This window comes from Pteropus medius, unplaced genomic scaffold (genome assembly GCF_902729225.1).
Source record: "Pteropus medius unplaced genomic scaffold, Ma_sr-lr_union100, whole genome shotgun sequence".
Classification (NCBI taxonomy): Eukaryota; Metazoa; Chordata; class Mammalia; order Chiroptera; family Pteropodidae; genus Pteropus; species Pteropus medius.
In genome coordinates, this window is record NW_024342257.1 from 3,937,873 (window position 1) to 4,009,961 (window position 72,089).

The following is a 72,089-nucleotide window of genomic DNA, read 5'->3' on the forward strand; positions in this document are numbered from 1 at the left end:
GAATTAGCCGGAATACCCATATAAGTATTTACTCCTAATGGTGATAGCAAGTATCCATATTTTGAACTTTATTTTCATTGCATCATTGTTGGTACTTCTGCATCTTACCTACACTGGAAACCGGCTCTATTGAGGTAATTTGTATGAATTCTCAGATGAAAACCTTGTTTTTTCATTTGTTTTTCATTGAAATTTCTTTTACATAGACCTCATTTCATTAGGTAATTTACTCTGTGGAATGTGGTGAATAAGTGAAAAGAGGTGGACAATACTCTCTATCCCATGTTTTTCATAATTCTCCAGTGTAGCTCATCACTTTATTAAAAGTATTTAAATCAAATCAATAAACGTCATTACATATTTGTAATATGCAAAACTCTGTGCAATGAGCTGAGGATATATACAAATTAAGGCTTGTCTTTAGCTTCAAAATTTTCTTTTTACTAGGGAAGACAGATGTATAAACCAATAAATGCAATACATTATGGTTTATTCAAGGTAGAGTGGAAACTGAAAAGATGGTGTAATCAGTTCTACCTGGGTTAGTGGGAGAGTTTATTTTGAGGACATGGAGGAAATAATACTTAAGATGACTCTTGAAAGTTGTATGAATGTTTGGCAGGCAAGCTAGAGACAAAAGGCCATTGCAGAAAGAAGGAACAGCATGAGCCTATCTGTAGGTGTGAAATGATTTAGTGTATTTGTGGTTTAATTGTAATTCAGTGTTGCTGGCCTTGGTTGTGTAGGCATCAAAGAACCAGAACATTCAAATCAAGATAAAATATTATGTTTGTATTACTTGTCATTTTGATTATTTGTGATTCTCCTCTCCTCCCAGGTTTTAGTGTAGATCATTAAGAATTGACTAAAGTGAGGATAAAGTCAGATAATTGAAAGAGCTCAAAAAAAGTGCTACATAAATGAAAGGAATTATTGATTTACTATTAATTTTCATTTCTCTGACTAGTACAGAGGTGGAGGCTGCTAATTATACCCCAATATTCATTCTCCCTTTCATATATAGAAATAAAAATTATTTTTAACCCATGACTACCGAGTCAAACACTTGTATTTCACAGGCTCTCTTGTAGGTACATAAAGCTGGCCATGTGATGAAGTTTTGGGCAATGGAATGTTAACAGAAGCGATGGACCCAAACTGTAGGCCATTCATTTGAAAGAAAGAGGCATTCCTTCTTTTGTGTCTTTACATATTTCCTCAGGCTGGAAGATAAACGTGATAGGAGGAGATATAAAACTCTCTTAGGCAAGGAGATAGTAGCTATGTATTGCTGACACCAGATTGGTATGTTAGAAAGAACCAGGATTTCTGCTGATTTTAAAGCTACCTACCCAGATTTTGATGTGAACAAAGAGTAAACCTCTCTATGTAGTTTAAGTGACTATTGAGATTTCTGGGTTATAGCAGCAAAATCAGTATTTAACATAACACAGGCACTATTTCCAGAAAAGAATTAGAAAAAATTCTTAGTGATTATGGACTTGCCAGTAAGTTAACCAACAGATCAAAATGAATATTCTGCATTGGTAAACGGCTAATGCTAATGAAACAGCATCCTTCTTCATTTATAATGGAGATAATACTTAAACAATTTTTTTTATTTTCATAATTTAAATATTTCAAATTACACAGGAAATATTTTTCACATATTAACAAAATTAACACTAAAAGAATTGTAATAGTCACAATGAGGATTTTTTCAATATGGCATACGATAATTCATATAATTTAAAATACATACTGATTAAACTGTTTCTGAGCTACTCTTCTTGAGAAAAAGTAAAAAGAAAAATAATCAACTCAACTAATCCAGGAGCTCAGTGTCATTCTAAGACCTCAGAGAGAAGTCTTCTTACCTTCAAGGAGCAGAGTGACTTTGTGCCTGATGATTTTGCTCAGAGTGATCAGTAGCAGAAAATTGAGGTTGTGAGTTTAATAGATGGTTTTAAACTTTTCCTTTGACAAGGAAAGCAAAGCAAGCTGAAAATATACTTAACAGAAATGTTGATATGTAAAAGTAGTACAGCTGGTACACTACCAGATGAAACAATAATTAAAGGACAATCTCTATTTTTCTATGATATACAAAGCAATAAATGGCTGCTTAGATTAATTAATAATTGAATAGAATCTGAGGGCTTTACTCAATCTTAAAAGCTGCTTATTTTAAGCATATCACAGCCACGTACACATATCAAAATAGAGAAAAGTCTTTCTATTCAATTAGCAGGTTTGGGAAACAGTACTTTTGGGGAAGCATCTCGGGAAGATACTGATTAGCCAGAATGAAAGACTGATCAGAGGTTAAAGAGAATGTTTCTTAAGATATCAGTTCAGAAGACTGAAGTGTGTTCGATAAGGGATTTATTTGGAGTGAATATTTTAGAAACAATGTCATTTAGGTCTTTTTGTATAATTGGAGATTTAAGATATCAACTGCAGTCAATCGAATCAAATTAGATTCCTTTGAGACTTTGATGCTGCAAATAAATTATTGGGCATATGGAGATGTTGTGTTAAGCAGTAAAGAAAACACTAAAATCATAAACGAGACCTAGGATTGCATCCTAGCTCTGCCATTAACTATGTATTGCCAAAGGTCCCTTCCACCTCTGAATTCTGTGATCTGCAAAAGAAATTTCAATCTTGCCAATGATAAAATTTTGTTATTTATGTCCCCGAATCTGAAACTTGAATGGAAATGGTTTTACAAATTTTAATTTGCAACATATTATGATTCAGATCTTAAAACTTAGGCCTCAACCTAATGAATGAAAGAAGACTTGATAAAGAGCCATAAGTGTATTTACCTGATTGAGATCATTCATAAGTGCAAACAACTCTATTCTAAGAAGGCAAAGGAAGTTACTATCTGCCTATGTGCACAAATGAATTGTGTTTCATTAAAAATCACAGCTTGCTCATAGGTGTAACGAATAGCATAAATGGATTGGCTTTTCTCAGAGATTTAAGAGAGAAATGGCACTTATAATATTGGAATGATGAGAAAGTGTTTGATTTTGCAGAAAGGAATTTTTATGTTTCGGGTTTTACGGGCTTTTGGTTTTTAGGAGAACTTCATTAAATGTATTATAACCATATATTTTCAACTCGCAGCCCACGTAATAAGCAATTCTATAAAGTCATCTGTCTTTATACAATTGCAAGATATTACACAGAGCGACCTAGTACCATTACTATTATCTATTTGTGATCATTGAGGAATCTTAGACCTCACTTCACTAGTTCACTACAGAATACTGAATGAGAAATATAGGAAGATACAAATAAGTATACTTTTATTTACATAACCTAATGATTTTCTTAAAATAAGAACTGAAAGATATTAACTTAGAACTAGTCCCAATAATAGAGTTACGACTCAGTATATTCTTTCTAGACTCTTTTTTTATAATAATAACTTTATTTCATTAGTAGAGGAGAATACCCTGAAGGTTGCCCCAATACTTGGCAACATTCAAAATGACATCAATCAGTAGCAGGTACTTTTGTCAATCTTTAGAAACAGTAATTTAATTAAAATGAATTCCCCCCTCAAATCTCGTATTCTGTGTCAGTAGTATTCTTTGTTTGCCAAGATTTTTTTTAAACTAAGTTAGACAGATGGTTTTCTCCTTTGAAAGACAAGACAAAAAGCCAAAATTAAAATTGCCAAAATAGCATGCTTCTATTAGAAATAGGAATTCAGGGATTTCCTATGTTTGACATACATTATCTTGAGGTTCAAAATACCTTTTTTAAAGAAAAATAAGATAAAAAGTCCAAACATGTAAAATGAAGGCTTATATCTTGTTAAATTTGGAGCTCAAAGTATCATATGCATAATAACGTGAATTACAAATTACTGTAATCAGAATCAAAATGTTATGGGTTCAATTGCTTCCCCCAGAAGTAAAGGAATATTGAGGTCCTCACCCCCAGTATCTGTAATGTGACCTTATTTGGGAACAGGATCTTTGCAGATGTAATCAAAGTAAGATGAGGTCATACTGGTTTAGAGTGTGACATGAAACCAATGACTGGTATCTTCATAGGAGAGAGAGATTTGAAGAATTACATACAAACAGGGAAGAAAGGCCATGTGAAGACAGAGAAATAAATTAGAGTGATACAACTACAAGTCAAGGTATGCCAGGGATTGACACCAACCTCTAGAAGCTAGGATATATGTGTGAGAAACATTCTCCCTCAGAGCTTCCATAAAGAACCAGTCCTGCCAACAACTTCATCAGACTTCTGAACTCATGAACAGTGAGAGAATAAACTTTTGTTGTTTTAAGCCACCTAGTTTGTGGTACTTAGGTATGGCAATCTTACCAAACTTATACACAAAATAGTTAAAGCATACTAAGGGAGTGAGTGAAAAAAAGGTGGAGGAGAATTTATGTTAAAGGTCATATACCTACAGCATTTGTCCAACTGTGACTGGCTTATTTCACTTAGTATAACATCCTCCAGGTTCATACATGTCACAAATGGCAGGATTTTCCTATTTTTAAAAGCTGAATAATATTATATCTATGCATATACAACACTTTTTAAAATTTTTATATTTTATTTTTTTTCCAATTATAGTTGACATACAATATTATATTAGTTTCAGGTGTACAACACAGTGATTAGACATTTATATAACTTATGAGGTGATCACCTGATAAATCCAGTACCCATCTGACACCATATATAGTTATTATAATACTACTAAGTATATTCTCTATGCTGAAGTCTACATCTCCATGACTATTTTGTAACTACCAATTTGTACCTCTTAATCCCCCCTTCATCTATCCCCCACCTCCCCTAATCTGACAACTATCAAAATGCTCTCTGTATCCCTGAGTTTGTTTCAGTTTGTCTGTTTATTCTGTTCTCTAGGTTCCATATATGACATTGGTCTTCCTCTGTCTGACTTACTCCACTCAGCATAATACCCTCTAGGTCCATCCATGTTGTTACAGGTGGCAAGATTTTATTCTTTTTTTTATAGCTGAGTGATATTCCATTGTGTGTTCGTGTGTGTGTGTGTGTGTGTGTGTGCGCACACGTGTGCATGTATTCACCTCTTCTTTATCCATTCATCATTCATTGATGGACATCCAGGATGCCTCCATATCTTGGCTATTGTAAATAATGCTGCAATGAACATATGGATGCACAGGTACCTTCCAAGTACTGTTTTGGGTTTCTTCAGATAAATACCCAGAAGTAGGATAACTGGGTCCTTTTTTGTCTCTGTTATAGCCTTTGTTTTAAAGTCTATTTTGTCTAGAATAAGTATTGCTACCCCAGCTCTTTTTTGTTTGTTTGTTTGTTTGTTTGTTTTCCATTTACATGAAACATTTTTTTTTTAGCCCTTTACTTTCAGTCTGTGTGTGTCTTTTGATCCCAAGTGAGTCTGTTGTAGGCAGCATGTGTAAGGAAGGGTCTTGTTTTCTTCTCCATTCAATCACCCTATCTTTTGATTGGAACATTTAATATATTGACATTTAAAGTAATTGTTGCTAGATATGTAGTTATTGCTATTTTATTATTCATATTTTCTATCTTTTAAATCTTTTTTTTCTTCTTAAAGAAATCCCTCCAACATTTCCTGTAATACCGGCTTGGTGGTGATGAACTCCTTTAGCTTTTTCTTGTCTGGGAAGCTCTTTATCTATCCTTCGATTCTAAATGATAGCTTTGCTGGTTAAAGGAATCTTGGTTGTAGGTCCTTGCTTTTCCTCACTTTAACTATTTCCTGCCAATCCTTCTGGTCTGCATAGTTTCTGTTGCAGTCTATGGGCACTCCTTTGTAGGTAAGTAGATGCTTTTCTCTTTCTGCTTTTAAGAGTCTTTCTTTATCTTTAACTTTTGGTATTTTGATTATGCTGTGTCTTGAAGTGGGCCTTTTTGGGTCCATCTTGTTTGGGACCTTCTGTTCTTCCTGGGCTTACATATCTATTTCCTTCACCAGGTTAGGGAAGTTTTCAGTCATTATTTCTTGAAATAGACTTTTGATTCCTTGCTCTCTCTCTTCTTCTGGTGTCCCTATGATGCAAATATTGTTGCCCTTGATGGTTTCCCAGAGGCCCCTTAAACTATTCTCCTTTTGATTCTTTTTTTTTTTGCTGTTATGATTGGTGTTTTCTGCTACTTTATCTTCTAAATCACTGATTTGATCCTCTGCTTCATCTAATCTACTATTGATTCCTCTTAAGGTATTCTTCATTTCAGTTATTATATTTTTCATTTCTGGCTGGTTCTTTTTTATGTTTTCTATTTCCATTTCTATGTTTTCTATTTCTTTGTTAAAGTTCTCACTGAGTTCATCTGCCCTTGCCCTAAGTTAATTGAGAACATTATAATCAGTGTTTTGAACTCTGTATCTGGTAGATTGCTTGTGTCCATTTTGTTTAGTTCTTTTTCTGGAGTTTTGTTCTGTTCTTTTATTTGGGACATGTTTCTCCGTCTTTCCATTTTGGCTGCCTCCTTGTGTATTTCTGTGTATTAGGTAGGACTGCTATGTCTATCTGTCTTAGTAGTGGCCTTATGTAGTAGTTGTGCTATGGGTCCCAGTGGCACAGTCTTCCCTGGTCACCTGAGGTGGGTGCTCCAGGTATGTTTCTTGTGTGGATTGTGTTTGCCTTCTTGTTTTAGTTGAGCCTTAGTTTCTGTTTGCTCATCAATGGGAGGGATTGACCCTTGGGCTGATTAGTCACCAGGACTGGCCGTGAGCAGTGGAGGAGCTGTTATGTAAGGGCTAATCCTACAGAGCAGGATTTGCTTTATCAGGGCTCTGGTGCTTGCCCTGTCTGCCTCTTGGGTATGTTGTTCTCAGATGGGACCGAGTGGTACTCCGGCTCGGAACAAAGCCGGCCACCAGATGTGCAGGCCTGGCCTCCTGGGAAGGGTTCTGCTGCAGGCCAAGTTTAGCTGCTGCCTGTGCCTTGCCCAGGGCCACCTGGCATGAACCATCAATCAATCCACAGATGGCTGCCACCCATGCTGGATGTGGAAGTGCCTTGAGAAGCTAAGCTGCAAGCTGCAGCTAGCTGCCACTAGTGCCAGGTTTGGGGCTGATCAGCATGAAGTACGCGGCACAGTGAGGCCAAATGCTCCTTGTTTAGGTTTTTTAAATCTTTGAGACCATTTAGGAAAGTTTACAGCATGAGCCAAGATAGACCATTTGTATGGAAAATCCACTGGAAGCCACTTGGATGGCCCTGCACATTGGGAGGGCAGGGTCTCAAGGACTCACCAGGGCAGGGTGACCAGTGTTACCCAGGTTGATGGAGACTCAGATATGGCAGCCGCCTGCATCTGCATGCTGGGAGGGGGTAGGGCTCAACAAAGGAACAATGCCCTCTACCAACACTTCTGTCTGAAAGAAAGCTGCCCCTCTATCCCTTGTCCTGAAGCCAGACAACTCGGTTTTTCCTTGTATGTTCCTGGTGCCTTTCAAGCTGCAGCCTCAGTGCTGAAGCTCAGAGCAAGTAAGTCTGTCAGTGAGTAAGTCCACACAGGTTCCTTTAAGAGAAAAGCCTTCAGTCTCACTCAGCCATAATCTCTGCTGGTTTTCATAGCCAGAAGGTGTGGAGACATCTCTTCCTAGCACTGGAACTCTGCATTGGTAAGCCTGGTGTGGGGCCAAGACCCCTTGCTCTTCTGGAGTGGGGACCTCTGCAACCAATATATTTCTCTGGATTCTCAACTGCCACAAGTAGGTGTGGTACCAGCCACCATCTTGTCTCTGCCCCTCCTACCAGTCTCATATGGCCTCTAATTGTAGAACTTCTGTTCAGCTAGACTTTAGGTGATTCCCAATGATAGCTGTTCTGTAGTTTAATTTTAATTTTGAAATGGTCATGAGAAGAGGTGAGCACAGCATTTATCTACTCCACCATCTTGAGTAAGACACAACACTTTCTTAATGCATTCATCTGCTGATGAACATAAGGATTGTTTTCATATCTTGCTATTGTGCATAATAATGCAACAAACACAGGAGAGCAGATATTTCTTTAATATGCTGATATCAATTCTTTTGGATATGTACCCAGAATTGCGATTGCTGGATCATATGGTAGTTCTGTTTTGTATTTTTTGAGGAACCTAAATTACTGTTTTCCATAACTTCTGCACCATTTTATATTCCCATCAACAGTATAAGGGTTTCAGTTTCTTCACATCCTTGCCAACACTTATATTTTTGTTTTTTATTTTTTGTTTTTTTTTTTTGTAATAGCCATCGTAAGAGGTATGAAGTGATATCTCATTGTGGTTTTGATTTGCATTTTCCTAATGATTAGTGGTGGTGATCACCTATTTATATACCTGTTGGCTATTTATATGTCTTCTTTGGAGAAATGTCTACTCAAGTCTTTTGCCCATTTTAAAAATAAAATTATTTGGGGTTTTCTTGCTATTGAGTTGTGGTAGTTTATCTTTATTGAATAGTAACCCCTAATAAATTATATAGATTGAAAATATTATCTCCCATTCCATAGATTGCCTTTCATTTTACTGATTGTTTCTTTTGTTGTGTAGAAACTTTTTAGTTTGATATAGCTCCACTTGTCAATTTTTGCTTTTGTTGCTTGGGCTTTAGGTGTCTTATCTAAGAAATTATTGCCAAGACCAATGATTCCACTTATATGAAATTTTGAGATTCCACTTATATGAAGTTTCTAAAATAGTCATTCTCATAGAAGCAGAGAATAAGGATAGTCACTTCCAAGTGCTGGAGGGAATGGGAAATGGAGAGTAGTTATTCAATGGATATAAAGTTTCAGTTATGTAAGATGAATAGGTTCTGGAGATCTGAAGTAAAACATAGTCTCTATAGTTAACGATACCATATTTCTTGAGAGTGTAGGTCTCATGTTAAATGTTCTATAAAAAATAAAAACGAAGAGAAATGAAGAAGCTTTTGGAGGTAATTGATATGTCTGTTACCTTGACTGGTGGTGATGGTCTCAGAGGTGTATACATATGTCCAAACTCATAAAATTGTATACATTAAATATGTGTAGTTTTCGCATATCAGTTATACCTCAACAAGCTGTTTAAAAGAGATCATATGCTGAATAATTTAATTTGCATAGCAATTTTTGTTTTGGCATGTATACAGCCAAATTTATCAGATTGCGGTTGAAAGGGGAGGTGTTCTGTTTTATAATTTATATAGATATCTTTTTATTTTGGGTGGCTCTTTGCTCTATAAACATATACTTTACACTGATTAAGAACTTAGATAAACTTAAATTCATAGTCATCTACCCAGCCTTTCTTACTCCCAAGGATATAAAATCACTTTGAAAGTGGAAAGATTATCAAATTGGCCTGGAAAACTCAAGCCACAAATGATGTGTGTGTGTGTGTGTGTGTGTGTGTGTGTGTGTGTGTGTTGTCTGTCTGTCCACTATCTGTCTATCTATTCATCTACGCAAGGATTTTGACTTTTTGGAATGTAGACTGCTCTGTAATTGGTGTAGGGCCCTTAATGGTTACATGAACTCATGTAACCACTTTCCGTATTGACCATGTTTTTGAATTTTCATCTATAGATGTAAGAGTATCATAGTGAGTCTGTGAACAAGTTTTTATTGAGTGCCTGTTGTGGTACACATGCTTTCTAGGTGCTAAAGAGCCAAGATAGATAGGGTCCCTGTCCTCATGGAACTTACATTCCAATGGAGAAGATAGACAGTAAAATGCAAATAAATTAGAAGATTCCTAGTACTGATAAATAATAAGAACAAGAAGAACTAGCTAACTTTGAGGGAGGGTGACCAGGTCACCAGTTTATCTGGAGTGGTTCAGGAAAGCCTTCCTGAGGTTATAACATTTGACTTTAGACTTCAAACATGAGAAAGAGGCAGCCATTCAAATATTGGGGATAAAAGTTGTCCGATTACAATTTTTAAAATTCTCTCTCTTCTTCACTCCCTCTCATCTATCTATTTCAAAGTCCCTGAAACAGGAGTAAGCTTACCATGTAACAAGATCTAGTCTGACTGGAGCATAATTAATGAGGGAAAGTATAGAAATAGAAACATGCTACATTATATAGGACTTTGTAATCCATGATAAGGGATTTGGATTTTATTTTAGGTTTGATGGAGAGACAGTGGAAGGTTTTAAGCTGTGAAGCATGATTATCAGATTGATATTTTCAAAAGATTACTGTTGGTGCTATAAAGAGAATAAGTTGTAGGGGGAAATGAATAGAAACAGGGAGACAAATTAGGGAAATATTGCAATACTTCAGGTGAAAGATGATAGTGACTTCGACTGGGGTTTTCAAACCCAGTGGAAATGAACTTGAAACATTTTGACAATAGAAATATTTTAAGAAATAGAAATAAGGTAATATTCCAAGGCAAATATCAAAATCCCTGGAGATATGACAGGACTTACTGATAAATGAGACCTGAAATCTGAAGGAAAGAGAAGAATTGAAGATGATACCTACATTTTGTTTTCAGTCTCAACAACTGGGTGTTTACTTAAAAAGAGAAGGCTTGGATGGTAGCAAATTTAAAAGTAAAACTCTGTAGTCCTATTTGGGCTCTAATAATGTTGAGAGGTCTATTAGACTTTCCAATTAGTGTAGGAAGTTGTATACATTATACGATTTCTGAAGTTCGGAAGAGCAGTCCAGGCTGGAGTTACAGATTTGAGAAGTATCAATATATAGATTTGAACTCATGGTGAAAGAGATAGCTCAGGGAGAGACTGCACAAAGAATGGAAAAAGAAAGAGTCCTGGGGCATTCTAATTTCTAAAAGTCTTATTCAGAAGGAATACCCAGCAAAGGAGACTAAGAAAAAGTGTCTAGTGAGTTGGTAAACTTAGATGTTACTTCAAGGAAAGTCTTGTCGTCCTGCCAAGTGCTACTGATGAGTCAATAAAATTAGATAAGAGATTTCACCACTGGCTTGGACAAAGTGTAAGTCATCGATGTCTTTGGTGAGAGCTTTTTCGAGACAAAGAAGTTGAGTTAATGAGTATAGCAGGCCCTCGATCAATGTTGTTTTGTTCTTGTTATATGTTATTTCACTTCAAGTTGCAGAACCTATCGATAATGTTAAGTGACGACTTACTGTATTTTGAAGAGTATATCAATACTGCGGTTTGAAAAATAAATGAAGATCAAGAAGTTGAGTTAGTGAGTAGAGACAAGTATTTGGATAATTGTCATGGAAGGAGAATAGAGAAATGAAGTGTTTTTTGTTTGTTTGTTATATTTTTAAGATAGATGATAATGAGATATATTTAAATGACAGTGGGGTTGGTTCAGCAGAGAGGAATAAACTGATCATCTAGTAGAGAAAGTACATAACTGCAGGAGTAAAGTCTTTGTGAAAGTGGGAAGGGATGGGATTCAAGACCCAAGGGAGCGTACTCCTAGGAGACACTTCTTTTATAACAGCATCAAGGAAGTAGAGTATGGAGCTTAGAGTCAGTCTTTCATGACAGACTTCCTAGGTTCAAATCCTGTGTTCCAGACTTCCTGAGTTCAGATCTTGTGTTTGCCACTTGTTTTTTTGTTTGTTTGTTTGTTTGTGACCTTGGACAAATGCTTTCATTTTCTCTTCTCTAAAATTGGGATGATATGTGGTATCTAAAAGAAAAAGAAACAAACTCATAGAAACAGAAATCAGGAGAGTAGTTGCCAGAGGTAGGGAGTGGGGGTTGGGGGAATTGAGTGAAGGGATAGAAAGTTGCAAGCTGCTAATTTTAAGAAGACTGAGTCCTTGGGATGCAATGTACAGCATAGTGACTATAGTTAACAATACTGTTTTGTATATTTGAAAATCTCTAAGAGAGTAGATCTTAAAAGTTCTCCCATGGAAAAAAGTCTTGGTAACTATCTGAAGTGATGGATGTTTAACTAAACTCATTGTGGTCATCAATTCATGATATATACACATATCAAATTATTATGTTGTATACCCTAAACTTATACAATGTTATATGTCAATTATATCTTGATAAAATAAAATGTAGATGTAAAAATAGCACATAGTTCTTAGGGTTGTCTGGAATATTAAATAGGTTGAAATGGGTGAAGTGTATAAAAGTAATGGTTGGCACATAGTAAGTCCTAAATACATCCCAGCTATTGTTGTTGCTGCTGCCGCTATTGTTATATGGGAGTAGAATGTGATGAGATTATCAGAGATTAGTGAAAAAAGTTGAAAAATTGAGGAGAAAGGAGAAGGTATTAAATGATTATTTTTTGCTTAATTAAACACATTCTGATATCAATGGAAATAATCTTGTGCTGGGAACTTTGTGTCACAGAATTATTACGAGAAGCAAATGAGATAATGTCTAAGAAATACTTAAAATAAAAAGCACTAGATGAATGGGATCATTATTTTGTTGACCCAGTTAGTTGTAAAGTGAAATATTTCCTCAAACAATTTGGAGTAGGAAATAATAAAGGACGTTATGTAATTAATTTGATTTTACTCCCTGAATCATGAACTTATTTTTTGATGTTTCATAGACACTGACTACATTAGAAGATATCTTTTCTTATTCATATGGATTACATTTTTACTAATTTGGGTGCAAAATTAAAGTTTATTAATTTAATATTTACTGAGGTAGTGAAAGATTACAGTCTCAAAATATGGACTTTACCACTTAGCTTTTGCAGTCCTTTTATACTCCAACTGTGATTACTGAATAGGATAACTTTATTTTAAAACAAGACTTGGGTATTCATGTTTGCAGCAAATAAATGGCATGTAAAAATCCTGGCAAAGTTACCATTTTGACAACATGAAACTTTCCCATCCAGCTGGTCATTAGGCTTTCCCAACTGTCAATGTCTTTTGGAATCTGCTTTAATAGTGGCATATAATTAGCTTTATACAGATCAGAGACATTGGGGGGTAATATTCCAAAGCAAATATCAAAATTCCAAGAAAGTTAACTCAAAGAGACATATGTCCCCATCATCCTTCATGACAGTCTTTAGCTCTGAAGACTGTAGCAGTTGATTTGTGTTAGGCACTTTGAATCATAATATGGAAATACTGTAATTAAATATCTGGAAAATATATTGAGAAGAATGATATTAACAGCAATATGTCATTAATGTACATTGTCTTTGCACATATAGTTCAGTAATCACTTCAAAGAAATATGGCAAATAACTAGAAAAAATAATTTCTAATACTAAACTGAATTTTTCAAGATTAAAGTACATGGTACAGTTTAAATCAACATCATATATTTTACAATTTATCTAAAATTAATCTAATTTTAATGTATCACACTGAGTTATATACACATTTCAATACCTATACAAATAGACACATGCAGAGTCTCTAAAACAAAAGTACGTTACATTAAAGGAGACAAGACTGTGATGCTCAAATAGAATTTGAGTCATGTTTTTATCTCTTGAATTAAGGAAATCCATTTTGGAACTTTAAGATTTCAATGCCTAATGTCTTCATCTTTAGGTAGTTCTACACCACAATAGAAAGGTTTCTATCTTCACGAAAGCCTAGTCAGCTGCTCCCCAGAATCTGTTTATGAGGAAATATTTGCAATAGCTCTATGTGAAAGTATTGTCTAAGCAGATGATTAATGACAAAATCGTGAACAAGACAGGCAGAATGTAGGATATGACTTTTCACTAGCAGAGAAAAGAGAGAAAACCCTATTATGGTGCCATTTCTAAGAGTTTCAGTTGCTTTTTAACAAATTAATTTGAGGACTATCAATAATTAAATATTCCTGTTAAGTGAAAAAGTCTATTGGCAGAGCAGGTCCAAGATGCCAACTGTGTGTCTCAGTTTATAATTTGGCTAGGCCCATGATGCCAGCTCACATGAGGGAGTGAATTTACCATCTACTGAAGACTCTAGCATTGGCTTTATTATAGCTGCTAATGATAAATTGGGCAATAACCAGAATCCATTGACAGTAAGAAGAAAACTGCAGTCTGGAATTTACATGTGACTATCCTAAATGAAAAATATTCACTAATAATGTCTGTAACTAAATGTCAGATGGGATTTTTTTTTATTCCTTTTGAGTTTTTCATAAGCCCATTGCCTGTACCCAAGAGAGTTGGCGAGAAATTCCTGACTAGATTTTCTCATTCTCCATCAATTTATTTGTGTCCCTCAATGATTATGTTCTTGTCATAAAATCATATTCATTTTCTGGCTGAGGATCATTAAATATTTGTTGACAAAGTCATTTATGTTTTCATATAAATTAAGTATTCTAGCTCCTGGTAAATACTAGAGTGGACCAAGTGAGAACTTGAAGGATAAGCATTCTCACTCATCTATGATGCCCAACAGCAGCTCCTTAGATATCCCAGTGATTGGGATTGTAGGCAAGTCAGGACAGAGAAGGGCAGAGCAAGCATACTATATCAATGCCCCTATTTGATGGCTAAAAGATTAGAGACTCACAAAAGATAAGTGATTTATACAAAGTATACAACTGGTTACATTCAAATAAGCATTAAGAAAACATAGGTCTTGCTCTTCCCATAAGCTGCCTGAGGTGACTTCTGAAAATGGTTTGCTACTCACTTGACCCAGAAAACCCCACAAAATCATGCACATCAAGAGGTTCAAATCCTCGTGTTCACTTTAAGAACACTCATAAAACTGTCCAGGCCATCAAGAGTATACATATCCGAAAAGCCACCAAGTACTTGAAGGATGTCACTTTACAGAAGCAATGTGTGCCACTCTGTTGTTACAATGGTGGAGTTGGTAGGTGCGCCCAGGCCAAACAGTGAGGCTGGACGCAGGGTCAGTGGCCCAAAAAGAGTTCTGAATTTTTGCTGCACATGCTTACAAATGCATAGAGTAATGCTGAACTTAAGAGTTTAGATGTAGACTCTCTGGTCATTGAGCACATCCAGGTGAATAAAGCTCCCAAGATGCAGCACAGAACTTACAGAGCTCATGGGCAGATTAACCCCCTACATGAGCTCCCCCTGCCACACTGAGACATTGAGATGATCCTTACTGAGGAAGAGCAGATTGTTTCTAAACCAGAAGAGGAACTTGCACAGAAGAAGATATCCTAAACAAACAAACAAACAAACAAACAAAAAAAAAAAACTAAAGAAACAAAAACTTATGGCCTGGGAGTAAATTCAGCATCAAATAATAAAAAGGGGAAAAAAAAGAAAGTGTAGGTCCTATTTTCGAGTGTTTTCCTTAACTTTATTTTGCCTTTTTATATCTGACGGCAATGTAAGTATGGCTTATTTCTACCCCTGATTTCTCAGTCACAGTTCCAAAGTATATTCTATGTAGAAAATACATATTCCTGGTTTTAATGGCTTATAGATTATGAGGATTGCCTTGCAATAAATAAACCCTAATATAAAGTTCACAAATATTGAAACATGCAGATTTATTAATGAATGATTTAAAATCTTCTACTAAAAAGTGATTTTTATAAATATTTCAGTGATCTAACCATGATATACGGCATCTAATTGATGATTCAGCTGGTATGGCTGATAAGCTGGATGTTCCCTTGCTTCTCTAAGGATTCCTACTAAAGCTGTACACACTTCTCAGTGTTGCTTTTGTTGTTGTTATAATTCCAAATATCTTGATTAAGTGATAAGCACATATAAATATTGAGAAGATTACAGATCTTTCAATCACATAGCACCTACAATCTCCCAGAGAGCAAAGTAAACTCACTAATATCACTTCCATGGGATGAACTATATAGTTTTAAAGGGCATAACTTCCAGAATCAGATGGACCTGGGTTTAAATCTAAGAGCAGCAATTTATCAGCTATGTGACCTTGAACAAGTTTCTTAATCTATCTTGTTCATCATTTCTTCATCTATAAAATTGGGAAAATACTGGAACCTGCCCCAGAGAGTTGAGGAGAAAGGTAGCAAATTAATTATTGTGAAGGGCTTAGCAAAATGTTAAGTGCATATTATGTAATCAATATACAAATGATAGCTGCTGCTCTTGCTGCCGCCACCACTGCAGCTGTTATTGTTGTTATTAGAGCATCATTAGAAATCCCACAGAAACAAAGTGGGAAGGGCAAAGGACAGGCAAAGAATAAAGAATAGGTGATACATCTCCTCTGTGTATAGTATAAGTAGAAGAAATATAGCTAATTTCTTAGACTCTCTCACATAATTATGAAGAAAGTAAAATGCCCTTCCTGGTTTGTCAACTATATCCCTAATATTTGAACAATCAGGTTTATAAAATAAAATAAAACGAAAACATGATTTTGCAAGCATTTTTACTTTTCGTGTATCATCACCTATTGATTTAATTTCTCCTATGCCACATGCATAGGAGAAATTAAATCAATAGGTGATGATACACATTTTTTTTAAATAATCAAAACTGATTTTAAAAAAATGCCTTTGGCTATTCAAAAGCTTTTTGTTCTTGTTATAATCACCATACAATCTGTCCTATGAAAACATAGGTTATTATATTTCTTAAATACATGCATTTAACATCAAAGTTTGGGTTTGAAACTCAACTTCTCATTTTTGAGGCGACAAGGAAGAGAAGGAATTATTTTGGATATTGTGGAATGAGCATTTTCATCCATAAGAATGAATTCTAACAGACAGAACTGTCTAAGAGTGAGGTGATTATACAAAAGAAACTGATTGTCTGTTTCTCTTTTCTCCTGAACACCCACAGAATACTGAGAAACATACATCTGAATGGTATTTTAACTTACATATTGGTATAGAATGTCACAGACAAACTATCTAAGTGACAAAATATTTGTAAATGGACAAAACTGGCATAAACATGTAATACAGCATGAATACTGGTATTTATATCAAGCAATCGATATTCAGCATCATAGAAGAAATTGAAGAACAGGTCAAAATATATGTAATTATGATGTTTTGTCATGGACAGTATAATAGCTTTAAAAGGAGCTTTTAACTATAGAAATATTCTTTGTATGGTATGGAGAAGCACTTTTATTTATTATTTATTTGCCAGAATTCCAAACAGCGTTTAGTGGCTAAAAAAATAGGTCGAGTCTGTTTATTTGCTGGGCAATCAGGTAAGTTCTTTCTGGCACACAATAAGGAAATAAGCTTCTGCATGGTCTTTACCAAGTTTCTGCTCCAACGCCCTGCCAAGAAACAGGTCTGGTGAAGGATTGCTTCCCCCAATCTAGCAACCCATATTCTTCTAAGTGTTCCTAAACACGTTGGGTATTAGAGTGCAAAATTTCAAAATAGCAAAAGCAAATCACAGGCAGAAATACAAATGATCCAAAGCCTTGCCTTCATAAACCTGATGTTAGTAACACGCTTCAAGACCAGTCTCTCAAGAGAGCACTTGCATTTAACCAAATCATAACAACAAAAATATAATGGCTATTTATTAGTTTACAGTGATGAAAAAAATCACAGTTGCTGAAATACTTAAAATATTCATGACCAGCATATTTCCTCTATGTAGGCTCTTATATGGAACCCAAGTTATAGTCAGAAAGTTACTTAGTGAGAATGGAATCAAAATAAAGGATGTTAGATAGATGAATTTTTAATGTTATCAAGCTATGAAAGATAGTCATAATAAAATTGATCTTACCAACAGAACTGTTCTATTTTCACACTAGAAATAGCTATAAATATGAAAAGGTTATTTCTGTTTAATTAATTTTTTTATGGTGACATTGGTTAATTAAATCCAATAAGTTTCAGCTGTACACTTTAACAGTAAGGCATATATATGTTTACACTGTGTTTACCTCCCATAGTTAGATTTCTTTCTGTCACCACATAGTTAATCCCCTTTACCCTGTCTATCTACACCCTCCTCCCTTCTTCTACCCTCTAGTAATCACTAGTCTATAGTCTATGTCCATGAGTCTCTGTTTGTTTGTCCTGTTTATTTGTTGCTTTTAGGTTTATATCCAACATATAAGTGATATCATGTGATTTTCAACTTTTTCTGTCTGGCTTATTTCGCTTAGCATGATTATCTCAAGGTCCATTCATGTTGTTGCAAATGGCAGTATTTCATTTCTTCTTATGGCTGAGTAATATTCCATTGTATATATGTACCACAGCTTCTTTAGCCAATCATCTATTGTAGGAGACTTTGGTTGCTTCCATGCCCTGGCCACTGTGAATAATGCTGCTATGAACATCAGTGTGCAAATATCTTTTTGGATATGGGTTTTCAAGACGTTGGGGTAAATACCCAGTAGAGGGATTGCTGGATCATATGGTAGATCAATTCTTAGTTTTTTGAGGAAACTCCATACTGTTTTCCAGAGTGGCCGTACCAATTTGCGGTCCCACCAGCAGTGTATGAGGGTTCCTTTTTCTCTCCATTCTCTCCAACATTTGTTATAAAAAGTTATTTTTAAAAGCCCTTTATCTCCCAGACAATGCTTGTATGGAGTCCATAAACTTTAGCTTCTGTGATGTTCCTTTTCTGTTTCAATGACTTACCATTCCCCCATTGCCTTCTAATTTTTCTTAGATTTTATAATAACTTCAATCAAATTAGAGTCAAATCCTGTGGACTTCAAATTTGTATCAGTCATGGTCCCAGCAAGAAAGAGTATACTCCGTATGGTTCAAGTAAAGAAACACTAATGGATAGAGGTGAGTCACATAGTGATTCTGGAAGTTATGCATTTTAAAACTATATAATTCTGTCCCACGGAAGTGACATTAATGAGATTACCCTGCTCTCTGGGAGATTGTAAATGCTATGAGATTGAAAACTAGCACCAGTTAGAAGTTGTTATGACCATTAATCCTGAAAGGATTACAGCAGCTGAGTAAAAGCAGAAACTATAGAGAAGACTCTACCAGTCAGTATGTGTGATCACATAGGAGGGCTCGAGTACTGATAGCGACAGGGTGCTGATGTAATAAGGGCTTGAGGAAGAAGAGTTCTGACCTTTTTCTTCTCCTACCCTAGCATTTCCTATTGGTGCCTCCTGTTTGCCTAACTTCATGAAACTTCAGCTGGCAAGGGAGCATGGGTAATTCAGTTTGCAGAAAGTTAGCCTCCCAGGGAACAGAGCAGGAAAGAGAAGGGGTATAGATAGATATTGTTGGTGGTTGTGGAGAGGGGAAAAAAAGATAATAGCCAACATAGGAGGCATTGTACCTCTTCCTAGAGAGGTTTTGTTTTTGTCTGTTCAGCTTTTATGACAAGACTGGGTGGCTTATAACAGTAGAAGTTTTTTGCTCATAGTTCAGGAGGCTGGAAGTTGAAGATCAGGGTGCCAATATGGTCGGATTCTAGTGAGCACCCTCTTCCAAGTTGTAGACTGCCGACTAATGGTTGTAGCCTCACATGGTAGAAAGAGAGAAGGGTAGCTTTCTCAGGCTTTTTTTTTTATAGGAGCACTAATCCCATTAATGAGGACTCCACCCTCATGACGAAATCACCTCCCAAAGTCCCCCACCTTGCTTATACCATAACCTTGGTGTTAGGATTTCAAAACATATGGATTTATGAGGACCACCAAATATTCAGACCCTTAGCATCACACACACACACACACACACACACACACACATCTTGGCCTTTCCTACACACACACACACACACACACACACATACTACACACGCTGGCTCATTGTATCCTGATCTTATGTACTCCAAAAGGAAAGTCTCGTTTATCTCATATTTAATACTTTGTTACTGTAGTCCCCCAAGCAGTGAAGTCATAGTCTAGGAAAATAAGACTGGTTCATTACCGGAACCATGCAACTGGTGACCATTGGGAGCAAGTCTAAAAGCCAAAGCTAAACTTGCTTATTCTCCAATTTGGAGCAGAGTATAAGAATAAATGAAGGAAAATGATAGGCAGGAAGAAGATGGCATGATGGTGAGAATACATGTGTGATGGGGAAGCATGTGATCCGTGGGCCTGAATCATTATTGCATACTAAGACAGTTTTTATTTTAATTATGAGGAAACTAGTACTACTGCTACCTTATATACTCAGGATGTCTCAGTCAGGAGAGAGAAGAAAGAGAGAAAATGATAGTGTTTATTAGAAAAACCAAACCACTGGATGATTTCAAAAAGGAGGGGAACTGAAGCCTGATGTCGGATGTCATCAATATTCAAAGGCGGGTTCTCATCCAAGATCCTTCTCCGGCAAAATATGGCTGCGCTCCGCTCCGAGCTCAGAACATGGATGGATGTTCGAGACTCGGTTAAGCTCTGTGTTTTATCATAATCCCTCTCAATCTGATGTCATACTTTTGACAGTTCCATTTGAAAGGAGTTGGAAACTTTTTTTCTTCTTGGACAGCTGAGGAAAGCAGGTGCCTACCTTTATAATTCTCTGATCTATTTACAGTCAGTTGATACATGATAAATGTTCACACCTACCATACAGGTTAGCATAGAATTGGGGTTTCCGGAGCATTACAGAAGCACTATAAAATATGGTCCTTATCCAAGGACTTTCATGATCTGACCTACAAAAAAAAAAAAACAGCCACAAATCTAAAATCAGGAATTGTTCAAGGCAATGTGTAATTAACTCTCACAATGTATGATTTTGTAGGGGTTTAGAACAAATCATCCCAAGATGTGCTTCTGTGGTATGCAGATTATTTTGAGTTAAAGGCAACTGAAACCCTGCAGGCGTAAGAGACTTCTGCACTCAGCACGACTTAACTACCTAGAGGAATTTATTTGAATTAGGGGCCTTGCCCATAAAAAGAGATTGTCAAAAATAACTTTTTATGACCTATCTATAGAGCAGGGCAAACTTTTAGTTACTAAACATCTTCTTATCTGGAACAATTCTTTGAAGCCCCAAGGCACCTTACCTCATCCTTAGCTCAGAATGCCACATATACTTCATCTTAAATTTCTGTTCCTGAACTTTTAATGTACATGGGGTCTCTGACTCTCCCATGTATGGGGGGTTCTCATACATATGTATGTAATTAAATTTGGTTATTTTCTCTTGTTAATCTGTTTCATGTAGATTTAATGATTAGACCAGCCAAAAGTACATTAAGGATAGAAGAAAGTTTCTTTCTCCCCCACAATACACACTGTAATTTCTAGAATATCAGTACAGGCTAAAATACTTATGATGACATGGGTGAAGTGGAATTTGATTTAGACTATAAAACATGAGTAAGATTTACATAGGCGAAGGGAATAGGAAAGGGATTAACAATGTAAATCTCATTTTTTTCATAAATGTTCTAAATATTTGCCCAATGTGCTTTTTCCTGTTAAATTTTGCTTGCACTGCACCTATGATACAGAAATTTAAATATCGTGTATTTAAATTCCTAAATTCTTTTTCCTCAGCTTTATTGAAGTACAATAGACAATTAGTTGCTCATATTTACAATGTACAATTCTATGAGGTTTTTTTTTCAATTATATTTGGCGTACAATAATACATTGGTTTCAGTTGTACAGCATAGTGATTAGAGATCCATATAACTCAGAAAGTGATCATCTCATTAAATCTAATACCTCCTTTCCTCTTACATATTTATTACATTATTAACCATCTTCCCTATGCTACACTCTACATGTCCATGTCTACTCTGCAACTATCCATTTGTATTTCTTAATCCTCTCTCCCCTTTTCATCATGCCCCCAACACCCCTCCTTTCTAGTAGCCTTCAAAATAGTCTCTGTATCTATGAGTTTCTTTCTGTTGTTGTCGTCATTGTTGTTGTTGTTGTTGTTTATTTTGTTCTTTAGATTCTTCATGTGGTATTTGTCTTTCTCTATATGCCTTACTTCATTCACTGCAATACCCTCTAGGGCCATCAAAGCAATATCTTTTTCCATCCTCTTCCTTTTAGTCTGTGTGTATTTTTTAATCTGAAGTGAGTCTCTTGTAGGCAGCCTATGTAGGACTCTTATTTTCTTATCCATTCTGCCACTCTATCTCTTGGTTGGACCACTTAATTATTTTCTATTTGAGGTACTTGTTGTAGTTATTGCCATTCTTTATTCATGTTTTTGGAAGTCCTTCCAACATTTCTTGTAATACTGGCTTGGTGTTGATAAATTCCTTTAGCTTATTTTTGTCTGGAAAGATCTTTATCTGTCCTTTGACTCTAAATGATAGCTTTGATGGATAAAGTATTCTTGGTTGTAGATCCTGGGTTTTCATCACGTGGAATATTTGGTGCCAAACCCTTCTGTCCTGCATAGTTTCTTTTGACAAATCAGCTGCCAGTCTTATGGGAGCACCCTTGTAGGTAACTAATTGCTTTCCTCTTGCTGCTTTTAAAATTCTCTCTTTGTATTTAACCTTTGGCTTTTTAATTATGATGAGTGGGTGTGGGCCTCTTTGGGTTCCTCTTTCTTGGGACTCTTTGAGCTTCCTGGGGTTGTATGTCTACTTCCTTCACCAGGTGAGGGGAGTTTTCCATAATTATTTCTTCAAATATCTCTTCAACGTCTTGTTTTCCTTCAAGTACTCCTATGTCATGGATATTTTTACATTTAATAGTGTCCTATAGGCTCCTTAAATTATTATCATAGTCTTGGCTTCTTTTTTCTTGCCATTCTGATTGAGTGTCCTTGGCTTCCCATTCTCTATATCGGTGGTTCGATTCTCTTCTTTATCCACTCTGTTGATTACCTCTAATATACTTTTCATCTCAGATAATGTGTTCTTCATTTCTGACTGGTTCCCTTTTGTAATTTTCATTTCCAGTTTTATGTTTTTTATTTCTTTATTAAAGTTCTTACTGAAGTCATCTACATTTCCCCTAAGTTCATTTAGCATATTTAGAAGCAGTGTTTTGAACTCTGCATCTCTTAGATTGCTTGATTCCATTATTCTTGGATCTCTTTTCTGTTCTCTCATATGGTTTCTGCTTCTTTGTCTTCCCATTTTGGCTGCCTTTCTGTGTTTGTTTCTATGTACTAAGCAAAGCTCCCAAGTCTCTCGGTCTTATCAGCGTGGCTTTATGTAGTAGGTGTCCAGAGGCACAGTCCTGAGAGGGGTCCAGCCATAGGCCAAGTTTAACCCCAACTAAACCCTCCAGGGCTACCTGTTAAGATTCAGCAAGGAATCCACGGATACTATACTTATAGTTACCTCAAGAAACCACACCAGAAACCAAGGTCAGCTGCCATCAGTGTGAGTCTTGGCACTGCTCAGCACATGGCACAGAACTTGCGGAGGACACAACTGGATGTAGCTTGGATGGGCCTGTGAGTAGGGGGAGGCAGAGTTTCAGGGTGTCCTCTGGGCAGAGCAACCTCTGTTATCCAGTTTGAGGATGTCTCAGCTGTGACAGTGCTGCATCTGCACAACAAGAAGGAGGGCTCAACGGAGGAGCTAGAGATACAACAGCATTTATTCTACTGATTTATCACTTCTCGATTGTTTGTTAAACATCTCTTTACATATTAAATTCCGTGGTATTTTAGATTTTGTTTCAGAGTTAGATTTTATTTACCATTAATGTCTTTAGATTCTTGTACCAGTACCACATTTTAAAAACATTTTACATTTATAACATACCTTAGCATTTTGGTTTTTTTTTTAGATATGTACTTGCTGTTTTTGTCTGGTTATTCCCCAGGTACCCTTGAAATCATTTTGTCAGTAAACAAAAATTCTCATTGAGATCATTTTTGGATTTTTTACTACTTTTCATTACTATTTTTTATTACTTTCAAGTATAATCATACCCTTCTACGTACAACTTATGCTCTAGCCAAACTGGATTTTTGTCATTTCCTTGTTTTTTGTTTGTTTGTTTGTTTTACTTCAATACATTTATTCATTCTGTTTCTTCATCTTAACCTATAGAATTGTGCACATCCTTCAAGGGTCATTTCAACATTACCTTGGTCCTGGATGAAGCCATTCCATGATCAACTCATATTACTGAGTTTGTTCTTTCAGGTAATTGATCATTTTTTGTGTTATTTTACATTTTACTATAATATCTTTGAAAGCAGAGGCAATATCAAGTTAATCTTTGTTTCCCTAGCAACAACTAGCGTAGCCCAGGACACCCTCCTTTGGTGTAAAGACTCCTTAAATGTTAATATTGTGGCTGCAGAATTTGTTACTGTTATTGACAATTGTGGTGCCATTATTATATATGCTAATAGAAATCACGGAAGCAGATGTTCCTTGAGAGTAAGGATTTAAAATGTCAGTGGCTATGGATGTTGTTGATGTGAAAAAGTCTGTCTTCACAGGACTGAGTTTCCCTCACAGGATGCTAACAATTTTATTACTCTTATGAGTACTTTTTTTTTTTCTTATTAATCACCCATTTTATAAACGTTTTTAAAAAGTTATCAAGTTCTATAAAGGATGAAGAATGAAGATGCTGTTCTTTTCTAATTTGGTAGTGTTCACAAGCATGACTCCCAGTTCATTACTTATACCCTAGTAGGTATTCTCTATCACAGGGTCTATTTCCAAGTTACAAAAGGTAATATACATTTTAATTGGGTCCCTGTTATCTATCTAAAAATGGCAAATGAAATAATTACATAACATTCTGCCTTCAAGATTCTATTCATTTTTAATGACTAAATTCTACTTCCATGTTAAAAAAAGTTCAACACTTATCAGCAATTATGAATATAAAAATAAAGTCTAATGATGTAATAAAATGCAGTACATAAAAATGGTGCAGAACTATAACTGGTGGTTAATTAAGAGATAATGTCCACAGTACTAAATAGTGTCATACTTTGACACAAATATTAAGGTGAAGGAAAGTCATTATTTAAAGAGCAGGAAAGAAATTTATAAACATATTTATACTTCAGTCTGATTTACAGGAATACCACCAGATGACAAAGACAAAGAGGGTTGTATGGAAGGATGATGTCCTTCTTATGCCTAACTACCCCCTGCAACAAATGCCTTTCCGTCCTGAGACATAATACCCTAAACTGACTTTAGTTTTTTCATTTGTAAAATGGAGAAAACATCTTTTCTATAATTACTTCGTATGATCTTAATAATTAAAAAATAAAGCAAATGATAAGAAAGAATATTGACAAGTTAAACAATGTTATATAAATGTGGGAGAAGGTTTAAAAAGTGCGCACACACACACATATATACACACATGGAGCAGACATAAATCGTGCTAATACTGGTTTGATACCACAATAATTTTCTCAACTACTCTTCAGTTTACGTTCACAGACATGTATATCCCTAGGAAAATAGGGTAAAACAGAGATCTCTTAAAGTTATCCATTGCTGAAAAATATATGGACTCCCTAGAGATTTATAATATACATTTCATAGGTCACTTGTAAAATGAACAGCCCGGGTCATTTCTGAGATTTAAAATCTCAAATTTTAGTGAAGAAAAAGTATTTGAAATAATTCTAACAAACAGAGGATTATGTTACCGAGCAACGGCTTGCTACCCAATGTACATAGGAGCCAAAATTATGACACCGGCCTTTGAGAAAAGAAAGAGCTATTCATTTAACACTGAGTCAACCTGCTGGAGACAGGAGGCACTGCTCAAATCTGTCTCCCCAATCTGGGGTCTGGACAAGTTTTAAGGGTTAGGGAGAACAGGATGGTATGAGGTAATGCTGGCAGGCAAGTTTTGTGTGGAGGGTTTTGGAACTTGGCCAATTGTGATTTAGGGTCGAGGGGCATAAGAAAGTACAAAGTCATTCTAATCTGGCAGCATTCCATTGGTCATTGCTGTATTTGTCCGTATTTTGTCTAGGCACCAGATCTTTCCTATTAAAGGACCTCTTGCTTCCTAAAGGGCTATGGTGGCTACATTTCTGATACTTGAGTTCTATAGACAAGATTATCGATTCTGGGGTCATCTTGGGGACATAAGTGGCACTTGTGCAATGCTGTCTCTAAAATAATCCAAAGATTGCATTGACTACCAATCTGCTTTAAGGGAGTAGAACCAGTTTTAAGTTGGTCAATGTGATTTGTGTGCTTTTTCAATTACAAAGAATATAAAGTTATATACTATAGATATATAAGATTAATCCAATAAGGCGACCAAATCTAACACAATTAAAAATGTTATTGAGTTTGTTACCATGTCTGATGCTTCAAAAGGCCAAAACTCAAAATATCAGAATTTGGAGTAAGAGAAAGTTTATTGTTTGAGCAGGAGTCAACCTGGAAGATGGGAGACCTAATGGTGCCTCAAATCCATCTTGTTCTCTGGACTAGGTTGAGTTTTTAAGGGGTTGGGGGAACAGGTAGGCGGAATGCTAGTGGGGCAAGTTTTAATTAGAGAACTTTAGAACTTGACCATTTATGGTAAAGGGTGTCAGCACTGGATCTTCCTGGACAACAGAACTTTGGCTTCTGAAAGGGTTTCTGTGTTTATTTCCTGGTTCTTTGGTTCTCTCTCTCTCTCTCTCTCTCTCTCTCTGTGTGTGTGTGTGTGTGTAGTGGTGGTAAAAATCTGGTTCCAGGTGCAGCTGGAGGTCAAAGTTCTCTCCTCTGCACATGCTTCAGCTGCATGACATGTGGTTTTGGTCTGGTGTATCTGAAAAGCACCTCAGTATCTTGTTAAACAGGAAAAGGCTATTTTGAGGTGTTTCAGCTGACTAATTGAAATGACTCAAAAACATACTTTGTAATGAATCAAAGCACAGTTCAGAAAGTCTTTCTGTTTGTGGGCTGATGTTTTGTTTACATATCCATTACAAGTTGCAATATTGTGATTTGTAAGAAATATGTGTGTGTATGTGTGTGTGTGTGTATATATATGTATGTATATATATATAGTCATTAGATGACCAAAATACATTTTGCATGTATATTTGATCTTCAACCACAGTTCCAGGCTCAGAGCTCCTCAAACTTTGAATTTCCTGAGTGATAAGAGCAGTAGGGGCATTTTTTGTTATAATATTTAGTCTCTGATTCTCACTTCAGAGCCATAAAGTTGAAATGGGTGTCTTGTTTTTCATAACAAGTCCCTTTCCACCACCATTGGGTTTGTATTAATGAAAGTGATCTTTGGAAAGCATTTAAGAATGGGCTTGGTTGCCAGGGGAACCAACCTTAAATAATAGGTCGAAACTTTCAGTCCCATCCCCTGATTTTGGGGGATGGGAGAGGGGCAAAAAGTTGAATTAATTACCAATGGCCAATGAGTTAATCCATCATGCCTAGGTATGACGCCCCTATTAAAAATCCAGAAAGGAGAGGTTCAGAGAGCTTCCAGGTTGAGGAGCCAGAACGCTTTTACGTGCCACTGTGCTGGGGCCCCAAGCTCCACAACAATAGAAGCTCTTTGTTCAAGACCTTGCCCTATGTATCTATTCTTCTGGCAGTTGTTTGTATCCTTTAATATCCTAGTAATAAATTCTCAGACACCTTAATGGTATCTACCTACGCCAGTAGGGTGTCCAAAAATTGTTTATTGGTGTGGAGAAGCCGCTAATACATATACACCTTAGAAGTGAGTCCAGGAACCCTCCCAAAAGACTATTCATTTAAAACAACTAAATATCTGGTATTTATAATAAGATTAGTTTTGATAGATTGGTTACTGACTATATTTTGTTTGGCAATCAATTGTAATAATAATAACAATAAAAATCAACAATGACAATGTAATGATGAATGAATGGAATGAATGAGTAGACACATGGTACTTAGAAATCTGTGACATATTATAGGGCAGATACCACATAATGAGGTTTAATAAAAGTTTTTCGAATGAATGAGTGAATGAATAAATCAATACAAAGATTCTCTTCATCTCATTCAGTAATTTTGTTTGTTTTCACGTGTTATATTTATACTTTTAATAAGTAATACCTGTATAATCTCAAAATACACATGCATGCAGGTATATGATCTTGTGGGACCAAGTGTATTTCAGAATTCATAAATTTTGGATTTTAGAAAAGTGATATGGAGTATGTGCTGGTACCGAATAACAGCCAAGAGGGTCTGAAGCAGCATTCATCTAAATGTTTACAGTAAATGGGAAAAAAAGTTTATGAAACATAAACCTCTGTCAGTTCAATTTGCTAAATTGAATAAATTGGCTACCAAAGTTAGACAAACTCATTTTCAGAGCATTTTGGATTTTGGAATTATGGATGAGGGATAGTGGACCTATAGTAGTTCCTACCAAGACTAATTGAAATGACAAGTATGAGTATGTGGGCCTCCTTCTAGTCTGTTAATCTCTTTTTTTAGCAAAGGAGAAAGGCATTGAGTTGACATGAGGGTCATTTGGACTGTGAAAGAAATGGTTTGGAGTCTTACCGATGGAACAAATGTAGGCAGAATTAGAAGCAACCCATTTCATGAAAAGATCTCAGAGAACTAGGTGAATACCAGCCTGTTCAATGCCAGAGAGTTAGAGAAAGGCATTTTCTCCAGAACACACCAAGGCTCAATCTGGCACCGCAGTTGTGAGGCCTGAATACAAGACAATGATATTTTTGTACCTCAAAATGTTTTTCAGCTTTAAATAGCATAGGGAGGCAGCATTGTAAGAGGTGAGATATTACCATCAAGAGGTTTTGATGAGTAGAGCACCTGAACAAAAGAACTTAAATTAATGTGAGAAAAAGACTTGTCCTGTGGGTAGTTGTGGGGGGTGGGGGATGCAGGATTACAGGAATTCCCTGATGCAACTAGGGGAAGAGTTGGTGGGAGCTGGAGATATAACGATAGATGGATGAATGTAACAAACTAGTGAGATTTGAGTAATAATATTATTATGACCTTTTATACAGTGCAAGTTGGAAAGTCCTGGGGAAATTCTTGTTACAATTACATTTCAGAAGATTATATATTTGGTCATACAATGCAGCTTTTATAACATCATAAACTAACGTTATTTAAAATTTATTATTATTTAGGTGGTATGGGTTGAGGTGGGGAGTGTGGAACCATACTGCTACCATTCATTTAGTTAATAATCATTTTAGAAAAAAATTCTAGGGGCCATGGAGTATTTTACAATGGGCTCTCTCTCTTTCTCTAGCTCGCTGTCTCTGTCTCTGTCTCTGTCTCTCACACACACACACACACACACACACACACACACACACACACACACAAACCAACCAACCAAACTGATGTAGGCAGCAGGGCGAATCCCCTGGAGTGGAGATTCAAGTCCTGCACCTAGAGAGGGAGGGTTCTTGACTGAGTGCAGGAAGGAATTTAGGCACACACCAGAGTTAGAGTTAAAGAAAAGTTTATTAGAGAAGGAATAATGCTCTATAGACAGAGCGTGGTCTCCTATTAGAGGTAGAGAATGAGAGAGATGACAGGGACAGAGAAACATAGAGAAAAAAAGACCAAGAGAAAAAGACAGACAATGAGAAAAAGACAGACCCAGAGTGTATGGGGAATTCAGTTTATATATCATTTTTAGTTTCTATGAATTATAGTTTAAAGATTTTGTTTACTTATTTTCCTTTGATGGTATGGGTATACAGTGTGAAAGGCATGAGTAGGAAACGTAAAAGCATGCTAGCAATCCCCAGCCTTTGTTCCATAGGTTCTCCATGGCTTTTGGCCATAGGGAAAGAATGGTTGTATTTATTTTGTGTAGAGTATGACTTAAGGACTCTGCTTTCTCTTCAGAGTATAGGTAAATGGTTTGTTAATAATCTCAGCAGGAATCTTCCTTTTTTCTGTAGGTTTCCCATGGTTTGGCAGCACTACACTGCAGGCTCTGAATATAGCTTGGTTTAACATTTAGTTCTCATGACTCCACCCTACATTAAAACAAACAAAAAATATTGTTAGTATGAATTTGGCATGGGGGTCAAGGAGGGATGGACTTGTGCAGCAACTATCTGATCATTAGTTGGGTCTTTAAAACTATTATTTGATTATTTACTCCATCAATATTCAGCCTCTAAAAAATATTTATCCTTGTAATAATCATCAATGACCATCATTTTGATGGCATTTTTACCTCATAATTAAGTACATTTAAGAGAAAAGAAACATTTTCGAGGGAAAAGATGAGAGTTATTTCTATGATATACTAAATCAGCGGTCCCCAACCTTTTTGGCACCAGGGACTGGTGCTCCTATGAGAATCTAATGCCTGATGATCTGAAGTGGAGCTGAGGCAGTGATGTTAATGCTGGTGAGTGGCTGCTCCAGATGAATACAGATGAAGCTTCACTTGCTGGCCTGCTGCTCACTTCCTGCTATGTGACTCAGTTTCTAAAAGGCCACCAACCGGTACCAGTCCACAGTCCGGTGGTTGGAGACCCCTGTTCTAAATAATACAAATGTATGATAAAAGAAATTAAAGTTTTTTAAGATAAAAGAATATAATGACTTGAGATTTAAAATTTAATATTCAAAAAGTTATTGAAGCAGTATAAAATTACTATTTATGTTCACTTGCACTTATTAGTTGAAAGTGAATACTATTTTTTTATTTTTCCCCTGTAAAAGGTTTTAATATCAGCAATTATAATCTTAAAGCTATTAAATTCAATTAAAGAACCAAATATGCTAATTTTTCTTTGAAGCATCAAAGTCATTTTCAAGTTTTAAGTGTATAAAAAATGTCTTAAAATTGGATGTAAGTTTTTATAGTAAAAGAACAAATTAAACCCAAAAAACATGCAAAAACATTTGCATTTTAATTGGGAAAAAAAAAAAGTCAATGGAAACAACCTTACAAAGATGTATCAATTTGCAGCCACATAAGCCAATTGTTATGTCAGGAAAATAAATTGCCACAATAAGAATTTATTTAGGAAACAGTGGCATCGCCTTTAAAAATTCAGTCACATATTCATTGCATGCAATCATTTGTTAAAACTCTAGTCTGTCTGTTCTAATTTATTTTCAATAAGCCACTACTACTGTCCCTATCATTCCTCTTTAAAGCTCCTTGTATTGTTTTTTTCTCTTTAGTCTATGGCATTTCCATTAATAGGGATTTCAATTGTGTAAAAGGAAGAATGGCTAAAAATTCCATTGATTCACTGTTAACCAGAGAGGAGAGTCATTCGCAAAGTATGTAGTATAGTAACAGATTGGAGTGGGAAAGAAAGGAAGAAAATAAATGTAAATATTAGTGAACTCATTTTCCCTGTAAGAGTATTGATTTCATTCATCTTACTTGATAGATAGGATGACTAAACAAAAAAGCCAAATCCAAAAGCATCAATTAAACAGGAAACAGGCATGTAGTAGAAGAGTGAAATGATGAATGTTACTTCATTAAAAGAAGGAAAAATTCAATCCTTCATGAGGGATTCATCATTTTTCTTCTTGTTCTCAAGTAGTCTTAATAAACATTTGATAAATGTCCATTTAGCTAAAAGAGAAAAATCATGTTTAAAATTTTAGTTCACTAGTCATTTTTCAAATATTTTATCTTAATAAAAAAATTATCAGATTCCATGTACAATTATTTAATGTATTAGCTTTAACTTTCTAATAGTCATAGAAAAGCGCTAAGAAATTTCATCATGAGCAATAGCAAATTTGTGACAAAATAGTGTATCATATATATTTCCCCAGTAACAATGAGAACAGTTTATATGAACATTTCACTACAGATATTGGTCTCAGTAGATAGCCCATTATTCCAACTTCATAAATGCAGAATTAAGATGAAGCTATTCTCAGAGGGATTCCATGATATTAAAATGTGGGGATTTGTGAAAACTATAAAAAAGTATGGAATGAAGGGTGAGAATGCAAATATTTACAATTGTTAGTGTGCACTTCAGCTGCCATACACATACGTATGGAAATTTCAAAAAGAATTAGAAAGGATAAAAGAGCAAATACTGTTTCTCTCATTGCATATAGAAGGCTAGTCTTTCTATTTATCTCCATTGGGTAGATTGCTTATTCCAGATAGTTGTGCTAGAAGGTATTTGTCTAGAAAAATTATGTTATATATCAAATGAAAATAAAAAGAACAAACTTTTTTTTTGAATTTTTATTGGCCAGATTGGGAAGATAGTATCTATTTGAAAAACAAAAAAACAAAAAACTAAAAACTAAAAATAATATTATGTACACAAATTAACAGTCTTCAATGATATCTTAAACATTTGTTGCGCTGATTTAAATAATATACATCTAATATCTTAGCAAATAAGCAGTATTTTGTGTGGTTTTATTGAGGAAAAATTTAATATTTTATCAGACCACATCCCTGATGGTTAAGTAGTATGAGAGAGTGAGAAATGAACAATCTATTTGCAAAAACATTTTTATTAGTGGGAAAAGAAATGTAATTTTTATGACATTGCAGACTTAACATTAAGAAGAACTACTCTGTATTTAATTCCAAATCAGTGGCAGGAAGTTTACAGTATTAGCTTATATAATCATCACAATGTGCCAGTGAGGTATTCTTGTTGTTATCATTGTTATCTCAAATTTACAAATTCTGCTACAGAAGCTCAGAGAGGTTAAGTGATTTTCCCATGGTTACATAGCTAGTAAATGGCAGAGTTGGTATTCAGAGCCAGATGTTATTTACCCAACTTAGCCTGAAAAAAAGTGCCTAGGCTCTTTCCTTAACAATGAAATATAAATCTTGGGGAGTGAGTGTAATGCAAAATTATTTCACTGATAGAACAGGAGAAAGCATGAGGATTGCACTATTTTGAATTTTCCCACTGTTTAAGGGAAGTAGAGCAAACATGTCATAACCTTTTTATCTGGAAATGTTTATCTGAAATGAAGCAAAACCAGCAAAAATTCCTGGACTGGTTTTTGCCATATGAGCAAACACAGATAACAAGAAAAAAAGTCATTCTGGGCTTACTGATCATCATAAAATATTTTGTAAAGGGTTGAAAATAGTAAAACAATGCCTTTTACAAGAAACAGTAAGATGATCATAGATGATTTGCTCATTAAGTTACAGAGCCACCAATTATCTCCAGTGGTTTTTAGTCGCTGAAGGTATTTAATTTGTATCATTTAGGCATGGCTATTTGTCAATATACTCACAGAGAAATAGAACTACTCTTTATTGCTGTGCAGTGATCACTAATTACAAAAGATTGTTATATGTATCCTAGTTCATTTAATGAAAACATAGTATTGTTTTCTTTGTATTTCTCAGTCAAAATTGCAAACACCAGCTCTGGATATGCAACTGCAGTGTTGCATGCAGGATAATTTGCACCAGATAATGTGGCTATTAGAGTACTTTATTTAATCAAATAAGATGTAGTAATTAGTACTGTTGTGAAACCCTATTTCATATGGAAAACAATCCATTGAGAAAAAAAGCTAAAAACATGAGGCTATTGCTCGCTCTTAGATCTCTTGCTAATGCTTTTGGTTAAAGAAATATTTCACTGATTTGAGAAAATTTCTTACACATTTACTCTAATATAATAATCATTTTTTAAATTTGGAGTAAAAAAATCTTACAAAAGCAAAATTGGCCACCTGTGACTCTTATTGGGGAAGAAAACTTTTTCTTCTACCTTTCTAGGTTCTTCTGGCTACTTTAAGAACTAAATTTACATGAGACAGATTAACATACAGAATCTCCATAAGAATATGAGGCCTATAGAAGGTGAGGCAATTGGGGCTTATATGCCATTCTGAACTAAGGAGAAGGGGTAGGAGTCTAGGACTTCAAAGGGTGGAATGACATTTCTCATGGTAATCAACAAATATTTGGTAAATAAATGTTTTCCAGACACAATGAGATACAGAGAGGACTTTGATCTTCAAACTCTGCCAAGTTCCCCCCACCACAGGTAGCCCATATTCTTTGTAGTGATCTCTGGTGATAGCTTTTCTTCCTGTATCACTCCCTCTATCTAAATTCTTGTAGACAGTTAAGAGGAAGGTAAAAATTTCTTTCTCAGCCTTTTGTTTCTTAAAAATAATGAGTCTAAAATAATCCTCATGCCAAGGAGACATATTTTGGGGTAATACAATCTTGCTTCCTTACACTATCTCATTACTGCCAATTCTTAGATGAATTATAATGTGCTTACTGGTAAATTAGAATGACCCAGAATTCCTAATTCTCACCGAAATAAGTCTATGAGGTAAACATGACCAAACGGCATGATAAGACTTTAGTCATGTGCTTATGACCAAATCTATTTGTAAAATTTGTAATCTGTTTATTTTAACATGTTGGAGCTAGTAATAATTTTTAAGGTGGCCTAATTATAGAGGAGGAATATTAGGTCCAGAGAAGAAGTGATTTACTCATGATGACAGCTAGTTTTTGACAGAACTAGGACTAGAATCAAAAATTTCTCTCCTGATCCAAAATGTATTCTACGTTGTACCTCTTCAATTTTATGTACATACATGGGAAGCAGATAATTATTTCTTTTCTTTGTACTACCTATGTGTTTAAGAAATGCTCATGAAAAACGTTTCTTGAAAAATATGTAACTTAAGAGATCACTTTTTCACAGTTAAGTATATAAGCTAATTACTTGTGCTGAGGAAAAGAATGTGTGAGGACAATTGATGTTTTATTATAAGCATTTTTCCTATCATAGCAACCTTCTGCAGTCTCGGGAACACTTCTATATGCATATTTAATTCAATTTTGTTTCTTGAGCTTAAAATTCAAGTGCTTAATCCATAATTTAGAAAGATTCATTGAAGGACAAATATTTAATGTTATTTTTTTTTTAATCTATGGAACAAAGATAATGATCATCAACCAACAGTCTAAAATATTTACAGAGCATCATGTCTCTTTTTGGAAAGGATTAAGGGGAAAGAATTAAGGACTATCAAAAAAGGAGGGGAAAAACTTGTTTTCTAATATTGAATGATAATACTAAATGATAATATTTGTTTGGCTTAAACTTATGTCATTTTGTGCATACTTCACAATATTATTATACACTGTCATGTCATAATAATGCCTCAGGATGCCTTTCCCAATTGAATGTTTCTTATATAAGTAAAAGCAAGTCATAACTTTATGAATATGGATAATTGATACTGAAAATGTGCAGTTTAGAATTTGGCATGTGGGGTTTGATAACATTCTGAATATACACCTTTTCAGGCTTTTCTCTTGTTAAAAACTGTCTCGCTTAGCCTCATCAACACCTTTCCTTGACATAATCTTTTCTCATCTTCTTTTCTCTCTCTTCTACTCTCCTTTCTCGAGTCTTCCTCTGTATATGCTAGTGTTTATGTGTTTAGCTCAGTCAACTTCCTTTACTTCTTTCTCTTGACATTTCCTTATTGAAGTTCCTAGATGCAGCAGGGATTAAGGGATCAGAATTCACAGGATGGCTAAAATAGATAGGCTTATCACAGATTGGCAGTGAAGTCAGCTACACATTCCTAGTGCCTCTGAAGTAGAAATGGCTTCAGAGTTTGGTAGCCCAAGTCATCCTTTGAAACAGGTAGTCTTCTTAATTTTTCTTCAACTAAATGCAATATGGCTTAAATATCTTTGATTTGGGTTTCTGACAGCAGCACATCAGGGGTTTCTGGATTCAAAGGGGGAGGGGAATAGGAAGATAGAAATGATTGAGATCTTTAAAGAGTTGGCAGATACACAAAAGAAAACCTTCCTATCAACCAAAAGTAGTCCATTAATCAGTTAAACCAGTAAACATAGATGAGAGAAATTTCAAGTAAGACATGTATCATCCATGGTTCGGGAAAAGTAATCTTAGTAACATTACCACTCACTGTAGATCTCTTGGCCTTGTGTGCAAAGGAATCCAAAATTAAAGTTCGATTGATTTGATCATTAACAATAAAAGTGAACTTAAATAATCCAGTATACATTTTTTTATTAAGTTTATTGGGGTGACATTGGTTAACACAATTATATAATTTTCAGGTGTATATTATCATTTGACATCTGTATATTCTACTGTGTGCTTATCTCATTATAAATGAGTATGTAGGCAGAGGCGATAATATGTCAGCATTCATTTTTCTTATCTTTCTATCTCATAGCTTTAGACTCCTATTATGTGTAAGATACCATGTTGAGATGAGCTCTGGAGATATAAAGAGAGATGATATAGTCACTTAGTGTTCAGTGATGAAATTATATGTACACATATGCTTACACACAGATACACACAAAGAGGCAGACACAGAGAAAGGAAGACAGTGAAAGACAGAGGCAGAGAGAGGCAAGAGAGACAGAGTGATAGAGAGAATAAACTGGCACTACAAAACATGGTAGTTACAGCTTGTTATGGGGGCCCACAGAAGGGTCACTCGTTATCTAACAAAGATGAGGGAGGACACCTACAATTGGGCAGCAAATAGGACTTTCACATAGAAAAAATGGGCATATTTCGCCCACAATAATATGGAGATGAGGGGTGATATGATCAGAGCTGTGAATTACAAATATTTAATTGGCAATATTCATAGTATGTGTAAGGCACCATGAGTCTTAAACAATTAGATGAGTCAGGACTGGGGACAAGGAAAACAATTAGAAGACTATAATAATAGTTGAAAAAAGGAAATTAGGAAGATTTGAACTAGTGTGGTAGCCACAGACCTGGAAAGAAGGAGAGAGATGAGAGACGAGTAGAATCAACAGAAGTTAATGAATAAGGAAGGTTATAAAGATGATATGCTAAAAGATTCATAGTTCTTGAACTATCATGCCTGGGAGAATTGTGAGATTAAGAAAGCCTAGACAAGAAGCTATTTTTGTGAACTGCACTTTGGGGCTATAGAATGTGAAATACCAGCAAGAGATGCCAAATAGAGGTGTCTAGCAGGTAACTGTAAAATTAGTAACTCTATTTTGGACAGGTATTGAATCCCCTGCTTAGAAGTGGGAACTGTAGTTCGTCACTTATTCTTTTATTGATTTTAATGGCATGCCAAGCACTATACAAGGCACTGAAGAAGCGAATATAAATATGATAAAACAATTGGCCTTCAGGATCTCAGAGATGTGTGGTAACTTGTATCCAAGAGGGCCATCATTAATTCCTTCCCTCCTTATAATGTTTTTTTTTTTAAGTTTATTGGGGTAACATTGGATAATACGATTATATAATTTTCAGGTGTACATTATAATTTGACATCTGTATATTCTATTGTGTGTTTACCACCCAAAGTCCAGTTTCCTTCAGCTACCATACATTTGATCCCCTTTACCCACTTCGACCTCCCCGTATCCCCCTATATTTGACCTGCTTTAGCTGTCTACCTGCCTGCTCCTCCCCCGCCCTCTACCCTTTGGTAACCAATAGTCTATAGTCCATATCCATGAGTCTCTGTTTGTTTGTCCCATTCATGTGTTACTTTTAGGTTTATAGCCTACATATAAGTGATATCATGTGATTTTCAACCTTTTCTGTATGGATTATTTTGCTTAGCATGATTATCTCGAGGTCCATCCAAGTTGTCACAAATGGCAGTATTTCATCTCTTCTTATGGCTGAGTAATATTTCATTGTATATATGTACCACACCTTCTTTAGCCAATCATCTATCATAGGACACTTTGGTTGCTTCCATGTCCTGGCCACTGTGAATAATACTGCTATGAACATCGGTGAGCAAACATCTTTACGGATATGGGTTTTTGAGAATTTGGGGTAAATACCCAGTAGAGGGATTGATGGATCAGATGGTAGATCAATTCTTAGTTTGTTGAGGAACCTCCATACTGTTTTCCATAGTGGCTGTACCAATTTGCAGTCCAACCAGCAATGAATGAGGGTTCCTTTTTCTCAGCGTCCTCTCCAACATTTGTTACTACCTGTCCTGTTGATTATAGCTATTCTAACAGCTGTGAGATGGTATCTCATTGTGATTTTGATTTTCATTTCCCTAATAGCTAGCGACGGGCATCCTTTCATATATTTGTTGGCCATTTGTATGTCCGCTATGGAGAAGTGTCTGTTCAGGTCCTCCGTCCATTTTTTGATGGGATCGTGTGTTTCTTTTGTTGTTGTTATTGATTTGTATGGTTTCTTTGCATATTTTGGATATTAGGCCCTTATCAGAGGCGTTGCTTACAAATATATTTTCCCATTTGGATGGTTGTCTCGTTACCTTGTTGACAGTTTCTTTTGCTGAGCAGAAACATTTTAGTTTGATGTAGTCCCATTCATTTGTTTTAGCTTTTACCTCCCTTGCCTTTGAGGTCAAAAATCATAAAATCCTCTTTAAGTCCAAGGTCCTTGAGTTTATGTTTATGTTTTCTTCTATGAGTTTAGGTCTTATGTTTTCTTCTATGCATTTTATTGTTTCCAGTAGTATATTCAGGTCCTGAATCCATTTTGAGTTAATTTTAGTGTGTGGTGATAGACAACAGTCTAGTTTCATTCTTTTGCAGGTGGCCTTCCAGTGTTCCCAGAGCCATTTATTGAAGAGGCTTTCTTTTCTCCACTGTATGTTTTTGGCTCTTTTGTCAAAAATTATTTACCCTGGACTCTCGTTTAAATATAGTTTTACTTCTGGACTCTCGATTCTGTTCCACTGGTTCGTGTGTCTGTTTTTCTGTCAATACTATGCCGTTTTGATTACTGTCGCTTTGTAGTGTAATTTGAAGTCAGGCAGAGTGTTGCCTCCAGCCTTGTTCTTTTTTCTCAGGATGGCTTTGGCGATTTGGGGTCTTTTGTGCTTGCATACAAATCTGATGACTTTTTGTTCTATTTCTTTAAAAAAATGCCGATGGGATTTTGATGGGGATTGCATTAAATCTGTATAATGCTTTAGGCAATACGGTCATTTTAACTATGTTGATTCTTCCAGTCCAAGAACGCAGAATATCTTTTCATTTCTTTGTATTTTCTTTGATTTCTTTTAAGAGGGTCTTGTAGTTTTCATTATATAGGTCCTTCACATGTTTCATTAAATTTATTCTTAGGTATTTTATGCTTTTTGTTGCAGTCGCTCAAGGAATTATGTTTTCTATTTCTTTTTCTGACACTTCATTATTAGAGTTCAGGAACGCTATGGATATTTGAACATTGGTTTTGTATCCAGAAACTTTACTGTATTTGCCTATTATTTCTAGTAATGTTCTTGTGGATTCTTTAGGGTTCTCTATATAGAGAATCACGTCATCCACAAATAGTGAGAGTTTGTCTTTTTTGTTTCCTATTTGGATGCTTTTTATATCATTCTCCTGTCAGATTTTTCTTTTTATGCCTACAGCACCTGATCTTTCTAGGTGGTCTCCCATCCAAGTACTAACCAGGCCCAAACTTGCTTAGCTTCTGAGTTCAGATGGGATCGGGCTTGTTCAGGGTTGCATGGTCGTAGACCCTTTCTTGTCTGATTGCACATACTAGGACCTCCAATGTTATATTTCAGTAGACATTTTAATCTGAATCTTCAGTATCTTGAAAAGCTGAAGCACTTTACCAACCTACCACTAGATATTCTCAGATACGACTCTTCTTAAAGAAGGATAGCTTTGTACCTTTGTTTCAATATCCAAGTAAAGATGACAATTATTAAACAGAAAATTGTCCAGAGAGGTTTGTAGGTAACTTTACTAAGCATTTGTTTTCTCGCTCCTTGTAAATAAATCCATGTTATCAGAAGCCCTTTCTTTTAGACTCTTGTATTCTTCGGCAGATTGTGCCCTGATCTTTTAAGATAAATCATAGATAACCTTTGGGATAAAGATTTGCATTTTAAAATACTCATAAACACTTTACCACATTGTTCTTTAGGAATGAAATGGGCTTGTGGGAAATAATTTTTTTTAAAAAATTGTCACCATACAGGGAACAACAGAGTCTAAGATGTCTTTGTTTCTTTTGTATATATGGTATTGACTTACTGTTTATTGACCATGCTTTGTGTATTATTTTCTAGGCAATTATATTACTTATCTTACTGTGTTTTATATAGTAGAACTGATCTATTCATAAGTACATTTTCAGGAAAATAAAGACAACTTCCATCATAGTTAGATCTATATAAGCTTAATTGAAACTATTTAGACCTAATTTGTCTTCAAATTGCCATGGGCTGTATATATCTTCCCACTGTATCATTATTGACTGGAAATGTAACTCATAAATGTCATTTACACCCCTAGATTGCCATAATCAGCTCTGCTCTTTAACTGCTCATGATAGCTTCTAATTTCTCTTTGAATACTGCTTGCCTTTATTTCAGAAGTGAAACTGATTGAAATCAAGTAAGTAAATAAATGAAGTGAGTGAAATATATCTTTTTAATATATATTCTACAAGTACCTAGAACAGCTTGCTAATGTAAACTTTTTTCTTGTTGTTGTCTTTCAGAAAATGTCTCTTTGGGTCATCTTTTTTTGCCTCTGTGTTCTCTCTTAGGCAAAGAGATTACATTTATCACAGCGTTTTTAATTTCTGCATGCCTGCCTCTCCAAGTATACTATGGCATCTAGTTTATTTCCACACTCTGTTCTGGATATTTATTGCTGCATTAAAAAATACTCCAAAATGTAATGGTGTATAGTGGCTTAAAATAACATTAGTAGTAGTAGCAGCAGAAGCAGCAGCAGCAGCAACAGTAGTAGTAAATTTTATGAATTTGTGCTTCAGGAATTTGGCAAGAGCTTGGCTGGGTTGTTCAACTTTGACAAACATAGCAAATGTCTAGACAGCTAATGCTGGAGGATCTAGTTACAAAATGGCTCCTTCACACAAATATCTGATGTCTTGGTGCTCCTTGGCTACTCTTTCTTTCTTCAAATTTTGTCTCATTTTTTTCAGGACTTCTCCATGTGCTTTAGGTTTCTCACAGTGTGACAGCCTCAGAGAGATTAGGCAGACTTCTTATATGGCAACTGGCTTCCCCAGAGCAAGTGTTTCCAGAGGCCTAGACTTTCTATGAACTAACATGAGAACTCCTAGAACTTTCTTTCTCCCACATTTAATTGATGAGGTAAATTTTCAAGCCAGCCTCCATTCAAGAGAAGAGGAGGAAGAGACTCCACCCTTTAATGAAAGGATGGTATAAACATTATAACAAAATTCTGGAAAAAGCATGGCAGAGTGAGAGACGTCCTCAGATCTCTCCCCTTAAAACAACAATAAGGTGAACATCCAAAACTCAACAAAAAAACATCCAAACCTCACACCAGCACATCTGAGCATGGGATCTGTGAATAAGAACTACCACAGATCTGAACTCCGGGTGTCGGGCAGTAGACTGGGAAAAATAAAGAAGTTGCCACTCTCAGCCACCAGAGCTACCTACAGGAAGGGGAAGGGAGAAGGAGCGGACAGTTCCCTAAACAGCCCTGCCTGGGAAAGCTGTGAGCTCCCAACTGCCGGCTGGCAGCAGGGCCTAGCCATCAGGGCAGAAGGCAGAGAAGCCGGACAGAACCACAGAGAAACAACAGTTGATTTTTACTGCCCTAGTTGCAAAACTGAGACTGAGATGCAGCCCCAACTGTCAAACTCCATACCCTCTGAGACCGATCACCACTGAGCCCCAAGGGAATCTGAGCAAATGTTGCCAAGACCCTCGCTGACACTGACAGGGACTGAAACTGAGGGTAGCGAGAATGATCAAATATCTACAAGAAAATAAAAAGACATTTTTTAAGGCTTTATATAAAGCAGGGATCCAAGAGACTTAGACATCACCTACTGGAAACCAAAAGAAAAGCACCTTCTTTGCAACAGGCTAAAGAGAGACCTTTATATAATAAATCTTTGTTCTGGAAAAACAGCAGAATACACTTCCATTAATGCCCAGGTGGAGAAATACATGAACAACTAAAGTGATAACGCATATCAGAAAGAAAGAGAAAAATCTCCAGAAAATAAGCTTACAGACATAGAAATATGCTACTTAAATGACAAAGAATTCGGGATGCTATTTTTGAAATAACTCAGTGAGTTCTGAAACGAGTCATGTCAACAATTTCAAGAATTGAAAAAACAAGTAGATGAGCAAAACAAGGAGACTGAAACCATCAAAAAGAACAAGAATTGTGAACCTCTGGAGACCAAAAAAAAAAAAAAAAACACAGGAAGAATTAAAAAATGAAATAGCAAGCTTTGGAAATACAGTTGACCAAATGGAGGAAAGGATCAGTAATATCGAAGACAGAAATCTAGAAATAAATTATAAGGAAGAAGAGAGAAACTGAAGAAAGAAAAATAATGAAAGAGAAATATAAGAACTAGCTGATACCATCAGGAGAGGAAACATAATAATAGGCATTATCGAAGGGGAGGAAAAAGAGCAGGGACTAGAAAGCATTTTCAGACAAATAGTTGACGAGAATTTCCCAAATCTAAGGAATGAGCTGGAGCTTGGAATTCAAGAAGTCAACAGAACACTCAATTATCTCAACACAAAAAGGCCTTCACCAAGACACATTGTATTAAAGTTATCAAAAATCAATGAAAAAATAGAATTCTCAGGGAGGCCAGGGAGAAGAAAATGGTAACTAAAAAATAAAAACCCATTAGATTATCAACAGACTTCTCAGCACAAACCTTACAAGCCAGAAATGAATGGAATCAAATATTTAAACTTTTAAGTGAAAGGAACTACCAACCTAGAATAATGTATCCAGCTAAGCTCTCCTTTAGATATGAAGCAGAAATTAAGACCTTTCCAGATATACGAAAATTGAGGGAATTCTCGACTACAAGGCCTGCACTATAGGAAATACTGAAAGATGTCAGCTCACCTAAAACAAAATGCAGAAAAAAACATAATTAAGAGTAAAGTGACTATCAGGCAAATAGAAGCAGAGGAGTGCAATCCTTACTGAGAAAAGGGTATTATAAGCTTAAATAATAAGAAGAAAATTGCTATACTAAGATAGTAATGAAGGTTCAGCATACGTAGGAACGAATTGAGATAACAATGAATGAAAAAGGGAGGATTCAAAGATCCAAATTCGCAAAAGGGAATGGAGATAAGGCACCTGCAGAAAAAATGGATGACTGTATATATATATGTATACACACACACACACACATATACATATATATGTACATATATGTGTGTGTATATATATACATATATACATATATGTACATATATATGTGTGTCTGTGTCTGTGTGTGTGTGCGTGTGTGTGTGTGTGTATATATATATATATATATAAAAACTATCCTTTACATATTTGTAATGGTAACCAAAAATCAAAGATCCAGAACTAAAGTGTATGACAAAAATAAGAAGAAACAGATGGAAATCCCACAAAAGTCAACCAAAATAAAGAAAATAGAAACACAAGGACAAGGAAGCAATGGAAACACTGAGCTACCAGAAAGCAAAAGATAAAATGGCTATAAGAAAACCTCATATTTCAATAATCACCCTAAATATAAATGGACTGAACTCACCAATAAAAAGGCACAGAATTGCATAATGGATCAAAAAACAAAACCTAACCATATGCTCCCTTCTAGAGACACATCTTAGCTCCAAAGACAGATATAGACTCAAATCGAAAGGGTAGAAAATGATAATTCAAGCAAATGGCATTCAGAGAAAAGCAAGAGTAGCGGTACTCATATCAGATGAACTAGACTTCAAAATAAAAAAAGATAAAGACAGATATCAAGGGACACTTCCTAATGATAAAAGGAATCATGCACCAAGAAACATAACACTTATTAATATCTATGCTCCCAATCAGTGAGCCTCGAAATATGTAAAACAATTACTAACAGAACTAAAGGGAGAAACAGACCAAAACACTATCATAGTAGGGGACCGTAATACGCCACTGTTGTATATGTAGAGAGCATCCAAACAGAAAATCAGTAAGGAAATAGAATCCTTAAATGACAAATTAGACCAACTGGACATAATTGACATATACAAAGCCTTCCATGCCAAAACAGATCATTATACATTCTTCTCTAGTGCACAGAGAACGTTCTCAAAGATCGACCACATACTGTGACACAGAGATAGCCACAAAAAATATAAGAGGGTTGAAATAATACCAGCCATATTCTGTGATCATAATGCTTTGAAACTAGAGATCAATTGCAAAAAGAAATCAGGAAGAACCACAAATACATGGAGATTAAACAACATACTGCTGAAGAATAACTGGGTCACAAAAGAAATAAAAAGAGAGATCAAGAGATACACAGAAAAAAATGATAATGATAGTATCACATATCAAAATTTTCGGGACAAGGCAAAGATATCATAATAGGAAAATTCATATAATTACAGGCTTATCTCCAAAAACAAGAACAAGCCCAAATAATCCAACGCTTTTTCTTAAAATTCTAGAAAAAGAAGAACAAATGAAGCCTAAAGTCATCAGACAGAAAGAAATAATCAAAATTAGAGGAGAAATAAATGAAGTTGAAAAGAAAACAAAACAAACAAACAAAAAAAACAATAGAAAAACTAAATGCAACAAAGAGCTGGTTCTTTGAGAAGGTTAATAAAATGGACAAACCCCTGGCTAGACTCATTAAAGAACAAAAAGAAAGGACACAAAGAACAAAATGAGGGATGAAAGAGAAAACTATGACAGACACTGCAGAAATATAAAGGATCATGCAAGAATACTATGAAAAATTTATAATAACAAATTTAATAACCTAGAAGAAATGGACCAGTACTTAGAAAAATACAATCTTCCCAGACTGAATCAAGAAGATATGGAAAATCTAAATAGACTGATCAGCAATATGGAAATTGAAGCAATCATCAAAAACCTACCAAAAATTAAAAGTACAGGACCAGATGGCTTCAACAGTGAATTCTACCAAACATTCAAAGAAGATTTAATACCTATTCTTCTCAAACTCCTCCGAAAAATCAAAGAGAAGGCAATACTTCCCAACTCATTTTAGGAGGCCAGTATTACCCTGATACCAAAACCTGGTAAAGATAACACAAAAAAGAAAACTACAGAACAATATCTCTTGTGAACACAGATACAAAAATCCTAAGTAACATACTAGTGAACTAAATACAGCAACATATTAAAAAGATTATACACAACAATCAACTGGGCTTTATCCCAGGTACACAGGGATGGTTCATTATATGCAAATCAATTATTGTGATACACCACATAAACAAATTAAAAAATAAGAATCATAGGATCATATCAACAGATGCAGAAAAAGCCTTCGACAAGATGCAGCATCCATTTATGATCGAAACACTTAAAAAAATAGGTATAGAAGGAAATTAACTTAACATATAAAGGCCACCTATGACAAATCCTCAGTCAACATTATACTTAATGGTGAAAAACTAAAAACCTTCCCCCTAAGATCAGGAATAAGGCAAGGCTGTCCACCATCGCACTGTTATTCAATATAACATTGAGGTCCTAGCAAGTGCAATCAGACAAGAGAAAGATATAAAAAGCATCCAAATAGGAAACAAAAAAGACAAACTCTCACTATTTGTGGATGACGTGATTCTCTATATAGAGAACCCTAAAGAATCCACAAGAACATTACTAGAAATAATAGGCAAATACAGTAAAGTTTCTGGATACAAAACCAATGTTCAAATATCCATAGCGTTCCTGAACTCTAATAATGAAGTGTCAGAAAAAGAAATAGAAAACATAATTCCTTGAGCGACTGCAACAAAAAGCATAAAATACCTAAGAATAAATTTAATGAAACATGTGAAGGACCTATATAATGAAAACTACAAGACCCTCTTAAAAGAAATCAAAGAAAATACAAAGAAATGAAAAGATATTCTGCGTTCTTGGACTGGAAGAATCAACATAGTTAAAATGACCGTATTGCCTAAAGCATTATACAGATTTAATGCAATCCCCATCAAAATCCCATCGGCATTTTTTTAAAGAAATAGAACAAAAAGTCATCAGATTTGTATGCAAGCACAAAAGACCCCAAATCGCCAAAGCCATCCTGAGAAAAAAGAACAAGGCTGGAGGCATCACTCTGCCTGACTTCAAATTACACTACAAAGCGACAGTAATCAAAACGGCATAGTATTGACAGAAAAACAGACACACGAACCAGTGGAACAGAATCGAGAGTCCAGAAGTAAAACTATATTTAAACGAGAGTCCAGGGTAAATAATTTTTGACAAAAGAGCCAAAAACATACAGTGGAGAAAAGAAAGCCTCTTCAATAAATGGCTCTGGGAACACTGGAAGGCCACCTGCAAAAGAATGAAACTAGACTGTTGTCTATCACCACACACTAAAATTAACTCAAAATGGATTCAGGACCTGAATATACTACTGGAAACAATAAAATGCATAGAAGAAAACATAAGACCTAAACTCATAGAAGAAAACATAAACATAAACTCAAGGACCTTGGACTTAAAGAGGATTTTATGATTTTTGACCTCAAAGGCAAGGGAGGTAAAAGCTAAAACAAATGAATGGGACTACATCAAACTAAAATGTTTCTGCTCAGCAAAAGAAACTGTCAACAAGGTAACGAGACAACCATCCAAATGGGAAAATATATTTGTAAGCAACGCCTCTGATAAGGGCCTAATATCCAAAATATGCAAAGAAACCATACAAATCAATAACAACAACAAAAGAAACACACGATCCCATCAAAAAATGGACGGAGGACCTGAACAGACACTTCTCCATAGCGGACATACAAATGGCCAACAAATATATGAAAGGATGCCCGTCGCTAGCTATTAGGGAAATGAAAATCAAAATCACAATGAGATACCATCTCACAGCTGTTAGAATAGCTATAATCAACAGGACAGGTAGTAACAAATGTTGGAGAGGACGCTGAGAAAAAGGAACCCTCATTCATTGCTGGTTGGACTGCAAATTGGTACAGCCACTATGGAAAACAGTATGGAGGTTCCTCAACAAACTAAGAATTGATCTACCATCTGATCCATCAATCCCTCTACTGGGTATTTACCCCAAATTCTCAAAAACCCATATCCGTAAAGATGTTTGCTCACCGATGTTCATAGCAGTATTATTCACAGTGGCCAGGACATGGAAGCAACCAAAGTGTCCTATGATAGATGATTGGCTAAAGAAGGTGTGGTACATATATACAATGAAATATTACTCAGCCATAAGAAGAGATGAAATACTGCCATTTGTGACAACTTGGATGGACCTCGAGATAATCATGCTAAGCAAAATAATCCATACAGAAAAGGTTGAAAATCACATGATATCACTTATATGTAGGCTATAAACCTAAAAGTAACACATGAATGGGACAAACAAACAGAGACTCATGGATATGGACTATAGACTATTGGTTACCAAAGGGTAGAGGGCGGGGGAGGAGCAGGCAGGTAGACAGCTAAAGCAGGTCAAATATAGGGGGATACGGGGAGGTCGAAGTGGGTAAAGGGGATCAAATGTATGGTAGCTGAAGGAAACTGGACTTTGGGTGGTAAACACACAATAGAATATACAGATGTCAAATTATAATGTACACCTGAAAATTATATAATCGTATTATCCAATGTTACCCCAATAAACTTAAAAAAAAAAACATTATAAGGAGGGAAGGAATTAATGATGGCCCTCTTGGATACAAGTTACCACACATCTCTGAGATCCTGAAGGCCAATTGTTTTATCATATTTATATTCGCTTCTTCAGTGCCTTGTATAGTGCTTGGCATGCCATTAAAATCAATAAAAGAATAAGTGACGAACTACAGTTCCCACTTCTAAGCAGGGGATTCAATACCTGTCCAAAATAGAGTTACTAATTTTACAGTTACCTGCTAGACACCTCTATTTGGCATCTCTTGCTGGTATTTCACATTCTATAGCCCCAAAGTGCAGTTCACAAAAATAGCTTCTTGTCTAGGCTTTCTTAATCTCACAATTCTCCCAGGCATGATAGTTCAAGAACTATGAATCTTTTAGCATATCATCTTTATAACCTTCCTTATTCATTAACTTCTGTTGATTCTACTCGTCTCTCATCTCTCTCCTTCTTTCCAGGTCTGTGGCTACCACACTAGTTCAAATCTTCCTAATTTCCTTTTTTCAACTATTATTATAGTCTTCTAATTGTTTTCCTTGTCCCCAGTCCTGACTCATCTAATTGTTTAAGACTCATGGTGCCTTACACATACTATGAATATTGCCAATTAAATATTTGTAATTCACAGCTCTGATCATATCACCCCTCATCTCCATATTATTGTGGGCGAAATATGCCCATTTTTTCTATGTGAAAGTCCTATTTGCTGCCCAATTGTAGGTGTCCTCCCTCATCTTTGTTAGATAACGAGTGACCCTTCTGTGGGCCCCCATAACAAGCTGTAACTACCATGTTTTGTAGTGCCAGTTTATTCTCTCTATCACTCTGTCTCTCTTGCCTCTCTCTGCCTCTGTCTTTCACTGTCTTCCTTTCTCTGTGTCTGCCTCTTTGTGTGTATCTGTGTGTAAGCATATGTGTACATATAATTTCATCACTGAACACTAAGTGACTATATCATCTCTCTTTATATCTCCAGAGCTCATCTCAACATGGTATCTTACACATAATAGGAGTCTAAAGCTATGAGATAGAAAGATAAGAAAAATGAATGCTGACATATTATCGCCTCTGCCTACATACTCATTTATAATGAGATAAGCATTATGGAAAACTGATTTGGGAGATATATGCTTTTGAAAACTTATATGCTCATCTTTCAGTGCCACAATTTCATGGGGACTGCCTCAGCTTCTCAGGTTCTTCATTAGTTGTTCCACTAGATGAGCTTTGTGAATATCCAAACTATATTAAACTGTACTTAAAATTGTATATGTGTATGTTGTGTTATGCATGTATGACCATGTCCAAAATGGCTAAAAGCCACTATTCTGGGTTTATCTTTCCTTTTTTATTAAAATTAATCTTAGCTATCTTTTATTGACAAAGGATTTGTAAGGTCACTAGTTTACTTATCTCTGATAACTAATTCTCATTAATTTTTGTATTGATATATAATTGACATATAAGTTTATATTAGTTTCAGACATACAATATAGTGATTTAATATATGGATATGTTGTGAAATAATCAACACAATAAGTTTAGTTAACATTCATCACCGCATGTAGTTATAATTTTTTTCTTATGATGAGAACTTTTGAGATCTATTCTCTTAGATACTTTCAAATATACAATATAGTATTATCAACTATAGTCACAGTACATTATGTCCCCATGATTTATTTATTTGACAACTGGAAGTTTGTACCTTTTGACCATCTTCACCCACCCCTTACTCCTTTGCTTCCGGCAACCACAAGTCTGTGCCCTATATTTATGAGTTTTGAGTTTTGGGGATTTTGTTTGTTTGTTTTAGATGCTACATATAAGTGTGATCATATGGTATTGGCCTTTCTCTGATTCGGCTTAGCATAATTCCATCAAGGTTCATCCATATTGTAACAAATGGCAGGGTTTTTCTTTTTTATGGCTGAATAATACTCCATCGTACATGTGTATACTACATTTTCTCTATTCATCCATCAAATGGACACTTAGGTTGTTTTCGTGTCTTTGCTATTGTAAATAATGCTTCAGTGAACATGGGGGTGCACATATCTTTTCTTATAAGTGTATTATTGTCATACTGTGTTAATATTATGACATCACTTTTGTTACATGGGAAAGGCATGGCTTACAAGGATCTGTCTTTATTGGTGGTAGTTTGTAGTGTCTGGTAGCATCTTGCATATAGGTAAATTAGATTTGAATCTCAGCTTTATCATATAATAGTTATCATTTTTCATCTCTGAATCTGAGTTTTCTTATCCAAGAAATTTCAGAAATAATACCAATCTTAGAATGTTTTTATAGAGGGTAAATTAGGTAATATAAATAAACCACTTATCAAAGCTATAAAACAACTACATTTCTAAAAAGTGTCAGTTCTCAGGGTAGTTGAAAGTGTATTTGGGGCCTGTTCTTTCACTTAGCAGCAAAGGAAAACTTATTTAATTGTGCTGTGCATCAGGTCATCAGCTGTAAAATGTGAGGATTGAATAAAAAAATAGATATTAAGACCTTAGAATAGTTCCTTCAACAAAGTAAACAGTCAACAAATGTTAGCTATTGATATCACTGTTACAGAAGTTAAGATTGGACTTTTCATATGTTGTCTTCCTTTTTTTTTACATGAAATCTTTGTAATTTAACATAAAGATCAAAATTTCCTATATTTATAAAGATTTTTGTCACAGTAAAGAATGACTACAGATAATGAAGAATGACACTTTTACATGCATGTATGTTTTACTTTTTAGCAGAAATTGCAAATAAAATGTTTTATTTGCCTTTCTCTTTGATACTTAAATATGAATCTTTTAAGCTCATTTAATGTTGACTTGTACTTACTTTTGTCTTTGTGAGAACAGACATTTAAGAAGAAATGACTGAAGGAATAGAAAAGGAGGGGTGGAGGAAAATCAGAGAATTTTCAAGACTTGCTATAATCCTAGGAAAACCCCCAAACTTTTTAAATTTATTCGTGTTACTTTTAAAATGAACCACCTTCTTTTGAAGAGGAATTTTCACTCAAAAGGCTAATCAGCTCCTTGTTCTTCTTCTGTAGATATGCTTGCCGCATAAGCCATACTCCAAATTAACTAAAGACTCATCTTCCCTTTTGCTTTTTCTGTCTAAGCAACAAATGTAACTGCCTATACCCCCTAGCAACTCTCACACTTTGTAACTCTTTGTAACTGCCTGCAACCCATAGCAATTCCTGCACTTTGTAAACATCTGAGGACAAATTAACCAATCAACCAATGCCAATTAAGTTCTATATAAGAAATGTTGTGACTTAGCTCTGGGCCCAGATCTTCAGAGTGCTAGCTTCTCTGGGACCATCAGCATGATAAACCTGAGTTCTCCAGCTCTCTGAGTGCTACTTGGTTTCTTGCCAGTCTGATTTTTGCAACTTTTTAACCAGGTTGCTTCACTAAGTCTCAGAGAGAATCATTTTCTTTTTCTCAGCTTTTAAAAAGAATATTGTATATATTTAAGGTATAAAATATGATGCTTTGATATTTTGATGTACATAGTGAAATGATTACACAAAGCTAATTAATATAGCCATTTCCTCACATAGTTACCATTGCGTGTGTGTGGTGAGAGCAACTGAAATCTACTCTTTTAGCAAATATCTCAGCTTTGTTTTGAGGCATCTATGATGATAGCAAGGTTTCACTGTGGTGGTTGCTACCATCCTTATTACTATCTCTTTCTACTCTTCTAGGTGGTTCACAGAACAATACATTCTGGGGCCAACAAAATGTGCTTCCCACCAGTATGTTACAAGGAGCTGCATTACCATGGTAATGATACGGAGTTCTTTTTTTTTTTTATTTTTGTAAGAAGTTACACTGAACTATCTTTTTATTTAATTATGAAAATATCACAATAGCATTTCCTTCAAAAGTAATCCATGTTATGTATTTCTTTCTGATTCCTCATTCTCACCTATGAGGTCCTCTGCAGCTGGCTCATGCCACTCTCCTCACACTGACCTCCTTTCTCCTTCATTAGAGCATTTCTAACCATCCTTCTGTCTCTCCAGTGCACTGAGAACCTTCTCGCCTTAAGACCTTTGTAAATGCTGTTCATCGTAACTGCAACACTCTGTCCTTCTTTATCTGGCTAGCATCTTATCTTCCTTTTTCTTTCAACTTAAATGTTGCTTTCTTAAGGAGAACTTCCTTGATCCTTCAGAATAAACTTCCTGGTTATCTGCTCACCAGATCATTTTAGTTCCCCTCATAGACCTAACAAAAATAGTAAATATTTTGCTATTTCTGCAAATCATTATCTAATGGATTTCTCCCTTATATGACTAAATTTCAGGAAAGCAGAAACTCTCCCTGTCTCGTCATGGTTCTATCCCTGGCTCCTACCACAGGGACTGATACTGTGGACAGTTTCAATAAATATTTTGCTGAATGAATGAATGAGGTTTTGGAAGGATTACAATCTACTGTCCTTGAGTTTATACTCAGGGCATCTGCTGTTTTCAAAGGCACTAATATTATTTACATAAAGGGTACTACCTAAATGAGATATTTTCTTTTATTCTCTGTGCTCATGGGAAAAAAGCCCTAATTTCACATTCTTATGATTCAGGCATGTGTAAGTAAGTAGAAAAGATGAATAATATATTTAATTTATAACAGCCAATTTTAGGAAGATGTTTAAAACATTTAAGAGCTTTTTGTTTCCATTCAGTTCAAGCCCAGTTCTTGTCTGATATAATTTATCTTCTCTGTATATTAATTAAATTTGCAACAACAGGAAGTCAGAGATACCTGATATTTAAAAAAAAAAAAGCGCGCTTACCTTGTTACTGTGTGTTACTCCAGCAAGGTTCAGCAATACTTATTATGCCACTGAAAACTCCTGCCAGGCCTAGGTATTACCAAGTAGTAAGAAAAATTTGACAGTTAAAAGTATAGATTTGAGAGTCAGATCTGAATTCAAATTACAGATCCTCCATTATTTGTTGTGTAACTTGGGAAAAGTTGCTGAGCTTCTCTAAACCTCGGTTTTTACATTGGTAAAATTAGTTTACTAAAATTGCTTGCCTGCTCATTATAGAATGTATAAGAGATTATGTGAAAGATTAAAGAACGTAGCATTTTATACAATAGCTAGTAGCTCTTATTATAAATGAGGGAAGTTAGAGGAAAAGGGAAGAATAGGAGAGACATTTAACAAAAAGAAAAGATAAAAGAAAGTTTCATTTGATTTGGAGCACGGCTGACTTAAGAGGTAAGCAGCTACTGAACTGGAAGGAATCATAACAGGTTAAGTTATAAGAAGTTAAACTAATTGTGTTCACCTGCAAAATTCATATGTTGAAGCTTTACTTCATCCCCACCCCACCCCCGCCAACACCTTAGAATGTGACTGTATTTGGAAACGAGGCTTTTAATGAGGTAAATAATGCAAAATGATGTCATATGGGTAAGCCTTAATCCAATGAAGAACGTTTATAAGAAAAGGAGATTAGAACTCAGGCAACATAGAGAGATGACCATGAGAGGACACAGAGAGAAGGTGACCATCTGTAAGCCAAGGAGAGAGACCTCAAACTGAAAGCAATCCTGCTGATGCCTTGACCTTGGACTTTAAATCTCCAGAAATATAGGGAAATACATTTGTATTGCTTAAGCCACTCAGTCTGTGGTATTTTGTAATGGCAGTCCTAGCAAACCAATACAACCACAAAGGTTGCTCGATTTTTAAAAGGAACTCATGCGAGATACCATGTGTGAAAATGTCTATTATAGTGCTTAGTTCATAGGAAATGCTTCATAAATCCCAGTTAGATCTGGTGACAGATAGAATATTCTAAAGGAAAACTCAATAGGTTGGGTATCAGGAGACCTGACTCTTATTCCCTGTTGTGTTGCTAACTAGCTTTAGGACCTTCATTTCCCTGGGCCTTGGAACTTCCACCTGTAGAAAGAATAGTTTAGAGTAAATGAATTTTTCTTTTCCATAGCATTGAAGAATTTAATTGATGGAAAATACTGGTTTCCTAAATGTGTTACCATCAGAGATGAAACTTGAAATCTGATTTTCAGATTTCCAGAGCAATGTTCTCTCTTGCTGTAAATTTTCTGCAATCATGAAATTTACTTTGGAGACTTAAGCGTTAGAGGGGAATAGTCCTGCTTGTTTTTTTCACATTAAAATTATTCAATACCAGAAATTTGCCTTTATGTTTGCTGTAGAAATCTTCTGATATCATTGCATATGGTGTTTATATGTTTGTGGACTGTGCTGCATTAAAGATTGCTTTAAAGAGGGCTAATTTAAATGAAATCAACATTTAAAAGAACAAGCGACAAGCTAGTCTGCTTTCTGATTAAGAAATTTATCTTGTGTAATTGCATAGCCAAAAGAAAGGGAGTGGGGGAAGCCATTACTTTGGCTTACTTCTGGCTTGGTCAGAGCAGCTTCTTATAGTTTGAATTTATGTTCTCTTGGTTATAAGGCCTCAAGGTCCAATTCATGTGCTGCTGCAAGATAAATTGGTGGCAACTGTGAGTTTACCCAAGGAAAGGTATTATTTACTTTGATTCTTCAATTTCATCGTAGGAAATAGTTTAGGGCTTTACAGTAAAGGCAAAGTTTTCATTTAATACAATTTAGATGAGAATAGTTGTTAACCTCTGTTTGCGAAACTAACAAAAGGTAAATACTACAGGTACAACACTGAAATTTACCAACTTGATCTTAAACTGGTAATATGTAATAATCTTATGTGCTTTATAATGTTTACTCTGCATTGTCTGAGCTTGATTAAATCTGAAATGGATTTTTCTCAGAATGAACTTTTAGCTTTGATTGTATATTTTTTTAATTGTAGTAATAATTGCTATTGTTTATATAGTGCTAATAATCATCCAGACACTGCTCTAAATGCTCTATTTGTCTTAATTCATTAACTCTTCACAAGAAATCATTTATTTCTCACTATAGCCTTATGAAGTAAATGTTACCATCATCTCTATTTTATAGATGAAAAAACTGAAGCACATGTGGTTATGTGACTAGCTCAAGGTCACAAAGCTTAAAAGTGGCAGAACTGAGATTTCAGTTCAGGCATTCTTACTCCAGAGCCCATGCCTATAATCACTGTGTGAACTGTTTTCCTCAAAGGCAACACCCTAAATAACCAATGTTCCATATGCAGTAGCTCAGTCTTTTACAGACCTCTTTGATTTTCACCTTCCTCAAGGCTTGATAACCTTGAGATAAGAAATACATTCAGGTTTATCTTTGAAGAATAAGGTATAAGATAAAAAAATAACATTTTGCTTCTTACTAATAACTTGAAATAATTCTACAAAGCTGATATTTTGGCATGAAAACATAAATTGCCAGTACGTCCAGCATCAGCTCCAGCTGGTCTGCCATAATGCATAAATTAGGATCTGAGCCCAGATTCCATGTAAAAGAAGAGGAAATTTGAGATGATGTCCACTTTAACTGCCACACGGACTCTACATCTGATTAGCAGAGTGTGGCTGTATGAGTACATTTCCTTTTCCTGTTTGGAAATAATCTTAATACTATACTTATCAGGGTAATCACTTTCTAAGTTACATAAATGTCTAATCACTATGTTGTACAACTAAAACTAATATAATATTGTCTGTCAACTGTAATTGAAAAATAAAAAAAATTAAACCAAAACCATATTAAAAAATAACATACATTTTTGAAAATTTTAAGGTGGGTAAGTCACGCATATCATAATTTAGATTGTTGGTTTCCCTAGAGGTATGTCTTTTTTGTTTCCAATCTCCAAATTTATTAAATGTTTCAACTTCTTTTTACCAACAAGATTTCTATAAGCATAATGTTTTGAAAACTTGCATTAAATATTTTATTAAATATATACATGCTATATTAATTTTATTATGTACTTGTCTTTGTTTTAAACCATCTGTTTCAAAAATGGAAAAGTGCAATGAATCTACAAAATATCTGTATATTTCAAGAAAGCCAGATGATTACATAAGTATGTGTAATGTACATATGTAAATATTATCTATTTTTTTATTTTTCATATTTGAAAATTCACCAAATTTTAGGCCAGGGTACTAGATACTTTGTGCCTACTGAGATACTTTGTGCCTACTCAGCCCCATCAGGGCAAACATCTGGATTTCTGGAGCAAATTAATACCTCATTATTTAGGATCACTCTCTTGATAGCTCTCTAAGCTTCTATGGGCTGTGCATTGGCACATTCTTCTAACTGGTAGGTTTCTGTAGGTTCCTGGTAGGTTAAAAGCATCTTGTTGGGTCAGTCTTTCAATCTCATACATATTACCCCTATATTCTTGGCATCCTCAGCCACTTCTATGATCATATCATACTAGCTGTGTATATTAATAAGGGGCCAGAAGTCCTAGGCCCGCTCCAGATCGGAACCCAAACTTGATCAAGGCAGAAAATATAGCAAAGACCCTAGTTTGGGACTTAAAATCTTGTTGCACTAAATTGACTATTTGCTATGATCTGGGGCCCGATGTAGCCTCCAATTGTCTGGATTTCCAACACTCACTTTCTCCAATATCTAGCTTCTCAGTTGGCTCAATATTAATAGTTGGGCTTAGATTTCAGGGTTTTGTTTTGTTTTGTTTTTTCCCCCTAGCATTCAAGTTGTCTGTTAGAATTTAAGCCCATTCTAAATCACAATCCATCTATCTGGTACCTTAATAGTCTGTTGAAATTTTGTCCATCATTATCATGAGAAATAGATTCAATTCCCCATATCCTGAGCTTTTGGATGGAGTCCTGCCTTGACTTTTCCCACCACCCAAAGCTATAATCATTGGCACCTTAATATTACCCCCACATATCACATTAATAATTACTTGATCCATAGTTAAAATTCTCTACCCATTGGCCTACTCAGCTAATTTTTTAGGGTAAGATTATTCAACCAGATTAATTTCCTCTGCCACAAAACTTGCTGGCTTTTATGCTATCATGAAATCCAAGCACGTATAAACCAGGAGACCGTCACCGTTATGATATGAAAGTCTTTTTTTTTTTTAATTTGGTAAAATATACATAACATAAAATTTACAATTTTAACCTTTTTATGTGTGTCATTAAGTGGCATTTATATTATTGTGCAACCATCACCATTATCTTTCTTCAGAATCTTTCTCACCCCAAACTGAAACTCTGTACCTATTAAACAATACCACCTCATTCTTCCCTCCCTCACACAGACCCCTAGTAAACACTATTCTACTTTCTTTCTCTATGAATTTGGCTATTTGCAGGTACTCCATCTAAGTGGTATCATATACTATTTTTACTTTTTTGCCTGGCTTATTTCACTTAACATAATGTCTTCAAAGTTCAACCATGTTGTAGGGTTTTTTTACACAGAAGTGGCAAAAGTGAGTATCCATGTCTTATTCTTGATCTTAAAGGGAAAGCTTTGGGTCTGTCACTATTGACTGTGATGTTAGCTTTAGATTTTTCATATATGATGTTTCTTATGTTGGATCAGTTTCCCTTCATTCCTAGTTTGTTGAGTGGTTTTATTATGAAAGAGTGTTGAATTTTGTCAAGAGATTTTTCTGCATCACTTGAGATCACCATTTTTTTTTTCATTCTGTTAATGTTGTGTATTACACTGATGGATTTGTATATGTTTAAACATCCTTGAATACTACTAATAAACCCCAGTTGGTTATGGTGCATGGGCCTTTTAATATGCTGCTGAATTCAGTTTACTAATATTTTGTTGAGTACCTTTATATCAATTTTCATCATGTATAGAGGTCTGTAGTTTTCTTTTCTGTATTGTCTTTGTCCAGCTTTGGTTTCGGGGTAATGGTGGCCTCAATGAGTCAGTTAGGAAGTTTGGTGTTTTTTTACCTACATATTTACCTTTACTAGAGATCTTTATGTCCTTATATGCAATGAGGTTTTGTGTAGTGTCATTTCATTTCAATCTGAGGGACTTCCTGTATCATTTCTTGTAGAGCAGGCCTAATGGTAATGAACTTCCTAACCTTCCATTTATCTGGAGATGTCTTGATTTTTACCACACCTTTGAAGGACAGTGTTGCTGGATATAGAATTTTTTTTTTCCTTTATTACTCCAAAAATATCATCCCACTGTTTCTGGCCTCCACGGTTTTTGTTTTATTTTATTTTATGTTTTTTTGTTTGTTTGTTTGTTTTTCCTGTGGGATCCACTGATATGTTATTGAGGATCACTTGTCTATGTGATGAGTCGCTTTTCTTTTACTGCTTTCACTAGTTTCTATTTTTCTTTGTCTTATGATAATTTGATTGTAATTATTTCACTGTAGATCTCTGGATTTTTCCTACTTGTAATTCATTGAGCTTCTTGAATTTACATGTCTATTTTCTTCTTCAAATTTGGAAAGTTTTTGACCATGATTTCTTCAAACAATCTCTGTGTCCTTTACTCTCTCCTCCTTCTGAGAGCCTCGTAATGCATGTATTGGACAATTTGATGGTGTCCCCCAAAGTCCTTTATACTCCGTTCACCTTGTTTTATTATTTTTGAAAACACTAGCATGTATATATAATTTATCTTGATTTTTTGAATTAATTAATTAATTTTTATGTTGACATTGGTGAATAAAATTCAATGTTTCAGCTGTACATTTTAACAGTAAGGCATATATGTTTACACTGTGTGTTCACCTCCCATAGTTAGATTTCTTTCTGTCACCACATATTGGACTCCCTTTATTCCGTCTACCTCCTGCTCATCACCACCCGGTACCCTCTGATAATCACTAGTCTATAGTCCATGTCCATGTGTTTCTGTTTGTTTGTCCTATACATTTCTTACTTTTAGATTGATATTCCACATATAAATGATGTCATGTGATTTTCAAACTGTTCTATCCAGCTTATTTCACTTACCATGATTATCTCGAGGTCCATCCATGTTGTCGCAAATGGCAGTATTTCATCTCTTCTTATAGCTGGGTAATATTCCATTATATATATGTACCACAGCTTCTTCAGCCAGTTACCTATGGTAGGACACTTTGGTTGCTTCCATGTCCTGGCCACTGTGAATAACGCTGCTATGAACATCAGTGTGCAAATAACTTTTCAGATAAGGATTATCAAGTCTTTAGGGTAAATACCCAGTAGAGAGATTGATGGATCAGATGGTAGATCAATTCTTAGTTTGAGGAAACTCCATACTGTTTTCCATAGTGGCTGTACCAATTTGCAGTCCCAACAGCATTTTATGAGCGTTCTTTTTTTCTCTACATCCTCTCCAACATTTGTTATTACTTGTCCTATTGATATTAGCTATTCTAACATGTGTGAGATGGTATCTCATTGTGGTTTTGATTTGCATTTCCTTTATAGCTAGCGATGTTGAGCATCTTTTCAAATATTTGTTGATCATTTGTACTTCCTCTGAGGAGAAATGTCTGTTCAGATCTTCTGCCCATTATTTGATTGGATCATTTCTTTTTCGTTATTGAGTTGTATAAGTTTTTTGCATATTCTAGATATTAGGCCCTTATCAAAGGCATTGCTTGCAAATATATTTTCCCATTCAGATGATTGTCTCTTTACCTTGTTGATGGTTTCTTTTGCTGAGCAGAAGCTTTTTAGTTTGATGTAGTCCCATTCATTTATTTTAGCTTTTCATTCCCTTGCTTTTAAGGTCAAAGTTGTAAAATCCTCTTTAAGTCCAAGGTCCTTGAGTTTAGGTCTTATGTTTTCTTTTATTCATTTTATTGTTTCCGGTAATATATTCAGGTCCTGAATCCATTTTGAGTTAATTTTGATGTGTGGTGATAGATAGTATTCTGTTTCATTTTTTTGCAGGTGGCTTTCCAGTTTTTTCAGTACCATTTATTGAAGAGGCTTTCTTTTCTCCATTGTATGTTTCTGGCTTTTTTGTCAAAAATTACCTGCCCATATGTATATGGGCAAATACTTCTAGACTCTGGATTCTGTTCCACTACTCCATGTATCTGTTTTTCTGCCAATACCATGCTGTTTTGATTACTGTCACTTTGTAGTATAATTTGAAGTTGGGCAGAGTGATGCCTCCAGTTTCATTCTTTTTTCTCAGGATGGCTTTGGCAATTCGGAGTCTTTTGTGCTTACATACAAATTTGATGATTTTTTTGTTGTTGCTGTTCTATTTCTTTAAAAAATGAAGATGAGATTTTGATGGCGTTGCATTAAATCTGTATAATGCTTTAGGAAATTTGGCGATTTTAACTATGTTGATTCTTCCAATCTAAGAACACAAAATATCTTTCCATTTCTTTGTATCTTCTTCAATTTCTTTTAATAGGATCTTGTAATTTTTATTATATAGATCCTTCACATGTTTCGTTAAATTTATTCCTAGGTATTTTATTCATTTTGTTGTAATTGTGAAATTAACTATTTTTTCAACTTCTTTTTTCTGACACTTCACTATTAGAGTACAGGATCGCTAGGGATTTTTGAACATTGATTTTATATCCAGAAACTTTACTGTATTTGCTTATTGTTTCTAGTAGTGTTCTTGTGGATTCTTTAGGGTTCTCTATATAGAGAATTATGTCATCCTCAAATAGTGACAGTTTGACTTCTTCCTTTCCTATTTGGATGCCTTTTATATCGTTCTCTTTCTGATTCCACTTGCTAGGACCTCCAATGTTATATTGCATAACAGTGTGATGGTGGACACCTTGCCTTATTCCTGATCTTAGAGGGAAGGTTTTTAGTTTTTCACCATTAAGTATAATGTTGGCTGAGGGTTTGTCATAGATGGCCTTTATTATATTAAGGTGCTTTCCTTCTATTTTTTTAAGTGTTTCGATCATAAATGGATGCTGCATCTTGTCGAAGGCTTTTTCTGCATCTATTGATATGATCATATGATTCTTATTTTTTAATTTGTTTATGTGGTTTATCACATTAATCGATTTTCGTATGTTGAACCATCCCTGTGCCTCTGGGCTGAAGCCCACTTTATAGTGGTTTATAATCTTTTTAATATGTTGCTGTATTCGGTTTGCTAGTATCTTCTTTAGGATTTTTGCGCCTGTTTTTATGAGAGATATTAGACTATAGTTTTCTTTTTTGTGTTATCTTTACTAAGTTTTGGTAGCAGGGTAATATAGGCCTCATAAAATGAGTTGGGAAATATGGCCTTCTCTCTGAATTTTTGGAAGAGTTTGAGGAGAACAGGTATTAAATCTTCTTTGAATGTTTGTTAGAATTCACTGGTAAGGCCATCTGTTTCTAGACTTTTACTTTTTTTTAGGTTTTTGATAATTGTTTCAATTTCCATACTGCTGATCTGCCTATTTAGATTTTTCCTGATTCAGTTTAGGAAGGCTGTAGCTTTCTAATTACTGGTCCATTTCTTCTAGATTATTAAATTTGGTGTTATATACTTTTTCATAGTTTTCTTGTATGATCCTTTGTATTTCTGCAGTGTCTGTCTCCATTTCTCCTCCTTCATCTCTGATTGTATTTATTTGTGTCCTTTCTCTTTTTTTTTTTAGTAATTCTAGCCAGAAGTTTGTCAAATTTATTAACCTTCTCAAAAAACCAGCTCTTTGTTGCATTTATTTTTCCTATTGTTTTGTTGTTGTTGTTGTTGTTGTTGTTCGTTTGTTTTCAATTTCTTTTAATTCTGTTCTAATTTGGTTATTTCTTTCCTTCTGCTGACTTTAGGCTTCATTTGTTCTTATTTTTCTAATTTTTTAAGATGAAGCATTAGGTTTTTTATTTGGGCTTGTTCTCGTTTTTTGAGTTAAGCCTGTAATGATGTGATCTTTCCTCTTATGACCGCTTTTGCTGTGTCTCAAAAGTTTTAACATGTTGTACTATCATTATCATTTATTTCTATGTATCTCTTGATCTTTCTTTTTATTTCTTTTCTGACCCAGTCATTCTTCAGTAGCGTGTTGTTTAATCTCCATGTATTTGTGGTTCTCTCCGCTTTCTATTTACAGTTGATATATAGTTTCAAAGCATTATGATCAGAGAATATGGTGGTATGATTTCAACCCTCTTATATTTGTTGAGGCTATCATTGTGTCCCAGCATGTGGTCAAACCTTGAGAATATTCTATGTACACTAAAGAAAGATGTATAAGCAGCTGTTTGGGGATGGAAGACTCTGTAAATATCAATTATATTCAGTTGGTCTAATGTGACATTTAAAGATCTATTTCCTTATTGATTTTCTGTTTGGATGATCTGTCCATTTCCGACAGTGGGGTATTTAGGTCTCCTACTATGATAGTGTTTTGGTCTGTTTCTCTCTTTATTTCTGTTAGTTGTTGCTTTACATATTTTGGGGTTCCCTGATTGGAAGTATCGATATTAATGTGTTATGTCTTACTGATGCATGAATCCTTTAATCTTTGTGAAGTTTCCCTCAATATCATTCTTTACAGTTTTTTTTATTTTGAAGTCTATTTCATCTGATATTTGTACCACTACTCCTGTTTTTCTCAAATTCCATCTTCTTCAAATATCATTTTCTACCCTTTCACTTTGAGTCTATATTTATCTTTGGAGCTGAGATGTGTCTCCTGGAGGCAGCATTTGGTTGTGTTTTGTTTTTTGATCCAATCTGCAACTCCGTGGCTTTTTATTGGTAAGTTCAGGCCTTTTACATGTAGGGCGATTATTGAAATATGTGGTCTTCTTATAGTCATTTTACCTTTTGCTTTCTGGTAGCTCGCTGTTTCCATTGCTTTCTTTTGCTTGTGTTTCTGTTTTCTTTATTTTGATTGGCTTCTGTGAGTTTTCACTCATGTTCTTGTTTTACTTTATATGCTTTAGTTCTGAACCTTTGGTGTGTGGTTACCATTACGAATAAGTAAAAAATAGTTAGGTATATACAGTCATCCATCTTCTTCTGCACATACCTTATCTCCATTCCTCTTTGCGATTTTGGATCTTTGAATCCTCTCCTTTTCATTCATTGTTACTCAATTTGTTTCTATGTATGCTGAACATTCATTTCTATCTTGCAACAGCAATTCTCTTTTTATTGTGTAAGCTTGTAATGCCCTATTCTTCGTAAGGGTTGCACTCTTCTGCTTCTATTTTCCTGATAGTCACCTTACTCTTAATTATCTACTTTTTTTTGTCATTTTGTTTTAGATGAGCTGACCCTTTACAGTATTTCCTGTACTGCAGACCTCATAATGGAGAATTCCCTTAATTTTTATATATCTGGAAAGGTATTAATTTCTGCTTCATATCTAAAGGAGAGCTTAGCTGGATACATTATTTTAAGCTGGTAGTTCCTTTCATTTAATAGTTTGAATATTTGATTCCACTTCTTTCTAGCTTGTAAGGTCTGTACTGAGAATTCTGAGGATAATCTAATGGGTTTTCCTTTATAAGTTACTGTTTTCTTCTCCCTGGCCTCCCTGAGAATTCTATCTTTGTCGTTGATTTTTGATAACTTTAATACAATGTATCTTGGTGAAGGCCTCTTGGGGTTGAGATAATTAGGTGTTCTGTTGACTTCTTGAATTCCAAGCTCCAGCTCATTCCTTATATTTGGGAAATTCTCGTCAACTATTTGTCTGAAAATGCTTTCTAGTCCCTGCTCCTTTTCCTCGCCTTCGATAATGCCTATTATTCTTATGTTTCCTCTCCTGATGGTATCAGCTATTTCTTGTATTTCTCTTTCATTATTTTTCATTCTTCATTTTCTTTCTTCTTCCTTCTGATTTATTTCTAGATTTCTGTCTTCGATATCACTGATTCTTTCCTCCATTTGTTCGATTATATTTCCCAAGCTTGCTATTTCTTTTTTCAACTCTTTCAGTGTGTATTTTTTTTGTCTCTGGAAGATGTATTCTGTTCTTTTTGAGGGTTTCAATCTCCTTGCTCTGCTCATCTATGTGTTTTTTTCAGTTCTTGAAATTGTTGATATGTCTTATTTCAGAACTCACTGAATTATTTCAGAAGTACCATCCTGAATTCTCTGTCATTTAAGTCGCATATTTCTATGTCTGTAAGTTTATTTTCTGAAGATTTTTCTCTTTCTTTCTGATATTCCTTGTCATTTGGTTGTTCATGGTGTTTAATGGACTATTTCTCCACCTGAACATTAAAGGAAATGTTTTTTTGTTTTATTCCAGAAGAAAAAAAGGTTTATTATATAAATGTCTCTCTTTAGCATGTTGCAAAGAAGGAACTTTTTTTTTATTTTTATTTTCAGTAGGTGGCGTCTAAGCCTCTTGGATCCTTGCTTTTTATAAAGCCTTAATAATGCATTTTTATTTTCTTGTTGATATTTAATCATGCTCGCTACCCTCAGTCTCAGTCCCTGTACTCCATATTGTTCCATCTCAGAGAATATAGAGAGAGGGGCCTTCTTGGTTGAGGGTTGGAGTCTGTGGCTTAGCCTCAGTTTTGCAACTACTGCTGGTAAAAATCAGCTCTTGTTTCTCTGCCATCTTGCTTCTCTGCTGTCTGCCCTGATGACTGGGCTCCACCACCTATGGCATGGAGTTCACGGCACTCCTATGCAGGGCTGTTCAGAGAGTTTGCTGCACCTTGTCCCCTCTCTCTCCTTCTACAGGGAGCTCCTGTGGCTGTAATAGGCAACTTCTTTATCTCTCCCAGTCCACCATCTGACATCCAAGATTATGACCTGTGGTAGCTCTTATGCACTGATCCCATGCTAAGACATGCTGGTGTGCAGTTTGGGTGTTTTTTGTTGAGTTTTCAATGTTCAGCTTATTGTTATTTCAAAGGGAGAGATCTGAGGATGTCTCTCACTCTGCCATGTTTCTCTAAAAAAAAAAAAATCACCTTGCTTCATTTTTTTTTTCTGTTTCAAATATTTTATCTTCAAGTTCTCTGATTTATTTTGGCTTGTTCACATATGTTCTTGGACCCCTCTAATGAATTTTTCAATTCAGTTATTGTATTTTTCAGCTCCAGATTTTCCATTTGGTTCCTTTTTGTAATTTCTATCTTTGTTAAAGTTTTTATTTTATTCATATATCTGTTTTTCTTTGTATCTCTTTGAGCATATTTAAGAAACTTATTTTAATATATTTAAGATATGCTTTTGTCTACTAAATCCAGTGTCTATGCTTCATCAGAGATAGTCTCTGGAGATTTATTTTGTTTCATTGACTGGGCCATTTTTTTCCCCTATTTCTTTGAATTCCCTGTGATTATTTTGTTGTTCTTGTTAAAAATTGGACATTTGAAAGAAATAGGCATCTCTCCCAGTTTATGTACAGTGGCTTTGTGTTAGGGCAGTCCTGTACTTATCAGTAAGGCGTGCTTTGAGACCTGGGAAACATTCCAGATGAAGATGTGGTATTCTCAGCTCTTTTCTTAGTGTATATCTTGCCTGGGCCTGTGTAAGTGTTTTTTGATTCCCTTGTATACACAGCTGCTTTTGAAAGTCTAAATTTCCCAAAGAGTTTACCCTTCCCCATTTTCCCCTGATGGTCTTAGATGGTCTAGTGTATGCTTTCACTTGTGTTCTCTTGCCTCAGACATCTGTGATTCTGTGCAGCTTTTGTGAACATTACCCACCATTTTCCATATATTTTTCTAGTCTGCAATCCAATTAATGCTGCTGTACCATGCCTGAGCTCTGAGTTAGGTAAAACAAAGATTAGTTTTTTCAGGAAATCCTCAGACAGATTAGAACATTGCAAATAAGGTCTGTTCTGCTTCCTCTAGTTTGAGACTAATTGGGACCCAGATTTTAACTTCTCCAGAGCAAGACTATGTCATAACAACAAAGGGATCGGGCAAAGGCAAGTGAAAATGCCACAAATTATTCTAATATGTATGTAGCTTTCTCTTGTTTGGGCATTTGCTTGGTTGGATGTCTTTGAGAGCTCTTACGAATTTGTTTTACCAGTCTCCAGTTGTTTTTGTTGTTTTGTTTATGTTTCCATTAAGACAGTCCACCATCTTGCTAATCCGACATGTAAGTCTTAACTTAAGACTATTGTATGCATACTCAGCCTCTCTTTTGACCCCCAACATGGCTTATCTATTTGGAGAGGATGCCTTGAGGCAGATACTGCAGTAGCTAAAACAGCAAGTTTAAATGACAGGAAGACCTATGCGCATGAAATGTAAATTAAAACTACAATGCAACCCTGTACATACTCATTAGAATGGCTAAAATAAAAATGGAACATATTAAATGTTGGAAAGAACATGAGACAGCCAAAACTCACATATACTGCTGGTTGAAGTGTAAATTATTATAAGCTCTTTTGCCAATATATAATAAAACTAAACATATGCATAGCTAAGATCAAACATTTTATATATATATATATATATATATATCTCCAACACAAATCCATATATATAGATATATAGATATATATATATATCTCTCTCCTCCAACTTCCTTTCGATCCATGTATATGCTCTCTACTAATAATAATAATATGTATGTATATATGTCTCTCACACACACAACACAAATCCATGCCTATGCTTACCAAAAGATATATACTAGAATTTTCAAAGCAGCACTATTTGTTTTAGACCAAAAACAGAAAGTAGCCTAATGTTCACTGCATGTAGAATAGATCGATAAATTGTAGAATAGTCATACAATGCATTGCTTTACAGTAATAAGAATAAAGGATTCACAACTATAGTAAACAATATGGATAAGCCTTAGAACCATGAAAAATGTAAGACAAAAAAAGAGTAAATACTATATGATTTCATTTACATTGAGCTCAAGAACAAGCAAAACTAGTCTCTATTTTAGAATTAATTACCATGGTTATGCTTAGGGGAGGAAGTGACTGGACAGAGCATGAGGATGTGTTTTCAGTTCCTGATAATGTTTCTTGATCAGTTTTTTTGAAAAAGCATTAACCTGCACACTTTTTATTCTTTCATTTTTCTATAAGAGTATTGTATTTTAATAAGTGGCATTCAAGAATTAAAAAGAAAAAAAATAGAATGACTTAAATTTAAATCCCACTTGCTAGTTCTATGACCGGTCAAACTTATTAATTCCTCTAAAAGTGACAATATCTTTACTTGTATAATGATGTGGGTGGTGGTGATGGTATAATGGTGGTGGTGGTGGTGGTGGTGGTGGTGATCACGATGATGATGATAAGAGGAAATATAATCCCTTTATGTCAGTTTCATTCCCACGATACCCTATTGGGTAAATAATAGGCAATATTGTTATCTTCATCTAAAAAAATGAGGAAAAATAAGTACACAAATCTTAAATAACTATCCCAAGGTCATTCTGATTCAGAATTAAAATCTATGCATTCTTTCTCAAGAGTACATGCTCTTACTCCCATGTCCCTCTGTTAATGGGGCTGATCAAAACAAAATGTTTTAAAAGAGTTTAGAAAACTGAAATCCAATAAAAGTATGTTAGATCACTTTAAATCCCGTTGATGATGAAATATTACCTCTAGCTTTCTTTCCCACGCCCACTTTTCAGTTATACTCTGACTGTGTCTGACGGGTAGCCAGTCCGGCATATTTTGACTGCAATCCTAGAGCCCCTTGTCTTTCTGATTATGATTCGTTCCTAAATGCCCTCTCAAACTTTGAGGAAGCATAATGAGAGGCTTACATATTTCCCTTATTCCATTAACTTTCCACAGTTACATACGGTTATATCTTATCTACTCCATAATCTTATATGCTTGAGGTCAGGGGATGTTTCATACCTCTATTTTCAATTCATAGCCAAGGGCTTTGACCATATTAGGTGCTCAATAAATGTTTGTTGAATTCAGCATTTACATTAAAGATCTTTTATTCCTTGGTGACCCATAGTTATTTTACATGTATTTTCTTGATTGAAGACCTTTTCTAATGCTATTAAAGAAGAAGAGTTGGTAGAGACTGGAAGACAATGTGGTAGGTTCTTTGGGACAGGAATTTCTTTTGTATTCCTCCCAAATACTGTTCTGGGAACAACTTAGTCTATAAGCATACCAGCAACTCAGCTAGTCACCAAAACTTTTAAATTTAGTCTATGGGAATGGAATATCTTTTTATAAAGACTTATCTCAAATTTTATCATGGAAACCAATAAAAAATAAGATTTGTTTTACATAAATTATTTTTACAGCCACATTTTTGGAAACACATCTGTTCCATAAAGAGAAAGAGCCATGTGGTGATAACTTGCTTTATGCAATGTGAATGACATTGTTTCTTTTGTGTTTAATGAACTTTCCCACTATCTACTTGCCAGTTGGATGTAGACATTAGCAATTTCAGTTTGTGGCTCCAAATCTGATCTCATTCCTATACCATGATATCCTTGGCCAAACATCATGTTACAGCACAATGCATTGAATTCCTTGCCAGCAAAGATAACCACATAGCCATTCCAATCTTTGCTATTGTTATATTTCCTCTGTGTAAGTTTTGATAGGCTTACTGAAAGCCATCTATAGTGTGTTTTCCTGGCTACCATCAAGTTTTCCATCTGCCAGTATTTAACACTGCCCCAGTATGAATTCATAAGCTAAATAGCTCTCTCATATCTATGACTATATTATAGGGGGGAAAGGATGAAATGATTCACATTTTAATTGAATCAAGAACACAAATAAATGAAGGAAATAAGAAAATCCCAATGTATGCAGGTGAATGAGATATCATTTAGATTTAGTAGCACTTCCTTTCTGGCCTTGGAGTAAAGCCACTTGAAAAATTAGAGTGATGACACAGCAAAAACAGGTCATTTTAACGCATGAATATTCAGCTGAGGTGACTGGATTTTGTCTGTCATCTCTGTACCAGTTCATGTGTGTGTGTGTGTGTGTGTGTGTGTGTGTGTGTGTGTGTGTGTTGTTGTTGTTGTTGTTGTTGTTGTCTTTTTTTTTTTTGGGATGGGAGATAGGATTGTTCTTTCTATTGAAAGGGAAAAAGGCATGGGTGTTAAAACTGAGTGGCACTGGCAGTTATGGCTTTTAGAAACTTATCAGCCACTATGATTTAGAGCAGCATTTTTCAAACTAAAAGTTGAGCACTATCAGTGGGTTATAAAATCAATTTAGTAGGTCACAACTTTCATATTTAAAAGGTAGAATAGAGGATTTCCAGTCAAGATGGCAGAGTAGGTAAATGCTGTGTTGGCCTCCTTCGTGACCACATCAAAATTACAACTAAACTATAGAACAACCATCATTGAAAATTGCTTGAAGTTTAGCTGATCAGAAGTCTTACAACTAACTAAGGAAATACAGAAAGGGCCCCCTTGAAACTGGTAGGAGGGATGGAGATGTGGAAGAAACTGGTCCCACACCCACATGTGGCAGTTGAAAATCAGGGGAGATAACTCAGCTGCGGAGGTCCTCGCCTGAAGAGTGAGGGGCCCCAGCCCCACACCAGGCTCCCCAGCCTAGGGATCCAGTGCCATGAAGAGAAGTCCCCACAAAATATGGATATGAAAATCAGCAGAAATTGTGGCTGACTGAGACGGAAGGCTGTAGGATTCTCAATCATTCCTTTTGGAGGGCCTGCACATGGATTTACTCACTGATGGACTCATGTGCTGTGAGCTCCAGCAATGGGACAGTGGCTCAAAAGGCACCAGGAACATACAAGGAGGAACTGAACTGTATGGCTTCAGGGAGAAGGCTGGAGGAGAAGCTTTGTCTCAGACAGAAGTGCTGGTGTAGGCCACTGTTCCTTTGTTGGGCTCCTTCTCCACTCAGTATACAGACTCAAGCAGCCATCATGTCTGAATTTCCATCAACCTGGCTTACACTAGTCACGTGGCTCTGGTGATTACCTGAGACACTGCCCTAACCAAGTTGCAGGACCTCCCACCCAAACCACTTCAATTGGCTTTTCCATTGCAATGGTCCATCTTGACTTATGCTGCGGACTTTCTTAAAATATTTCAAAGGTTCACAAGCTCCAAACAAGCAGCATCTGGCCTCGGCATGTGCTGTACCACATGTTGAGCAGCCCCGAGCCTGGCACTAGCAGCAGCCAAACTCAGTTTGCACCTTGGTCTCTCAAGGCACCTCTAAGACCAGCATGGGTGATGGCCACCTGAGGATTGCTCGGTGGCTCATGCCAGGTGGCCTCAGGCAGGACACACTCTGCTGCTGAATGGGACCTGCAGTAGGCCCCTCCCGGGAGGCCCTGGGGCCGGCATGCCTGGTAGCCAGCTTCTGACTGAGCTGGAACACCGCCCAGGGGTGTGGATGGCACACCCAAAGGACAGACTGAGCAGGCACAAGAGCCCTGCTAAAGTGAATTATGCTTTGTAGGGTCAGCCCCTGCACAATAGCGCCTCCACTGCAGTCACCAGTCTTCACAACAAATGAGCAACCCAGTGAGAGGGGTTAGCAACCAAGGCTCAACTACAAGAGGAAGGCACACATAATCTATACAAGGGACACACCTGGAGCACCGGGCTCAGGTGACAGAGGAGACTGTGCCACTGGGCCCTATAGGATACCTACTACATAAGTCCACTCTACTAAGACTGAGAGATATAACACCCTTACCTAATACATAGAAACATACACAGGGAAGCAGCCAAAATGAAGAGACAGAGAAACATATCCCAAATGAAAGAACAAAACAAAGCTCCAGAAAAAGAACTTAAAAATAGGAAGACAAACAATCTACTAGATGCAGAGTTCAAAGCAGGTTATAATGTTCCCAGTGAACTTAAGGGAAGTGTAGATAAACTCAGTGAGAACGTTAACAAAGAAATAGAAAACACAAAAGTGGAAATAGATAACATAAAAAAGAAACAGTCAGAAATGAAGAATGCAATAACTGAAATGAAGACTACCTTAGGAGGAATCAATAGTAGATTAGATGAAGCAGAGGATCAAATCAGTGATTTAGAAGATAAAGTAGCAGAAAACACCCAATCAGAACAGCAACAAGTAAAAAAGAATATATTTTTAAGAAGGAGGATAGTTTAAGGGGCTTCTGGGAGAACATCAATGGTACCAACATTTGCATCATAGGGATACCAGAAGGAGAAGAAAGAGAGCGAGGAATTGAAACCCCATATGAAAAAATAATAACAAAAAACTTCCTTAACCTGGCAAAGAAAATAGACATACAAGCCCAGGATACACAGAGATTCTCAAACAAGATGAATCCAAAGAGATCTACATCAAGACACATCATAATTAAAATGCCAAAGGTTAAAGACAAAAGAAGAATCTTAAAGGCAGCAAGAGAAAAGAGATTAGTTACCTACAAGGGAGTTCCCATAAGAGTGTTAGATGATTTTCATCACTTTGACTATTTCATACCAATCACTTCTGGCCTACAGAAACATCCAGGCAAAGAATCAACAAGGAAACAATGGACCTAAAAGACACACTAGACCGGATGGCTTTAATAGATATTTTCAGAACATTTTACCGCAAAGCAGCAAAATATACATTCTTCTCAAGTGCACATGGAACATTTTCCAAGATAGACCATACATTAGGGCACAAAATGAATTTCAATAAATTTAAGAAAATTGAAATCATATCAACTGTCTTCTCTGATCACAATGGTGTGAAACTAAAAATTAACTACAAGACAAAAATGGAAAATAAACAAACACATGGAGGCTAAATAACATGCTACTAAACGATGAATGGATTATCAACGAGATCAAAGAAGAAATCAAATGAGACCTAAAGACAAATGAAAATGAAAACATAACTCAAAATCTATGGGATACAGCAAAAGCAGTCCTAAGATGGACATTCAAAGCAATACTGGCCTACCTCAAGAAACAAGAAAAAGCTCAAATAAACAACCTAACTTTACATTTAAAAGAACTAGAAAAAGAACAGCAAACAAAGCCCAAAGTGAACAGAAGGAAATAATAAAGATCAGAGCGGAAATAAACAAAATAGAGTCTAGAAAAACAATACAAAACATTAATGAAACCAAGAGCAAGATCTTTGAAGGGATAAACAAAATTGACAGACCCTTTGCCAGATTCATCAAGGAAAGAAAGACAGAGGACTAAAATAAATAAAATTAGAAATGAAAGAAGAGAAATAACTATGGACTCCACAGAAATACAAAGAATCATAAGAAAATACTATGAGCAACTATATGCCAACAAATTGGACAATTTGGAAGAAATGGACACATTCCTAGAAACATACAATCTCCCAAGACTGAGTCAAGAAAAAAACAGAAAATCTGAACTGACTGATTACTACCAATAAAATAGAATTAGTAATCAAAAACCTCCCAAAAAACAGAAGTCCTGCACCAGATGGCTTCATAGGCAAATTTTACCAAACATGCAAAGAAGAATTATTACCTATTCTTCTCAAACTATTCCAAAAAATTCAAGAAGAGAGAAAGCTCCCTAATTTCTTTTATGAGGCCACAATTAACTTGATTCTAAAACCAAAGACATTACAAGAAAAGAAAAGTATAAGCCGATATCTCTTATGAACAGTGATGCAAAAATCCTCAACAAAATATTAGCAACCCAAATTCAGCAATACATTAAAAATATCATACAACCATGATCAAATTGGATTCATTCCTGAGATGCAAGGTTGGTACAATATCTGTATATCAATGAATGTGGTATACCACATTAACAAATTGAAAGATAAAAACCATATGACCATATTTATACATGCATAAAAAGCATTCAACAAAATCCAGCTTTTATTAATGATAAAAACTCTCAGCAAAGTGGGA

At 35.4% G+C, this 72,089-nt stretch overlaps 2 pseudogenes; one reads left to right on the forward strand and one right to left on the reverse strand.

Moving 5' to 3' along the window:
* Positions 1–14,578: 14,578 nt before the first annotated feature.
* LOC120599921 (60S ribosomal protein L17-like) lies at positions 14,579–15,167 on the forward strand (annotated as a pseudogene).
* Positions 15,168–39,106: 23,939 nt separating this feature from the next.
* Positions 39,107–39,225, reverse strand: LOC120600200 (uncharacterized; annotated as a pseudogene).
* Positions 39,226–72,089: the final 32,864 nt, after the last annotated feature.